The sequence below is a fragment of the Triticum aestivum genome, chromosome 3B (genome assembly GCF_018294505.1).
Source record: "Triticum aestivum cultivar Chinese Spring chromosome 3B, IWGSC CS RefSeq v2.1, whole genome shotgun sequence".
Classification (NCBI taxonomy): domain Eukaryota; kingdom Viridiplantae; phylum Streptophyta; class Magnoliopsida; order Poales; family Poaceae; genus Triticum; species Triticum aestivum.
In genome coordinates this window covers 14,462,083-14,512,893 of record NC_057801.1, presented here as the reverse complement: position 1 = coordinate 14,512,893, position 50,811 = coordinate 14,462,083, and the positions used below count along the sequence as shown (strand labels likewise).

Genomic DNA, 50,811 nt, shown 5'->3' with positions numbered 1-50,811 from the left:
GAAGTTAGCACTGTCCTATAGTTAATCGTATAATTATCTTACCCGTACGTTGTTTGTTATACATAGTGCCATGGTTTTGATATCCGTCCCCGTCGGCCCTCGTCCTTGTTATGATTTGGATGTGGTATATTCTCTTTTAAAACTAGTTGTTGCATTTCGTGTTTATGACAAATTATGCCCATCAAGTTGACATAGATATTTTTATCTAGGAGGTATGTGAACCGGAAATTCCAACTGACCCTATTGTCGAGAGGTTAAATTTAGTTGAAAGAGAAAACGAGTATTTGAGAGAAAAAATGAAAAGAATTGAGGGGGAGAAGATGGAATTGGAGTTGCATGTTGCCGATGTCGTCGATGATCACAGGATCAAGATGGAGAAAATAAGGTTAAAGATTAGAAAGATTAGAAAATATAACATTGATAGTGTGGCTTGGTATCATTATGCTGTTGGATCAATTGTTATCTTAGTTGCGATCTTCATCGCATTTGTTGTTGCATTTAAATTCTTTAGCTAGAGAGTTATTTGTATGTTGCATTTAATTAAGTGATGTATATGAACTTTATGTATAAAATTTATGTATGAACTTGTATTAATTTGGTCTATTCGGTGTTGTGTAATGAAGATGAGCCGACAATGGATGTATGATGACCAATGCTCTCCCGAGTTCATTAATGGCGTGCATACTTTTCTGTGGGCCGCTGAGGCAAACAAGCGGGCGGATGGTTTTATGCCTTGTCCATGTGCTGGCTGTAAGAATGGTCACAGTTACTCTACGTCAAAAACCATTCACGTCCACCTATTTAAGTCCGGTTTCATGCCCCACTATAATGTTTGGACCAAGCACAGAGAAATAGGGGTTATGATGGAAGACAATGAAGAAGAAGAGGACGACGGCGGCTATCCTGGCCATGGGTTCCTGAATACGATGATACAACAATGGGGGAAGAAGCTGAGCCGGCAATGCGGGAAGAAGCTGAAGAAGAGGCATCAGATGAGCCCGCTGATGATCTAGGTCGGGTTATTGCCGATGCAAAGAGAAACTGCGCAAGTGATCTGGAGAGGACGAAGTTGCAGCACATGTTAGAGGATCACAAGAAATTGTTGTACCCAAATTGCGAAGCTGACAAAAAAAGTTGGGCACCACACTTGAATTGCTGCAATGGAAGGCAGAGAATGGTGTATCTGACAAGGGATTTGGAAAGTTGCTGGTAATGATAAAGAATATGCTTCCAAAGGATAACGAATTGCCCGAGAGTACGTATGAAGCAAAGAAGGTTGTCTGCCCTCTAGGGTTAGAGGTGCAAAAGATACATGCATGCCCTAATGACTGCATCCTCTACCGCGGTGAGTACGAGGATTTGAACGCTTGCCCGGTATGCGGTGCATTGCATTATAAGATCAGCCACGATGACCCTGGTGATGTCGAGGGCGAGCGCCCCAGGAAGAAGATTCCTGCCAAGGTGATGTGGTATGCTCCTATAATACCACGGTTGAAACGTTTGTTCCAAAACAAAGAGCATGCGAATGCAATGCGGTGGCACGCAGAAGACCGTAAGAAAGACGGAAAGTTGAGAGTACCCGCTGACGGTTCGCAGTGGAGAAAAATCGAGAGAAAGTACTGGGAGGAGTTTGCAGGTGACCCAAGGAACGTATGGTTTGGTCTAAGCGCAGATGGCATTAATCCTTTTGGGGAGCAGAGCAGCAACCATAGCACGTGGCCTGTGACTCTATGTTTGTATAACCTTCCTCCTTGGTTGTGCATGAAGCGGAAGTTCATTATGATGCCAGTGCTCATCCAAGGCCCTAAGCTACCCGGCAACGACATTGATGTGTACCTAAGGCCATTAGTTGAAGAACTATTACAGCTGTGGAATGGAACAGGTGTACGTGCATGGGATGAGCACGGACAGGAAGAATTTGACCTAAAGGCGTTGCTGTTCGTGACCATCAATGATTGGCCTGCTCTCAGTAACCTTTCAGGACAGACAAACAAGGGATACCGCGGATGCACGCACTGTTTGGATGATACCGACAGTATATATTTGGATAGTTGTAGGAAGAATGTGTACCTGGGACATCGTCGATTTCTTCCGACAAGGCATCCCGTAAGAAAGAAAGGCAAGCATTTCAAAGGTGAGGCGGATCACCGGACGAAGCCTCGCCACCGTACTGGTGCTGATGTACATGATATGGTCAAGGATTTGAAGGTAATCTTTGGAAAGGGTCCTGGCGGACAACCTGTTCCGAAGGACGCTGACGGACGCGCACCCATGTGGAAGAAGAAATCTATATTTTGGGACCTGCCATATTGGAAAGACCTAGAGGTCCGCTCCGCAATCGACGTGATGCACGTGACGAAGAATCTTTGCGTGACCCTGCTTGGCTTTTTGGGCGTGTATGGGAAGACAAAAGATACACCAGAGGCACGGGAGGACCAGCAACGTATGCACGGAAAAGACGGCATACATCAGGGTCAGGCCAGCTACGCTCTTACCAAAGAAGAGAAGGAAATCTTCTTCGAATGCCTGCTCAGCATGAAGGTACCGTCTGGCTTCTCGTCGAATATAAAGGGAATAATAAATATGGCAGAGAAAAAGTTCCAGAACCTAAAGTCTCATGACTGCCACGTGATTATGACGCAACTCCTTCCGGTTGCATTGAGGGGGCTTCTACCGGAAAACGTTCGATTAGCCATTGTGAAGCTATGTGCATTCCTCAATGCAATCTCTCAGAAGGTAATCGATCCAGAAATCATACCAAGGTTACAGAATGATTTGGTGCAATGTCTTGTCAGTTTCGAGTTGGTGTTCCCACCATCCTTCTTCAACATCATGACGCACGTCCTAGTTCACCTTTGCGAAGAGATTAACGTTTTGGGTCCTGTATTTCTACACAATATGTTCCCCTTTGAAAGGTTCATGGGAGTCTTGAAGAAATATGTTCATAACCGTGCTAGGCCAGAAGGAAGCATCTCGAAGGGCCATGAAAATGAGGAGGTCATTGAGTTTTGTATTGACTTTATTCCTGACCTTAAGCCGATTGGTGTTCCTGAATCGCGGCATAAGGGCAGACTGGAAGGAAAAGGCACGCTAGGAGGGCATCAAATAATATGTATGGACGGGCATTCTCTCACTGAAGCACACTACACAGTTCTACAGAATTCCGCCTTGGTGGCTCCGTATATGGAGGAACACAAGAATTTTCTACAGTCCAAACACCCGGAGAAGTCTGACGACTGGATTACACGCGAACAAACGAGGACTTTCGCCGGTTGGTTGCAGAAACGTGCCCTGAATGATGGCGATATTCAAAATGACCTGTACTCGCTGTCCCAGTTACCATCTTCGAATATAATGACTTTCAAAGGGTACCAGATAAATGGGAATACATTTTACACGATCGCCCAAGATAAGAAGAGCACCAACCAAAACAGTGGTGTCCGCTTTGATGCAACAACCAACACGGGAAAGGAAACATATTATGGTTACATAGAGGACATATGGGAACTTAACTATGGATCAGGTGATTTGAAGGTCCCTTTGTTTCGGTGCAAATGGGTCAATATGACACGAGGCGGGGTAACGGAAGACCCGCAGTACGGAATGACAACAGTGGATCTCAACAATCTTGCGTATGCAGACGAACCATTCGTCCTAGCCAATGATGTGGCGCAGGTTTTTTATGTGAAAGACATGTCTACCAGGCCGAGAAAAAGAAAAGATAAGGAAGCGAATGGATCATACGACGAGCCAAAGCGCCACATAGTTCTTTCAGGAAAAAGAAACATCGTGGGAGTGGATGACAAGACAGACATGTCAGAAGATTATGAAAAGTTTGATGAAATTGCTCCATTCACAGTGAATATTGACCCGAGCATCCAGTTAAATGATGAAGATTTTCCATGGCTACGGCGCAAAGGGACACACGCGAAGAAAAAGTTTCACACCCAAAGATCTGGGATGTGATCGGCTTCACTATCATCACTTTCTTCTGTGTTTCACACCCAGGAGGGAATGTCTGTAATAGTTAGGGTAGTTATGTGTTTTGGCATTTGAAACGCGAAGAAATTTTATGTGCAAACAAATTCTTTTCATGCATTTACTGATTTTTTCCAGCTAAATGACCCTGAAATTGAAAAGCATTTCAAATGAACTCAGAAAAGGTTGAAAGTTGGCATGGTATCATAATTTCATACAAATAGCATGTGCAAAAAAGTAGAGAGGGTTACGGCAAAAACTGGATGCACTTCGTGTACAAAATGGACAATTTCTTTCGAAGTATCAGGGTTTCCGACGAAAACTGAACTGTTACAAAGGCATTTCATTTCTTAAATAACCTAAGCATTACCAAATTGAATATAATGATAAAACACACTAATATTAAACATAAAAAAAAGAATCACTAAAAAACTTTTTTCAAAGTTAAGTTATTCACAAACTAGTGATTCACACAAATTTCAAATAATTCAAAATTTAAACTATTCAAATTTGAAAACTACCGGCACTAACAGAAAGTTTGTAATTTTTTGTACCTAAAGCAAAAATATTCACAAAGAAACTCTAAATACAGCAAAAAACAACTCAAAAATAAATGAAACAAAAATAAATAAAGCGAAAAAGTTAAGAAAATAAAAAAGCCCGCCAACTTGGCCAAAGCGGCCTACATACGACTAGGAACACAACCTTTTGTTGGACCAGGATGCAAGCCCGCATAGGCCCAGTAGGCCCACTGAGCGAAGAGGACAGGTAGGCCTAGTAGGCCTACTTAGGAGAGGAGCTCGAGAGAGCTACCACACTGGGACTTATAAACCAGTGCGGTAGCCCCTCGACTAGCAAGGTGGGACTAAACTTGCGCACCGCCTGGAGCCAGCGCCCCCCTTTAGTACCGGGTCGTGGCTCCAACCGGTACTAAAGAACCCCCTTTAGTATCGGTTGGTGCCACGACCCGTTACTAAAGGGGGTGCGCTTCCCGCCGCTTGGCCTGGCCAAAACAGACCTTTAGTACCGGTTGGTGGCTCCAACCGGTACTAAAGGTCCATCCTATATATACAACACTTGAAAAAAATCAGTTTCCCTCTGTTTCTTCCCTCTGATTCCTCCCTCCGTCGCGCCGCCCTGCCCCAATCGACGCTGTCCCCGTCGACGTCGCCGCCCCCGCCCCTCGTCGCCGACCCCGGACGTCCCCGCCCCTTGTCGCCGCCCCCGTCGATGTCGCCGCCCCGGCCGTCCCCGTCCCCGTCGTCCCCGTCGCCGCGCCCCGCCGGCGCCCCGCCCCATCGTCGCCGCCCCGTCCCGTCGCCACGGCCGCCCCGCCCCGTCGTCGCCGCCCCGTCCCGTCGCCCCGTCGTCGCCGCCCCGTCCCATCGCCCCGTCGTCGCCTCGCCGGTGAGCTCGCCCCGGCCGCCATGTCCACACACACACACACTACACACACACACAGACACACACACTACACACACACACACACACTACACACACACATTAGTTTGTTTGTTATAAATTTTTCTGTTTTTTAGTTATAGAAATGTTAGAAATTATTCTGTTTTTTAGTTATATAAATATTAGAAATGTTAGTTATATAGAAATGTTATAAATGTTTTCTGTTTTTTAGTTATAGAAATATTTATAGAAATGTTAGCAATTTTTCTGTTTTTTAGTTATATAAATATTAGAATTGTTATGGAAATGTTAGTTATATAATCAGGAAATTTTAGAATTAGTTTTAGTTAGATGAATTAGATTAATGTCAAATTGTTAGAATTTGCATATATATAGAATTTTAGTTATCACAATCCAATCATTTAAAAAATGTTACTTTTTGCGGGCATATAGTATTTGTTCTCGACGATATGCCCGGCCCGCATCCTCGCCGTCGACCCGTTCGCGACGACGTCCTGCTTCAGAGGACCCATGTCCGGGACTGGGCTCCGCCGGGCTGGCACTGGGAGGTGCTACCTGGAGGGGCGCGCCGCTTGGTGAGGAACCCGACCTCGGGTCCCGTCGTCGACCCTGATCTTCTTTGGTGGCGTTCGCGTGGGCCACATTCGGTGCAGAGGCAGCCGGCCCCGCCGGAGGTGGTGCGTCGCCGTGTCAGGGAGGAAGATGAGCACGTCCATCGCTACATGGCTGCTATGGACGACGTCAGGTTCTCCACTACTTGGCGGGTTCTTTGGGCAGATGACCGGAGATATGATCCTGTGATGGTTCCTTCTCTTTGGGTGTGCACCGCCCGCGCCCCAGGAACCGCGAGTGGCGCCCTAGATTCTTCTGTAGTACTCGATCTTTATTAGGTACCTAGCCAGTGATGTATTCGATATATAATATTCGAGACGATGTATTCGAGATTATATATATTAAGACGATGATGTATTCGAGATTATATATTCGAGACGATGTATTCGAGATTCAGTTTTTCCTTATTGATTAATTGCATCCATGCATTGTAATTTGAATACTAAATTGTTTTATATTTCTTCTGTATTAATTAGTAAAGTAAAAGCTATGGCGGACAATACCGGCAGAGAGAGAGAAGAGGAATTGTTCGACATCATACGCAGCCCTCACAGGCTAGATGATCTGAATGAAGATGACGGCTCCCAATATCTGAACAATACCGGAGAGGGTGATGAAAAGATATTCGATCTCGACGACCGAGCTGATGAAGTCATGAACTATGATTATGATGACACAGACAATGTTTGTGATGACACAGACAATGCTGATCTTCAAATAACAAAGACTACCGGCGAGGTATATTTATATAAGCATGCATCCTGGTGATCATCACATGTTTTTTTATTGAAGATATATTAACGAATCGATCTTTCTTCTTTCAGCCCTCCGGATCGAGCAAATCTGCTTCTACAGATAGCAAGACAAAGCGAGGCCCGGGCAGATTGTTGAAGGATGGTGTAAAGTACCACATCGAATCCACCAAACTTAGTGGCAAACCCCTCACGCCTAAGAACGTTGCGGACAAGTGGACTCGTCAGTGCGGAGTTCTTGTGAAGGACAAACTCCCGATCTCCATTCAAGAATGGAAAGAGCCAAAGACTAAACGTCCAGGTGTTACTTGGGTCGACGACAGAGCCAAAAAAGACTTGGTGAAATCTCTGATGGAACATTTCACCTTACCAGATCATTTCACTAAAGCAGATGTGGAGAAAGTCAAGGCCGCTGCTCTTAAGAAGATGACAATTGCATTCAACACCCACAAGAAAACTGTATGGGCCAACTACCTCGCTAATGAAAGGAAGACTCCAGATTTCAAGTGAACACTGAGAAGCAAAGAGAACACTGGGACGATTTCGTGACCTTCAAGGATTCAGAATTATCTAAGGAACGGTCGATGAAAAATAAGGCAAATGCAGCAAGAAAGACGCAGTTCCATAGGCTGGGTCCAGGTGGCTACGCGGTGGGATTGCCTAAGTGGGATAAGTCTGAGCAAGAGATGGAGGGTGTAGGGGTCACTTCGATTACTAGGAGCTGGCCCCCCAGGTGCAGAACTTGGTTCTATGCGCATGGGGGGCGTTGGACCCGAAGACAGGCCTGGTTTCGAAGAAGGCAAGTCTAAAAGGAGTCAAACAAAAGATACTTGACGCAATAGGAGAAGCTCGAGCGGGGGTGTTCACGCCGAACAGAGAGAACGACGAGCTTATGCGCGCCCTGGGAAATCCTGAACACCCGGGAAGAACACGAGGCATGGGCGTTATTCCCTGGTATGAGGGCTTTTCGGACTAGAATGACGACTACAGGTCCCGTGCAAGAAATAAGATGGAGGAGGAGAAGAAGAGAAAGTTGGAGGAGGAGCAGAGGAAGCAGGACGCAGAACGCCTTCAAGGCCTAGAAGCAAGGCACGCGGACCTGGCACTCAAATTCCAGCAGCAGCAGCAGATCGACTCACTTAGCCAGGAAAGGGGGTCTCAGCAGCGGCAGCAGCAAGCGGATGATCGTCCAGCATTGGATAGCACCGTCCCATCCATGCCGAGAAGCAGCGTTGGTTCTGCCCCGGGCGGCACACTACTGGATACATACCCCGTGGATGACATCATAGAGAACACTAACTGTGAGCTACACTCCAAAATGAAGAACATATCCATGAAGGTGGCGGATGGCGTTGCTTTTCCAGTTACCCCCGAAGCAACATACCATTGCATCCTGATTCAAGAGTGCTATGCTCGTGTCATGGTTGATGAAGTGGTGGATCCATATTCGGGGCTAACGCTTGACATTCCTGGAGGTGAAGACGAGCGCACACTGGGAGAGGCCATACATCGTATCATCCTATGGAGAAAGGATTGCATCATCTTTCGAAGTCCACCGACACCGCATCGTCTGCCGACTCCTCCTCGAAGTCCGTCATCGAGTCAGCAGACTCCCGCTCCTCCAAGTCCACGAACGCGTGAGACGACTCCTCCTCGAAGTCCGCCACCTCCTCCAAGTCCCCGAACGCGTGAGCTGACTCCTCCGGTTTCAAGTCCGGCACAGTGTCATGCCACTTCTCCAGTTTCAAGTCCGGCACCGTGTCAGGCCACACATCGTCAGGCCACTTCTCCTGGTCCAACTCCACGTCAACCGTCTCCGTCGTCTCAGCAATCGCAGAAGAGACATGCCGCAGCTTTGGTGCGTAGCGGTATGAGTCGAGGTAGTTCAGGAAGTACAGGCGGAGACAAGCGATATAAATATGGTCCAAGCCTCGCTCCTCTTCCTCAGAGGCCTTACGACACGACTAAGGAGCAAAACGCAGCCATAGAGCAAGCCCAAGTGGACGCCCATTTTGGACCGAAACCGGCACCGTCGCCAAAGGAGAAAGTGCCTGAGAAAGTAATTGACCATTTCATTCGTATGGCTAGAGAACCAGCTCCCAAGCCTGTTGACTCGGACTATGAGCGCCAAATCAGGAAACTACATCGAGAATGGCTAAAGAAGGAAGCGAGCTCGAGCTCGAGCCAACAAGCAGCTGGCAAAAAATGCAGGAAAACCGTTCCCCAGTTGGGAGAACAGGCGGCGCAAGCGATCCCCCCGCTTGTTGTGCCAACAACACATGAGAGGAGTAGTACGCGCGCCAAATATTATTGTGGGCAAACCGTTAGCGTTCCCCAGCATGGCGATGTGGTAATAACGGAGGATCATATAATGTAGGCTCAAATGCTCAATATCTCTGTTGGACAACTCCTCGAAATCGAGCCCATGCCTACGCTTAGAGAATCGGAAATAGCATGGAAATATGTCCGGGGCCAACCTTTGGTCCATCCAGACAAGGTCAAGAACCTCCCAACGAGAATGTATCAATTGCATCAATGGTACATGAACATTACCAAGATTTCCAATCGAGAGTCCCTCATGGTGAATGTCAAGCATGAGCATTATTACCATGAGAAAGCTCTAACCATTGAGTATCCAGAACTATTTCAGTTATTCAATCAAGATGCACTCAACAAGTCTATCATCAGTTGCTATTGTCTGTAAGTGATTTCTTTCTGTAATTTAAGTCTCAAGCTAGTTATGTAGTGATAATTTTGATCAATCATTACATGTAATTATCCTCACTATATTCTTTTTTTATGGTATTATATGCAGGATGAAGATGTATGAAATGAAAAAAGCTGGACGCTGTGGCGTTGGGTTCATTGACCCAAATACTATTAATAAGGACATATGGAAGATTGAATGTTGTCAAGCTGATGTAGAGGAAAGCATGCTATAGTTCTTGAAGCGCCTCAATAGCAATGAAGATATACTACTTCCTTACAACTTCCCGTGAGTCACACTGTCTTGTACTAGAAATTCTGTTTTTGCTTATTAGTTAGCTAGATGTTAATAATTAAGTGTATACGGCTTACGGTAGTTGATTAATTTTATGCACATGCCCGCTTAATTAAGACATGCAAACGTGTGTGTATGCAGTTGGCACTGGGTCTTGTTAGACATTAAAGTTGATGAAGGAAAAGTTGAATTACTGTACTCACTAACTAAAGAAGATAAAGACTTCACCATCATGAAGGGGATAGTCAACAGGTAATTTCAGTCATTATTAACTATATCTCGGCCTATTAATTATTAGTTCGTCATTTCCTGATATGAACTATTTAATAACCCCTTTATTAATTTTCTTTGCCGGCGGGCAGGGCATGGGCAAAGTTCATCAAGGTGACTCCAGGCAAGTGGGCAAAAAAGTTGTTTTGGCATCGACCAAAGGTAAGTAATTAAGTAGTACTAGCTAGCTACCATCTCTTTAATTCTTGTTTCAATATCATTAATTAATTATCATGCTTGATTAATCATTATCTGATTCAATTCCATTCTCGTAAAGGCCCTGAAGCAGGCGCCAGGAAATAATCTGTGTGCATTCTACGTTTGCGAGAACATTCGCATGATGACATGCGAAAGGAGTAGATCTGATAGACAGGACTGGGTACATTTGTCAGAATACTATTCACACCATTATCGATATCTAGTCACACAACTAACACACATGCATATTGATCTCCTTCTTAACAGTTCAGAGAGGTGCGGGATAAGCTCCTACCATCGGACCGCATACTAGCACTTCAAGAGGAAATAGCCGGATTTTTGCTCGACCAGGTCATAGATCCCAAAGGAGAATACTATTACCCGCTACCACCCCCATGAACCACTTGTCATCGTGCTCCGGAGGCACCAAAGGCAACATATGTAGGAGAAATTGTATATGTATATACATGTATATGTGTGAATAATTAATGGTGTTGGTTGTGAGACATTCGATGATATATATATATATATATATATATATATATATATATATATATATGTATATATATGAGGTTCTACGTACGAGAGAATCTATTTATATATATGCATAACGTGTACAATTTGTAGTATCGTGAAATACCAGCAAACAAAAAAAAATTGAATGGAAAATAAAGCCACCCCCCCTCCCCCCAAACATTTAGTACCGGTTGGTGTTACTAACCGGTACTAAAGCCCTACGTGCACACAGGCCTGGCTCGTGCCACGTGGTGTCACTTTAGCGCCGGTTCGTGACGAACCGGTACTAAAGGGGGGGGGGGATTTAGTCCCCACTCTTTAGTGCCGGTTGGCGAACCGGCACTAAACGCCGTTACGAACCGGCACTAAAGGCCGGTTCTGCACTAGTGTACACGAGATCATAAGATGTTTTTTTATTTCGAAAAAAATGTTCCTTTTCATTTATAAACATATTATTTACATGGTGAGTATAGAGAATGATTTGGTGCATCGATAATAATTGATCGTGCACTAGGCACATATATATAGGTACAAGGGGTGCGACCGGTATCTTGTCTCCTAAGATACACGTACATACAGAGGGAGACATATACTATAGGTACTGCATACAGGACCCAGACCTACGTACATGTACACATATTCAACACTCCCCCCCCCCCCCCCCCCCCCCCCGCAGTCAAAGCGTCGCTGGAGACGCAAAGACTGGACCGAAAGCCCTCGAAAGTCGAGGTGGGTAGTCCCTTCGTCATCACATCGGCGAACTGCTGACCGGTGGGCACATGTAGAACACGAACATGACCAAGTGCGACCTGCTCCCGGACGAAGTGGATGTCGAGCTCGATGTGCTTCGTCCGTCGGTGATGGACAGGGTTGGCAGGAAGGTACACCGTGGAGACGTTATCGCAGAAGACGAGTGTCGCCTTGGTGACCTCACAGAGCAACTCCTGAAGTAGTTGTCGTAGCCATGAACACTCCGCGACGGCGTTGGCCACAGCCCGATACTCGGCCTCGGCGCTCGTCGTTTAGACGACCACGAGATTAGAGAGGGCCCAAGGTAGACACAGTAGCCGGAAGTGGAGAGTCGAGTGTCGGGACACCCAGCCCAGTCGGCGTCGGAGTAGGCGACAAGACTGGTGTCCGGCTCGGCCGTCAGGGTAAGACCCATGGCTGTGGTGCCATGTATGTACCGAAGTATACGTTTCACGAGAGCCCAATGAGTGTCACGCGGAGCACGCATGTGAAGGCACTACTGCTGGACAGCATATTGAATGTCCAGACGCGTCAGTGTGAGGTACTGAAGCGCACCGATGATGGAGCGGTAGAAGGGAGCGTCAGACGCCGGAGAGCCCTCGACGGCGGACACCTTAGCCTTCGTATCAACAGACGTGGAAGCAGGCTTGCAGTTAAGCATGCCCGCTCGCTCCAGAAGCTCACATGCGTACTTCTGCTGGTGCAGGAAGAAGCCAGTAGCCCGGCGCTTGACCTCGATGCCGAGGAAGTAGTGGAGAGCCCCCCAAGTCCTTGAGGGCGAACTCAGTGCCAAGGCGAGCTGTGATCTGCTGAAGAAGCACTGGCGAGGACGCAGTCAGGATGATGTCGTCGATGTACAGTAGGAGGTACGCGGTGATGGGGCCCTGGTGGTAGACAAACAGGGAGGCATCGGACCGTGTGGACCGGAACCCCTGCTGCTGGAGGAAGACCGCGATCCGCTAGTACCAGGCCCGAGGCGCCTGCTTCAACCCGTATAGGGAACGGGAGAGCAAGCACACGTGGTCCGGATAGGCGGCGTCGACGAAACCAGTCGGCTGCTGACAGAACACCTGCTCGTCGAGATGGCCATGCAAAAAAGCATTAGACACATCGAGCTGGTGGACAGGCCAAGCGCGAGAAACAACAAGCTGGAGAACAACGTGAATCGTGCCCGGTTTGACAACCGGGGCGAAGGTGTCGGTGAAGTCCACGCCGGCGCGCTGGCGAAAGCCGCGCACCACCCAACACGCCTTGTAGCGCTCGAGAGAACTGTCGGGGCGAGTCTTGTGGCGGAAAACCCACTTGCCAGTGATGACATTGGCACGTGGTGGCCGCGGGACAAGCTGCCACGTACGGTTGCGTTGCAGGGCGTCAAACTCCTCACGCATTGCAGCTAGCCAGTTCGGATCCCGAAGGGCTGCGCGAGCAGAGGTGGGAAGCGGGGATGGTGTCGAGGTAGAAGCCGCGCACGCATACTCGTCCAACGGGTAGCGCGTGCTGGGACACAGCGTCCTAGTCCGAGCCCGAGTGGCCACACCGTTGAGGGGTGCAGCCGCGGTGGCGGGGGCCACGGCGGGAGCCGCGTCAGGGGCGGCCGCGGGAGCCGCAGCGGGGCCGGCCGCGTGAGCCGCAGCGGGGCCGGCCGCGGGAGTCGCAGCGGGGCCGGCCGAGGGGGCCGCGGCGACAGGGGCCGTGGTGGGGGCCGCGGCGGGGGCGGCCAAGGAGGCCGCGGCTGGAGCCGCAGCGCCGGGGGTCGCCGGCGCGGGGAGCGCGGGCAGGGCCGGACCCGGGGCGCGGCTGAACGGTCCGCCAGAGGTTGTGGCAGGGACGAACCGCGCCGCAGAAGACTCCGAAGGTGACGGTACCTACTGAAACGGGAACACGAGCTCATCAAAGTAAACATGTCGCGCGAGTTTATGACGGTACCTGCGGTGGGAGACTGGATCATAGCACCGATAACCTTTGGTGTTGGGAGGATAGCCAAGAAAGATGTAAGGGAAGGACCGGGGCGCGAGTTTATGAGGAGCAGTGGACGCGGTGCTAGGGTAACAGAGACACCCGAAAATGCGGAGACCATCATAAGATGGAACTGCACCGAAGAGGAGCTAGTGAGGGGTTTAGTTCCAGCGGGAACGACAGGGGCGAATGTTCATGAGTAGGCTGGCGGTCGCGAGCGCGCCCGGCCAGAACCGAGGAGGCACGTAGGAGTGAAAGAGCAACGTGTGGACACAGTCATTCAACGTGCGAAGGACGCGCTCGACGCGACCATTCTGCTGAGACGTGTAGGGGCAGGTGAGGCGAAAGATGGTGCCATGGGACGCAAGTAAATTGCGAACGGCGACGTTGTCAAACTCCTTGCCATTGTCAGTTTGCAAGGCGAGAATGGGACGACCGAACTGTGTGGTGACATATGAATAAAAAGCGGTGAGTGTGGCAAGAGCGTCGGACTTGCGACGGAGAGGGAAGGTCCACACATAATGAGTAAAGTCATCCAATATCACCAGATAGTATAAATAGCCCGTGTTGCTAGCAACCAGGGACGTCCAAACATCACTATGCAATAACTCAAACGGAAAGGTGGAAATGTTTGTAGACTCGCTAAAGGAAAGACGAATGTGCTTGCCAAGACGGCAAGCCTCACAAGTGTGATCGTCGACCTTATTACATGAGAAGGAAAAACTCTGAAGAATCTGACGCATAACGGTGGAGTTGGGATGACCAAGACGGGCATGCCAAAGATCGACACTGGCGGCGAAGGCGGCGGGGCGACGGGTGGTGGTGGCGCCGGAGGGATGCACTGGGTAAAGCTCGTCTGGGCTATCACATCGGCGGAGCACCATCCGTGTACGGGCGTCCTTCACAGAAAAACCGATATCGTCAAATTCAACAGTTATAGGATTCTCACGAGCAAGGCGACGAACGGAAACGAGATTAGTACTAAGTCAGGAGACACAAAAACATTAGACATATGCACATGAGTGGAAGTAGAAGGAAAAGACATATGACCAACGTGAGTAATGGGTAGAGAGGAACCGTTACCAACGGTGATACGGGTGGGAGTATGAACGCGAGTGGCAGACGTAAGGTTACCGGGATGAGCAGTCATGTGAGCAGTGGCGCCCGAGTCCATGTACCAGTCACCACCGCCACCATAGGAGCTCGGTGACGGGGCGGAGTGCAGTGCGGCGAGCAAGGCCGGGTCCCACGGTGGTGGCACCTGAGGAGAGTAGGACCCTCCGTAGGCCGGCGCGGGAGCAGCCCCGAAGGCCGTAGTGGCAGCGCCGTAGGTGGGCGCGGCCCCATAAGCTGGCGCGGCGGCGGCCCCATAGGCCGGCGCTGGCGGGAGGGCGGCACCATAGCCGCTGTAAGGAGCAGCGTTCTGCACGGCGAAGAGGGCCCGGTGACCACCGGGCGGGGCCCAAGGATGCCCGAAGCGGGAGCCCGAGGGACCGGCATGGAGTACGCGTGGACGATGCCTGTCCACGGGTTGGTGCCGTACGTCCATGGGGGAGTCACCTGCTGCTGCTGCTGACGAGCCCCCCCCCAGCGCCTGTTAATGCTTGCGGCCGCCCCCGCGGTGGTTGCCACGGCGCCCGCCTCCTTGCTGCTGGGGGGCAGCGGGAGGGGCGGGAGGCGCGGGCGGTAGGGGGAAGTACCCCGGAGGCGCGGGGGGCGGCGGCTGCTGGTGCGGCGCGGGTGGGGCGGCCGGTGGAGGGGCGCCGCGTGAGGTGCCGGCGGCGAGGGCGTGGTGCTGCACGCGCTTCTTGACTCCCTTCATCCGGTGCTCCTCCAACCTCAAGTACACCACAAACTTGGGGAAGGAGGGCTCCGGCATCAAGGTGAGGTTGGAGGCGGCGTTGCCGAAGTCCTCGTTGAGGCCGATGGTGAGCGTGCTGAGAAGGAGGTCGTCGTCCACCTTGGCTCCAATGTCACGGAGCTCGTCCGCCAATGTCTTCAGGCGGCGGCAGTAGTCATCAATGGACTGTTCATCCTGGTGAAAGTCAAAAAATTCCTGCTGCAAAAAAACGCGGCGCTGAAGCTTGTTGTCGGTGAAAAGGTCGTTCAGCTTGACCCACAGGGCGCGGGCGTCATCGCCGGCGCTCACGACCGTGTGGAACAAGTCCTTGGAGATGGTGGTGAAGAACCACCGGATGATCGTGGCATCGATCGCGGTCCACTCGGCGTCATCCACCAAGGCGCGGGAGTCCATGGTGCGATCCACGTGGTCCACGAGATTGTTCTCGCGGAAGAGCAGCGTGAAGTACGTCTTCCACGCGAAGTACGTGGAGTTGGAGGCGTCGAGGATGACGGCGACACGTGCGCGGACGTTGATGTCGCGGATCTCGGCGGGGTCGACGGCGAAGGGGTTGGAGTAGGTGGAGGCGTTGGACGACATGGCGGTGGGGTGGTGGGGAGGCGGCGGCGGCGCGGTTGCAGAGAAGCGGCGCAGCGGCGGGAGGCAGGCAGCGCGGCCGGGTGAGGCGGCGCGGCGTGGGAAGGAGGCGCGCGGAGTAGGGAGGGCGCGCGGGGAGGAGAGGCGGAGGCGGCGGCTTGGGGCGGCGGCGGCGGCGGCGGCCCGAGGCGGCGGCTAGGGTTAGCGGAAGCGGGGAAATCGACTTGCGATAGATACCATGTAGAGAATGATTTGGTGCATCGATAATAATTGATCGTGCACTAGGCATATATATATATATAGGTACAAGTGTGCGACCGGTATCTTGTCTCCTAAGATACACGTACATACAGAGGGAGACAGATATTACAGGTACTGCATACAGGACCCAGACCTACGTACATGTACACATGTTCAACAGTGAGGATGAAAATCTGATGACAAGTTCACCTGGTCATGCATGTATAAAACCGAAACAAGGAAACTACAACTGGAATGCATGCTGCCCACCAAGAGAAATACAGAATCCGAGCAGCAAGAAGATAGATAATGCCTGACCCCCGCGTCGTCCCTAGGGCGGCTTGGGGAACCCTAGTTGCGCCGCCGTCGCACCCCTATACTCTACAGCGCGCCCTCCTCCCGCCGCCGCCGGATGAGTCCGTCAGGCGAAGCCCGCGCTGGAAGACGGTGGCGGCAGGGATCTCCGCGCGCGCGGCGGCCTTGATCTCTGGCGTGAGCCCGTGGTGGTGGAAGACTCGTCCTCGGCGTCTCCGGCCGGCGTGACGGCCTCGTCCTATCACGGGTGAGGGGCTGCCGGCTGCTCGTGGCTGCCCCGACGCGAACAGCGACCCGAGGTTTCAGATCTGATCGTGGCGGGCTCGGCCTATCTGGCCCGTCAGCTCCGACTGACGGTGGGGTTGATGGTCGTGCGTGGTGGTGGCGCCGCCGCCGCGAAGGAGGTGCTTGGGCCAGTAGGTTCGAATGCTGGCGGCACTGGGGTTCCCCATCCTCGTCCAGCAGCGTAAAGGTGTGGAGGTAGGGTTGCTCCGGGCGAAAGTAGATGGCGCACCGTGTGCGGATATCGCTCTCCTCCTGGGGCCGTCGTGGAGCTCTCCGACCTCCTCCGCTCTCGGGTCACTTTCCTTGGGTGAAAGCCTAGGACCTGCGGTGCAGGGCCAGATGATGGCGTAACACGTCGCTTCCCCTCCTGAGGGTGTCGTCTTGAAGATTGTGATTCCCTATTTGCTTTCCCGGGGCTGGACTTGCACGGCATCGTGGCAGGTGGCCGGCGATGCGCCTAGAGGTGGAGCGGTGTTTCCTCCTCCGCATCGAAGATGACAGATCTTGGCGGCGTGGCGCTATGGAGTCTCGGCGTTCGATGCGGGTAGATGGACTCGCGTGAGAGGTTGGAGCTATCTGGCGTCATGGTGACGTCGATGGTAGGCCTCACAAGGTCGATGTGTCGGCAAATGCTCTGAAGATGGATTGGTGAAAGACGGCATAGGCGGCCTATGAGAGTGTGCGGGACTGGTGTATGCCCCAGACCAGGCAGTGGCTTGGTTGGGGCCTTCGGTTCTAGATGCTAGGCTTGCTACGAGGTCTGTTTGGCATTAGGCTCGGACTATCAGCACCCTTCATCAGGTGGATAGGAGTAGCGACAGATGTTGTCAGAACGGTGGCTTCAGACTTACTGATGTATTACTTTGTAAGGTCTTCGTCAATAATTAATAAAATGAATGCATGCATCGCTCAGATGCAGAGGCCGGGGGTCTTCCTCCTTTTCAAAAAATAAAATAAAATTATGGACTGCTTTGATGGATCAATCTTATTGGCTAATGCCATATACATGATCCACATAAAGGGTCTAAGTGTGATTTTCAGGAACTTGCGAGGTGATAGCCCCAAAGAACCGTGATCCTGCCAATCACAGTACTTGCACCCATGTCTAATGATTAGCACTATGCATGTGTTTCCAATCTATCGTAATCTCGCCACTTCTGTAATAATGTAAGCTGCCTGTGGGCCCTGCCGTTACATAGCTAACTTCTGCATGTCTTTTCTTTTAGCAAACAATGTCTGTTGATCTGTCATTCGATTAGATAGATACAAAACCCGTCTTTTAACCTAAAAGGGAAGGGAATCCGGCGAAACTAGCAAGGCATAATCGCCCGCTCTTGCATCACACAACAAACCCCCCAACGGCCATGGATTGCTTAGCTTAATCACACTTGATCGGAAGCACGCACATTATGATTCGTCGAGAGTCCGTGGCCAGCACAACAGCCCAGCAAAAGTCCAGCGGTCTTGTGCAAACTTGTCCAGCACGTATGGCTCATTTTCCATTCTTTCACGTATAGTACTATGCTTGCTATGTAAATACAACTCTTGTACTTCTGTTGAGCGATTAATAAAATGACAGTCACCGGGTTGGAAAAAGGTGCAACGAGCGGCAGAGCGATATGTCTGCTCGTCCATGTACAGCAGCATCTGGACTTCCATTTTGTAACTGTAATTTAAAATTCAAGTTTGTTGTTCCAACAGCATGCAGCAACCAAAACGAAGAAGCCCATGTTCACTGCTGGTGCTGTATTAACGACAAGCTACCTCTCTGAGGCATCGACATTCCCCTTGCGTAGAAAATTAATACCGTCTTTTGCCCCCCTAGCTGTTAGAGATGTCTTAAAGATGAAAAAAAAAGTCTTATATTAAGATAAAGAGGAAGTATAATCAAGTCATCGATAGCTTAATTGGCCTCTTAGGACTCATAACCTAGCTTAAAATACAGTGATTGCAATGACAAGGTGATATGGATGGCAGTATGGTATTTGGTTACATGTAATAAAAAAAACTGTCTCAGCACTAGATCCGCGCAGCTGGATCCACGTTGTCGATAGCTTTATTGAGGTGGATTGTCCCTACTCTGAATTTTACTGTGTCGGCTTTCCCCTCTCCCCCCTATTTTCAACCAGAAGTTGACGCCACAGACTGTAAACTGATATTCATCCATTTCTGTTCATACTCCAACATAGTACAACGTGTATGCACAGCTCATGGTCTGAAGTTGGAACTGATCACCCAACAGAACGGTTTAATTAAGTTGTACTAATACAAGACGTGAGCACCTCTCGCTGGCCACGCATGTTCGTCCCATGTCCGATCTTTAATTTTGTCCGCAACATGGCCGCAACCATCCCGACCGCGACTACTACACAAGATCATAACTGATTATCTTTTTCATTTATAAACAAAGTACTGTATATTTACACAGTGAGTACGAATATCGATGACAAGTTCACCTGGCCATGCATGTATAAAACTAGGAAGTTTCACCTGGAATTCATGCTACGCACGAAGAGAAATACAAAATCCGAGCACCAATTCTGGATTGCTTGGACGGAACAATCTTATTGGCTAATGCCATATATATCATCCATAAGGGTCTAACGTGTGATTTGCAGGAACTTGCGACGTGATAACCGCAAAAAACTGTGATCCTGCCAATCACAGTAGTACTTGCACCCATGTGGCCATGTCTAATGATTAGCACTATGCATGTGTTTCCAAACTGTCGTAATCTCACCACTTCTCTCTAATCTTTAGCTTCGTGTGGGGCCCGGCTTCTACCTAGCCCCTCTTGTGCATCTGTTTTATCAAAAAAATGTTGTTGGTCTGTCATTCGATTAGATAGAAACAAAAACTGTTCTAAGCTGAAAGGGAAGGGAATCTGGCAAAATTGCATTACGATCATCGAAGAAATGGCCAACACGACTACCTAGTACTCTCCGTTTTTTGTCGGCGCAACAACAACGATCTATCGTCGGTTCATCCATGGACAGCAGCATCTGGACTTCCTTTTGTGGGCAGCTCTAGTTTAACACTCATTTTTTTCAACAGCATGCAGCAACCAAAACGAAGAAACCCATGTTCACTGCTGGTGCTGGATTAACTACTTGCTACCACTCTTGAAGGCATTGACTTTCCTTTTGCCTAGAACACTAAGACCTTTTTTTGTCCACCTGTGTAGTTAGAGATGTCTTAACAGATCTAATCAAGTCATCGACATCTTAATTGGCCTTTTGCAACTCGTGATTAACCTAACTTAAAATCCAATGATTGTAGTGTCAAGGTGCTAATGCATGTCAACAACCCCGGTCGAGATGTTCATGCCATGGTTAATGAAAATCCTAGTCCTAAGCCAGGTGGGTTACAGAAATGGTCACGGATTGTCCCACCTCACCCCCACCCGCTCCCCCTCGTATTTCACTGGTGGGCTTCCCCCCCCCCCCCCCCCCCCCCAAAGAAATGGCCAACACGACTACCCAGTACTCTCTGCTTTTTGTTGGCGCAACAACAATGGGCGGCAGAAGGATCCGTCGTCGGTTCATCCATGGACAACAACATCTGGACTTCCTTTTGTGGGTAGCTCTAGTCTAAAACTCTTTTTTTTTCAACAGCATGTAGCAACCAAAACGAAGAAACCCATGTTCACTGTTGGTGCTGGATTAACTACTTGCTACCACTCTTGAAGGCATTGACTTTCCTTTTGCCTAGAAAACCAAGACCTTCTTTTGTCCACCTGTGTAGTTAGAGATGTCTTAACAGATCTAATCAAGTCATCGACAGCTTAATTGGCCTTTTGCAACCTGTGATTAACCTAACTTAAAATCCAGTATTGCAGTGTTAATGCAGGAGATCAACAAACCCGATCGAGATGTTCATGCCATGGTTAATGAAAATCCTAGTCCTAAGCCAGGTGGGTTACAGAAATGGTCACAGATTGTGCCACCTCACCCCCACCCGCTCCCCCTCGTATTTCACTGGTGGGCTTCCCCCTCCCCCCCCCCACAAAGAAATGGCCAACACGACTACCCAGTACTCTCTGCTTTTTGTTGGCGCAACAACAACGAGCGGCAGAAGGATCTATCATCGGTTCATCCATGGACAACAGCATCTGGACTTCCTTTTGTGGGTAGCTCTAGTTTGAAACTCATTTTTTTCAACAACATGCAGCAACCAAAATGAAGAAACCCATGTTCACTGCTGGTGCTGGATTAAGTACTTGCTACCACTCTCGAAGGCATTGACATTCCTTTTGCCTAGAAAACCAAGACCTTCTTTTGTCCAACTGTGTAGTTAGAGATGTCTTAACAGATCTAATCAAGTCATCGACAGCTTAATTGGCCTTTTGCAACTTGTGATTAACCTAACTTAAAATCCAGTGATTGCTGTGTCAAGGTGCTAATGCAGGAGATCAACAACCCCGGTCGAGATGTTCATGCCATGGTTAATGAAAATCCTAGTCCTAAGCCAGGTGGGTTACAGAAATGGTCACAGATTGTCCCACCTCACCCCCACCAACTCCCCCTCGTATTTCACTGGAGCCCCCCCCCCTCGAAGAAATGGCCAACGAGACTACCCAGTACTCTTCGCTTTTTGTCGGCGCAACAACAACGAGCGGCAGAAGGATCTGCCGTCGGTTCATCCATGGACAGCAGCATCTGGACTTCCTTTTGTGGGTAGCTCTAGTTAAAACTCATTTTTTTCAACATCATGCAGCAACCAAAACGAAGAAAGCCATGTTCATTGTTGTTGCTAGATTAACTACTTGCTACCACTCTCGAAGGCATTGACTTTCCTTTTGCCTAGAAAACTAAGACCTTCTTTTGTCCACTTGTGTAGTTAGAGATGTCTTAACAGATCTAACCAAGTCATCAACAGCTTAATTGGCCTTTTGCAACTCGTGATTAACCTAACTTAAAACCAGTGATTGCAGTGTCAAGGTGCTAATGCAGGAGATCAACCACCCCGGTCAAGATGTTCATGCCATGGTTAATGAAAATCCTAGTCCTAAGCGAGGTGGGTTACAGAAATGGTCTTAACTTCCGTAGAATTTGTTGGTATGTCTAATAACACTCCATCCTTATTATTCAGATCAGCAATTTTTCCTTTTATTAAGCAGAGTGGACAAAAATTACTAATCATCACCAGAAAAGAAACTAAACTTACTACCCCAAGATTAAGAAAAACTCTAATAGTCCATATTGAATTCATGCCCCAACCAACTCATCCAAAATTTGGAACTATAGGAAAGGGCCGGATATTATACTCCAAACCCCCCTCACGTCTATGGCAGACCTCAATTATTTATTGTCTTTTTGGGTTTTAAATTCTGAACCTCTTGGTTGCAAGTTGTATGCACGAGCAATACATTTGAATAGCCCATGACCACAAGTTTTTTTGTGTATATAAGAGTTTAGAGGGTAGACGTGGTAGACGTGCTCGGGCTGCTTACTAGTAAATGTGATTTGTGTACCTAAATGAATACTAAACATAAATGGTTATCTTCTTTGATGTCGACCGACCAATGCAATTCAAGGCATGGAGTTGCTCTGCTTTGTGTATGGCAATGTATGAATTTTCTGCTCCCTACCCTTTGTACTGTATTTAACTCTTTCAAAAAATAAATAACGAGGAGGGTGCTTTCCTCGGCAGCGCCTGTCATGTATTTCCGCGGTGCCAGGATCCAACGAGGGCGGAGCTATATGCGTGTAGAAGAGCAGTGCAACTAGCGGAAGAACTAAATATTCCCAACCTGCATGTTGAGATGGACTGCCGCGAGATAGTTTGCAAGGTGCAGAGCAAGGAGAAGGACTTGTCTTCGTTGGGACCGGTCATTGAGGAGGTCAAGCAAATGTTGGCTACGAGGGAGAGATGAAGGGTCACTTAGGTTAGACGTTTAGCAAATAAAGCAGCACATCTGCTAGCGAGAGAGGGTGTAGCGAATAACCTTTGTAAGGTCTGGTTGCATGTACCACCTGACTGTATTTTGCATGTTTGTCTCAGACGAGATCCCAGTTTGGGATGTTTAAATAAAGTTTGAAGCGAGTTTAAAAATAAATAACGAATCACCTAAATAGTCCTTTGTGTTCTAGTATCAATGTGAGACCAATCAAGTTTTTTCTTATTGAGAATCAACGTGCGGGGCGAGGTGGAGAGCCTCCCCGCGTAAATGTATTACTCAAAAGAGCTGCGGCAAGCTGCGAGTGTAAAATTACAATGGCACGAAAAGAGGTGGGCTCGCCACGAGAAGACAACCTCCTTGTCACCTACGAAGCACCGATACGGCAGATTTCTGTGTATCGCCGTTCCGTACGCCACCGATACTCCGATACGCCAGATACGGCTTAGATATGGTATCCCAGAAGTATCCCCTTTTTTGATTTAAAGAAAAAAGAAAAAAATGCCGATACGGCTGTGAAACGCGCGAGACATGGCTGGGACACGCCGATGCAGCCCTGAGCGAGCCCAATAGCCCACGATGGGTCGACTAAACCTAGCTCTCTCTCTCGCACGGTCGCACCCTGTCGTCACCACTCACCAAGAAGGGATCGAGGGCGCCGCCGCCGCCCCCGCCACAGCCATCAGTTGCTCGCCGCCGCCGCCGCCGCCTGGAGTGGCTCGCCATCGCCGCCGCCGTCGCCGCCTGGAGTGGCTCGCCCCAGCCCCTTCCTGGAATCCCATCTCTGCCTCTCTTCTGCTCTTCTCCGCCGGCGACACAAGGTAAACACCCGAGCCCCGATGTGTTGTACTGATGTATGGTTGATCCATTGATGTATGCTTGGGGCTTGTCTATGCTGACTTTATGTATCGTTGATCCATTTATGTAGGCAGAAATAGCACTCTCATAGTCATAGGCTCATAGCTCATAGATGTATACTCTAGTAATAGTTCGATCTGTTCCTGCTAGCTAATGTTGGATAAAATTGCTTGTTGATGTTTCTAGCTTGCTGCTTTTTGATGTTTGTGGGGTAAAATTACTTGCTGATGTTGCTGCTGCCTCCTGTTGCCAGGGAAGAAGATACAAGTATACACCATGTCATCTGCGGGCAGTAGCATGGCAGCAAGCCAATCTTCAGTCGGTGGTACTGCGAGCAACAACATTGACGTTGATGGTGCAGGGGAAGAGGTTGAGAATGGTGTTGTCAATCCGAAATACCCATTCTGGAAGCATGCTACAAAACTAGCAAGAGACCCATCAGGTCGAGGAGGCAACACACGTTTCCGTTGCTACTTCTGTATGAATGATTTCCCAGGCAGCTATACAAGAATAAGAGCGCATCTTCTTAAGATATTAAATGTAGGCATAAACTCTTGTACCAAGATAACACAACCTCTTTTTGAGGAACTTCGCAAGGAAGATAAGGCAGCTGCTCTACTTATTTCACATAGTAAAACTAGGAACACACTTCCTCTACCACCCTTTGAGGAATCTGGTTCATTGGCATCATCAAGGAAAAGAAAGGCAACAGGAAAGCAATCTGGGATTTCAGAAAGTTTTCATTCATAGGTTCGACAACAAGCTGATGCTCTCATTGCAAGAATGTTCATCACCGGAGGTATGCAACTTTGCATTACAATGTCAATTATTGTTGTCTTTTTTAAGCATAGTTGTTTACTAGTTATTTTGTCTATAGGGGTTCCCTTCAATCTAGCAAGAAATCCTTACTATCGGGAGTCCTACAATTTTATCGCAAAAAATGAAATGGGTGGCTATGTGCCTCCTGGATATAACGCATTGAGGACAACCTGTCTTGCAAAAGAGAAGAAACATGTTGGGAGGATGCTAGAGCCCCTCAAGTCCACGTGGCCGCTCAAAGGAGTGACTATTGCGACTGATGGGTGGGCTGACCCTCAAAGGAGACCAATTTTGAACTTCATGGCTGTGACAGAGAGTGGTCCAATGTTTCTAAAGGCGGTCAACACTGAAGGGGAGGTAAAAACTATTGTTTGTACCTAGATTAACTCATTTTTGTCTCATTTTTGTATAAATTACTTGCTGATTGTTCATTGTCTTCAATGGTAGACCAAATCTAAGCAATTTGTATTTGAGAGGATGAAGGAAGTGGTTGAGGAGATTGGATCCGAGAATGTGGTCCAAGTGATCACGGACAATGCATCCAATGTCAAAGGTGCTGGATTGATGATCCAAGCAAAGTACACCAATATTTACTGGACTCCTTGCATTGTGCACTGCCTCAATCTTGTGTTGAAGGAGATATGTGATCCAAAGATGCATGATGAAGACTTTGAAGTTCTTAACTTTATAAAAGAGGTTTCCGAACTAGCTCTCTTTGTCAAGAACTTCATAATGACCCATGGCATGAGGTTGTCAATGTTGAATGAGTTTAGCAAACTTAAGTTTCTTCACATAGCAGAAACCAGATTTGCAAGTGTTGTCATTATGTTGAAGAGGTTTCTTTTAATCAAGGATGCACTCACACTAATGGTTGTTCATGCAAATTGGGCTAATTATAGAGAGGATGATCCTCCTACAGCTCAAAGGGTGAAGGAACTTATTTTGAGTGATGTGTGGTGGGATAAAATTGCATACATTGTCTCTTTCACCTCACCCATATATGCAATGATAAGGCTGACCGACACGGACAAACCATCTCTCCATTTGATATACGAGATGTGGGACGACATGATGGAGAAGGTGAGTGATTCTTTTAGCTTTCTTCATCTTCATTGGGAATTATTGATGTGTATTGCTTGCTGATTTTAATTGTCGCCATGTTCATAGGTGAGAGTTCCTATTTATCGTTATGAAAAGAAGGAGCTCAATGAAGATTGTGCTCTCTATATCGTTATCAAGAAAAAACTTCTAAAACGTTGGAAGAAGAGTAGTACCCCCCCCCCTCCATTGTTTGGCTCACTCGTTGAATCCGAGGTTTGCTCTTTATATATGTTTGTCATTTGACAATCTCAAGTTCTCAACTTTAAAAGGTTTGCTGATTTTATGTTGTCATGTTAATAGGTACTACAGTCCAAATTGGGTTGGGGCAGTCTGTGGCCGTGTTACCCCCCTTGATGATAATGAGATTTTTCAAATGAGAAACCAGTGTTTGCAGAAGTTATTTCCAGATCCAAATGACCACAAGACCGTCAAGAAAGAATTTGCGGATTTTGCTCTAATGATGAATGACTTCCAGAATGCAGATTCAATTGAAGATAGAGATGATTTTGAACCAAAGCAATGGTGGGGCACTCATGGAGGAAGCACAAAGTTCTTGAAAAGTTTGGCATTGAAGTTACTTGGTCAGCCTTCATCTTCGTCTTGTTGTGAAAGGAATTGGAGTTCATATTCCTTCATCCATAGTTCTGAGAGAAACAAGCTCACTCCTGAACGTGCTGAGGATTTAGTGTTCTCACATAACAACTTGCGTTTGCTTTCAAGACAATCTGAGGCTTATCATGCTGGGCCAAGCCGGATGTGGGATGTGGGTGGAGATGGGGTTGAGAGCTTCACTGGTGTTGGCATCCTTGAAGGTGCTAACCTGACACTTGATGAACCTGAATTGGAGGCTGAGATCACGAATGCTCTCACTTGAGTTCCTGTTGTTATGTTGTAATGTATTGTTTGACTATGGGTCTATGGTCACATGGCCTTGTATCTTCCTGTTCCTGTTGTTATGTTGTAATGTACTATTTGACTGTGGATTCCTTTTTATCATGTCAACTTAGTGAACTTTTGCATTATTTGGCTATGGTCATTGAGAATTTAGAACTGAAACTTGCTGGAATTTGTTGGAGGCTGAGATCAAGGAAGTTTATATTAATTTCATCATTTGGTATGCTACTGCCCCAAGCCAACTTGTTTACAACTTCTTCACTTTTCATGCTTATCTATTTCATATTATCAAGTCTAATATCATGTGATGTATTTTCTATTTTGCAATCACCATGAGGAGTTGAGGGCCTGGATGATCATTCAAGAGTGAAAAGAAAGGAGGCATGGAAACAATCAGGCAACCAATAGGCGGTATTTTGATCCCATCTCACACATTTTATTATATTCGTTTTAATTACATGTCATTTTATTATAGTTTATATATGCTTGCCGTATCGCCGTATTGTTGTTCTTAAAAATTGCCGTATCCCGTATCGCCGTACCGGTATCGCCGTATCAGTGTCGCCGTATCGGTGCTTCGTAGCTTGTCACATGGTTTACGCAACCATTGTGACCACAAGTCTCAAGTCAGAGATAAAAAGCCGGAGAGTGATTACATACTGTCGATCCTGGGCCCTAAAGGCCATGTCGTTCCTGGCGTCCTAAATCTTTCATGGCGATGCGAGAAGCACGAACGGCCACATGCGAGACCAACGGCGCGTTGCTCGGTTGATTCGGAGGAAACCGAGCGAAAAAAGTAAAATGCGAACCCAAAACACCGAAAATAAAACACTAGAATGACACAGAATGTGGTTTCGTAAAAAACAAAAGTTCAAACCGAGATGTGATGACGTCTTCCCCGTATTTTGTAAGGACGTTGACTTCTCTCTGATAATGGCATCTCTTTCTGTCGGTGAGAAAATTGAAAAGAACACAAAGGCTACTTGGTTTGGTGAGCAGGGCATCGCGGTTCGGTACGCGGGTACATTCTCGTGTAGGCACCCACGACAATGGTTGGCCGAGCTAGTATTTTTGAACTACAACTGCCAACGGCCGCATAATAAAACCGTGGAGCAACGAATCTTCCCCTTCTGAACTACTACTATCATACGTACGTACGTACTCCAGTCTCCAGACGAGCCGCACGTAACACATGCCAGATTTGCAACGTCAATGTTCATTGAAGTTTACGGTTAACCTACTACATATACAGCGACTGGGTACGTGCTAGTAGCTCTCTCCGTGTTTCATATGGACCACACCACGTCACCGCACGTACGCGACCGAAATGAATTGAGCATGCGGGATGCACGTACGGGTCACGGTCGAGATGGCAACGGCGCAACAACGGCCCCTGCCTGCCTGCCGACTAGCTTCGCTCCCTAGGCGACGGCGCATCAAGCTAGTTGCACACACGTCTGCTTTTTCCGGCCGGCCGGCCTGGCTATACATGGATGGCTAGGTTGCCTCTTGTCTCTCGTCAACGGCTCAAGTTTTTGATCGACCGGTTTACCGTGAGAAGACAAATAAAAATGGACATGCCAGTAAGCTATTTCATTTTGTTCACCTATGATACGCACTTTGGACTGCGTATATGCCTTGCCAGAAGCTACATCCATGCATCCATATCCATGAAAGTAACGGAATCATCATATAATGTTCTCTTGCTAATTGACTCAACTGGACAAACAAACGTTCCCCAAATACATGGTGCCAGTATACTAGTGCCCCATTGTGCATTCCATTTTCCTTCAAATACATGGACAAACAAACGTTCCCCAAACAATAGTGGCATTGTTCGCAAAAATAAAATTAAATGTTAGTATAAAACGTACTAATCTAAAGCACTAGTATAGAGAGCTACGTTTTGGTGGCCGGCCGTAATCTCGTGCCGTGCATGTATCGCCGCGATGTGTGCTCCCTTTTTCTCGATTGCTATATACACGGTGCCTGATGAGTTGGAATACAGCCGTGCTATGGGCTGGTGTGCCACCGTTGTACGTGGGCCTGGACGGCACGCGGTGTACGCAGGCACCTCCCTGCTGAGGTCATTTAAAGATTGGCCCATGTATCTGCAACGGTGGCTGGTACAAATATTAATCGCCGCTTTAATGGGCCGATCTGGCGCTGCAGCTGCTTAACCACATGATCGGTTTCTTTTTCTTTCCTTGGTCGTCTCTTGTTGTGCGGAGCGGCGATTCGCCATGGATGGCCTCGAGTTCTTCTTTGAGGAAGAAGAATCTGGGTGAGAGCCACCGGCCATATTGTCTCTCTTGCAGTTACTCCTTTCGATTTGGGATTTATTTGTTATTCTGCTGCTTCGGTTTTCGGTACTTGTTCTTGATTTCTTCTCCCCTTGTTTCGTTGGATCTGACTTGGTCGTTAACTTCTGTGTCCTGCAGATTGGTTCCTAGGCTAGATGCGGGAGATATTTTGGATGGTGGGATAGATGTTGTGGAGTTGTGGTTGCTTCTATCCATGAAGCTCGCGGGCCCTCGGCTGATCTGACATGTTCTGAGCCCATGGACAGCAGCGGCGGCGAAGGGCATGCCGGAGATGTGGAAGAGGATGTTGGCTTATTCTGCAACGGCGGAAGTGAGGTCGTTCGTGACTCAAACGACATGCCCACTGATTGCGAGAAAGTTGCATCTGTGGGAGAAGATGGAGATGCAGATGGTGTCATCGTCAACAATTCAAAGGGCTCCTGCTGGAGTCGACGGTAACAGACACATGTTTGATTTTGCTCTTATCTTTCATCTGTACCACTGATTCTAGCTTTCTGCACTAGCCTGTAGCAAAAGAACACACACCCGTGGGGGTGTTTTTCCACCGTGAACAACCCAAAAAATGTTTCGTTCTTATAGTTCTGATGCTAGCTTGAGAACCACAAACTTTAATCCTAGGTGTCACCCTTATAGAACGTAAATACATGATTCTGCATCAATGTTCAGTACTGAATTTTTAGGGATTACTCTTCCTATCTAGGTTTGGACTGCTAGAAAATATAGTTAACAGAATTTTGTTGGTGTCAACAATCACTTCCAAAGCATTATTTTTGGTGGTGTGCTGATGAGCGATGAGAAAATCGACACTTTCAAATGGATATTTACAGAGTTCTTCCATATGATAGGTGCTCCTCAGCCGCGCACAATCCTCACAGGTATGAAAGATTGTTCTCGATTAAATGTGACATTTTGACACTGGCCCTTTTTTCACAGGTGATGATCCAGATTGGTCTGCAAGAGGTTCCGGCAAAACATGTGCTAAAGCATTGGAAAAGGGATGCAAGGGATATACTGCCTTCAGAATTTATCCGTTACCAGAAAGACAAAGGTCCTCTCAAGTACTCCTAGCGGCGACATAACAATCTGCATCTACTTTGCTTTGAAATTGTTAGACTTGGTGACATCAATGTCGATGCATATACTCTTGTCATGGAGCAGCTAAGAAATGCAAAGGCATTGCTTGAACCGGTAGCCGTTGTACGTGATGGCATGGGATTATCCGACAGAGAAATGGCAGGTGATTCTACAGTCTCGTCTATAGCGCACAAACAACATTTTGGTCCAGTGAATCAGGTGCAGAGTGACTCGCAATGTTTAGACAGCTTTGGGGCACCATCCAAGAAGAGACCAGCGGGGCGGCCTACAACAAGCCGCGACAAAGCGCTATATGAACAACCGGCTAAAAGGAGCCGTTTTTGTTCAATCTGCCATGGTCAAGGGCACAAGAGCACAACATGTCCGCAGCGCGGTGATCTTCCGAAGGCGCCAAGGAAGTCGCCTCGCTGCTTCAGGTGGAGTCTGACAGGACACAGGAGGAACACTTGCACCAACACGCCTAGGGCGGATTTCTACTAGTGATGTTGTTATGTTTTTATGGTTGAAGTGTAGCAGTTCATTGAACTGTGCTTATGTCGGATGTTAGGCTGCTAGCAACTCTGCACTATGATAGTGAGAATCTGTATCTGTACTTTGCTGTTGTGTTCGATAATTACTCAGAGACTCCGTGATTTCAGTTTCATTCCTCTTGTTTCAGACATTTTTGGGTGTGTTGCTGATGAAAAACAGGTGCCGCAAGAGCCGGTACGCGCTGTGACAGTGACATGCATCTGTGCAGCGCTCCTGTGCGGCTGTGCCTGCTATTATACATGAGCCCGCACTTTTTACTAATTGGCAAATACGAGCACTGTGTATCCTCCGCTTCTATGAATACATGCAGAATACAGTGGAGTCGTGCCTCCTTGGCACCGACCGCAACGGGTCCTAACGGGGCTGATTACGGCCTGCATGGTGCTCGGCCACCAAAAGCCAATTTCCACTAGTATACTGGAATAAAACATTTTTACCCATAAGCAGCGGCGGCGAAGGGCATGGACAGCAGCGGCGGCGAAGGGCATGCCGGAGATGTGGAAGAGGATGTTGGCTTATTCTGCAACGGCGGAAGTGAGGTCGTTCGTGACTCAAACGACATGCCCACTGATTGCGAGAAAGTTGCATCTGTGGGAGAAGATGGAGATGCAGATGGTGTCATCGTCAACAATTCAAAGGGCTCCTGCTGGAGTCGACGGTAACAGACACATGTTTGATTTTGCTCTTATCTTTCATCTGTATCACTGATTCTAGCTTTCTGCACTAGCCTGTAGCAAAAGAACACACACCCGTGGGGGTGTTTTTCCACCGTGAACAACCCAAAAAATGCTTCGTTCTTATAGTTCTGATGCTAGCTTGAGAACCACAAACTTTAATCCTAGGTGTCACCCTTGTAGAACGTAAATACATGATTCTGCATCAATGTTCAGTACTGAATTTTTAGGGATTACTCTTCCTATCTAGGTTTGGACTGCTAGAAAATATAGTTAACAGAATTTTGTTGGTGTCAACAATCACTTCCAAAGCATTATTTTTGGTGGTGTGCTGATGAGCGATGAGAAAATCGACACTTTCAAATGGATATTTACAGAGTTCTTCCATATGATAGGTGCTCCTCAGCCGCGCACAATCCTCACAGGTATGAAAGATTGTTCTCGATTAAATGTGACATTTTGACACTGGCCCTTTTTTCACAGGTGATGATCCAGATTGGTCTGCAAGAGGTTCCGGCAAAACATGTGCTAAAGCATTGGAAAAGGGATGCAAGGGATATACTGCCTTCAGAATTTATCCGTTACCAGAAAGACAAAGGTCCTCTCAAGTACTCCTAGCAGCGACATAACAATCTGCATCTACTTTGCTTTGAAATTGTTAGACTTGGTGACATCAATGTCGATGCATATACTCTTGTCATGGAGCAGCTAAGAAATGCAAAGGCATTGCTTGAACCGGTAGCCGTTGTACGTGATGGCATGGGATTATCCGACAGAGAAATGGCAGGTGATTCTACAGTCTCGTCTATAGCGCACAAACAACATTTTGGTCCAGTGAATCAGGTGCAGAGTGACTCGCAATGTTTAGACAGCTTTGGGGCACCATCCAAGAAGAGACCAGCGGGGCGGCCTACAACAAGCCGCGACAAAGCGCTATATGAACAACCGGCTAAAAGGAGCCGTTTTTGTTCAATCTGCCATGGTCAAGGGCACAAGAGCACAACATGTCCGCAGCGCGGTGATCTTCCGAAGGCGCCAAGGAAGTCGCCTCGCTGCTTCAGGTGGAGTCTGACAGGACACAGGAGGAACACTTGCACCAACACGCCTAGGGCGGATTTCTACTAGTGATGTTGTTATGTTTTTATGGTTGAAGTGTAGCAGTTCATTGAACTGTGCTTATGTCGGATGTTAGGCTGCTAGCAACTCTGCACTATGATAGTGAGAATCTGTATCTGTACTTTGCTGTTGTGTTCGATAATTACTCAGAGACTCCGTGATTTCAGTTTCATTCCTCTTGTTTCAGACATTTTTGGGTGTGTTGCTGATGAAAAACAGGTGCCGCAAGAGCCGGTACGCGCTGTGACAGTGACATGCATCTGTGCAGCGCTCCTGTGCGGCTGTGCCTGCTATTATACATGAGCCCGCACTTTTTACTAATTGGCAAATACGAGCACTGTGTATCCTCCGCTTCTACGAATACATGCAGAATACAGTGGAGTCGTGCCTCCTTGGCACCGACCGCAACGGGTCCTAACGGGGCTGATTACGGCCTGCATGGTGCTCGGCCACCAAAAGCCAATTTCGACTAGTATACTGGAATAAAACATTTTTACCCATAAGCAGCGGCGGCGAAGGGCATGGACAGCAGCGGCGGCGAAGGGCATGCCGGAGATGTGGAAGAGGATGTTGGCTTATTCTGCAACGGCGGAAGTGAGGTCGTTCGTGACTCAAACGACATGCCCACTGATTGCGAGAAAGTTGCATCTGTGGGAGAAGATGGAGATGCAGATGGTGTCATCGTCAACAATTCAAAGGGCTCCTGCTGGAGTCGACGGTAACAGACACATGTTTGATTTTGCTCTTATCTTTCATCTATACCACTGATTCTAGCTTTCTGCACTAGCCTGTAGCAAAAGAACACACACCCCTGGGGGTGTTTTTCCACCGTGAACAACCCAAAAAATGTTTCGTTCTTATAGTTCTGATGCTAGCTTGAGAACCACAAACTTTAATCCTAGGTGTCACCCTTATAGAACGTAAATACATGATTCTGCATCAATGTTCAGTACTGAATTTTTAGGGATTACTCTTCCTATCTAGGTTTGGACTGCTAGAAAATATAGTTAACAGAATTTTGTTGGTGTCAACAATCACTTCCAAAGCATTATTTTTGGTGGTGTGCTGATGAGCGATGAGAAAATCGACACTTTCAAATGGATATTTACAGAGTTCTTCCATATGATAGGTGCTCCTCAGCCGCGCACAATCCTCACAGGTATGAAAGATTGTTCTCGATTAAATGTGACATTTTGACACTGGCCCTTTTTTCACAGGTGATGATCCAGATTGGTCTGCAAGAGGTTCCGGCAAAACATGTGCTAAAGCATTGGAAAAGGGATGCAAGGGATATACTGCCTTCAGAATTTATCCGTTACCAGAAAGACAAAGGTCCTCTCAAGTACTCCTAGCAGCGACATAACAATCTGCATCTACTTTGCCTTGAAATTGTTAGACTTGGTGACATCAATGTCGATGCATATACTCTTGTCATGGAGCAGCTAAGAAATGCAAAGGCATTGCTTGAACCGGTAGCCGTTGTACGTGATGGCATGGGATTATCCGACAGAGAAATGGCAGGTGATTCTACAGTCTCGTCTATAGCGCACAAACAACATTTTGGTCCAGTGAATCAGGTGCAGAGTGACTCGCAATGTTTAGACAGCTTTGGGGCACCATCCAAGAAGAGACCAGCGGGGCGGCCTACAACAAGCCGCGACAAAGCGCTATATGAACAACCGGCTAAAAGGAGCCGTTTTTGTTCAATCTGCCATGGTCAAGGGCACAAGAGCACAACATGTCCGCAGCGCGGTGATCTTCCGAAGGCGCCAAGGAAGTCGCCTCGCTGCTTCAGGTGGAGTCTGACAGGACACAGGAGGAACACTTGCACCAACACGCCTAGGGCGGATTTCTACTAGTGATGTTGTTATGTTTTTATGGTTGAAGTGTAGCAGTTCATTGAACTGTGCTTATGTCAGATGTTAGGCTGCTAGCAACTCTGCACTATGATAGTGAGAATCTGTATCTGTACTTTGCTGTTGTGTTCGATAATTACTCAGAGACTCCGTGATTTCAGTTTCATTCTTCTTGTTTCAGACATTTTTGGGTGTGTTGCTGATGAAAAACAGGTGCCGCAAGAGCCGGTACGCGCTGTGACAGTGACATGCATCTGTGCAGCGCTCCTGTGCGGCTGTGCCTGCTATTATACATGAGCCCGCACTTTTTACTAATTGGCAAATACGAGCACTGTGTATCCTCCGCTTCTATGAATACATGCAGAATACAGTGGAGTCGTGCCTCCTTGGCACCGACCGCAACGGGTCCTAACGGGGCTGATTACGGCCTGCATGGTGCTCGGCCACCAAAAGCCAATTTCCACTAGTATACTGGAATAAAACATTTTTACCCATAAGCAGCGGCGGCGAAGGGCATGGACAGCAGCGGCGGCGAAGGGCATGCCGGAGATGTGGAAGAGGATGTTGGCTTATTCTGCAACGGCGGAAGTGAGGTCGTTCGTGACTCAAACGACATGCCCACTGATTGCGAGAAAGTTGCATCTGTGGGAGAAGATGGAGATGCAGATGGTGTCATCGTCAACAATTCAAAGGGCTCCTGCTGGAGTCGACGGTAACAGACACATGTTTGATTTTGCTCTTATCTTTCATCTGTATCACTGATTCTAGCTTTCTGCACTAGCCTGTAGCAAAAGAACACACACCCGTGGGGGTGTTTTTCCACCGTGAACAACCCAAAAAATGTTTCGTTCTTATAGTTCTGATGCTAGCTTGAGAACCACAAACTTTAATCCTAGGTGTCACCCTTGTAGAACGTAAATACATGATTCTGCATCAATGTTCAGTACTGAATTTTTAGGGATTACTCTTCCTATCTAGGTTTGGACTGCTAGAAAATATAGTTAACAGAATTTTGTTGGTGTCAACAATCACTTCCAAAGCATTATTTTTGGTGGTGTGCTGATGAGCGATGAGAAAATCGACACTTTCAAATGGATATTTACGGAGTTCTTCCATATGATAGGTGCTCCTCAGCCGCGCACAATCCTCACAGGTATGAAAGATTGTTCTCGATTAAATGTGACATTTTGACACTGGCCCTTTTTTCACAGGTGATGATCCAGATTGGTCTGCAAGAGGTTCCGGCAAAACATGTGCTAAAGCATTGGAAAAGGGATGCAAGGGATATACTGCCTTCAGAATTTATCCGTTACCAGAAAGACAAAGGTCCTCTCAAGTACTCCTAGCGGCGACATAACAATCTGCATCTACTTTGCTTTGAAATTGTTAGACTTGGTGACATCAATGTCGATGCATATACTCTTGTCATGGAGCAGCTAAGAAATGCAAAGGCATTGCTTGAACCGGTAGCCGTTGTACGTGATGGCATGGGATTATCCGACAGAGAAATGGCAGGTGATTCTACAGTCTCGTCTATAGCGCACAAACAACATTTTGGTCCAGTGAATCAGGTGCAGAGTGACTCGCAATGTTTAGACAGCTTTGGGGCACCATCCAAGAAGAGACCAGCGGGGCGGCCTACAACAAGCCGCGACAAAGCGCTATATGAACAACCGGCTAAAAGGAGCCGTTTTTGTTCAATCTGCCATGGTCAAGGGCACAAGAGCACAACATGTCCGCAGCGCGGTGATCTTCCGAAGGCGCCAAGGAAGTCGCCTCGCTGCTTCAGGTGGAGTCTGACAGGACACAGGAGGAACACTTGCACCAACACGCCTAGGGCGGATTTCTACTAGTGATGTTGTTATGTTTTTATGGTTGAAGTGTAGCAGTTCATTGAACTGTGCTTATGTCAGATGTTAGGCTGCTAGCAACTCTGCACTATGATAGTGAGAATCTGTATCTGTACTTTGCTGTTGTGTTCGATAATTACTCAGAGACTCCGTGATTTCAGTTTCATTCTTCTTGTTTCAGACATTTTTGGGTGTGTTGCTGATGAAAAACAGGTGCCGCAAGAGCCGGTACGCGCTGTGACAGTGACATGCATCTGTGCAGCGCTCCTGTGCGGCTGTGCCTGCTATTATACATGAGCCCGCACTTTTTACTAATTGGCAAATACGAGCACTGTGTATCCTCCGCTTCTATGAATACATGCAGAATACAGTGGAGTCGTGCCTCCTTGGCACCGACCGCAACGGGTCCTAACGGGGCTGATTACGGCCTGCATGGTGCTCGGCCACCAAAAGCCAATTTCCACTAGTATACTGGAATAAAACATTTTTACCCATAAGCAGCGGCGGCGAAGGGCATGGACAGCAGCGGCGGCGAAGGGCATGCCGGAGATGTGGAAGAGGATGTTGGCTTATTCTGCAACGGCGGAAGTGAGGTCGTTCGTGACTCAAACGACATGCCCACTGATTGCGAGAAAGTTGCATCTGTGGGAGAAGATGGAGATGCAGATGGTGTCATCGTCAACAATTCAAAGGGCTCCTGCTGGAGTCGACGGTAACAGACACATGTTTGATTTTGCTCTTATCTTTCATCTGTATCACTGATTCTAGCTTTCTGCACTAGCCTGTAGCAAAAGAACACACACCCGTGGGGGTGTTTTTCCACCGTGAACAACCCAAAAAATGTTTCGTTCTTATAGTTCTGATGCTAGCTTGAGAACCACAAACTTTAATCCTAGGTGTCACCCTTGTAGAACGTAAATACATGATTCTGCATCAATGTTCAGTACTGAATTTTTAGGGATTACTCTTCCTATCTAGGTTTGGACTGCTAGAAAATATAGTTAACAGAATTTTGTTGGTGTCAACAATCACTTCCAAAGCATTATTTTTGGTGGTGTGCTGATGAGCGATGAGAAAATCGACACTTTCAAATGGATATTTACGGAGTTCTTCCATATGATAGGTGCTCCTCAGCCGCGCACAATCCTCACAGGTATGAAAGATTGTTCTCGATTAAATGTGACATTTTGACACTGGCCCTTTTTTCACAGGTGATGATCCAGATTGGTCTGCAAGAGGTTCCGGCAAAACATGTGCTAAAGCATTGGAAAAGGGATGCAAGGGATATACTGCCTTCAGAATTTATCCGTTACCAGAAAGACAAAGGTCCTCTCAAGTACTCCTAGCGGCGACATAACAATCTGCATCTACTTTGCTTTGAAATTGTTAGACTTGGTGACATCAATGTCGATGCATATACTCTTGTCATGGAGCAGCTAAGAAATGCAAAGGCATTGCTTGAACCGGTAGCCGTTGTACGTGATGGCATGGGATTATCCGACAGAGAAATGGCAGGTGATTCTACAGTCTCGTCTATAGCGCACAAACAACATTTTGGTCCAGTGAATCAGGTGCAGAGTGACTCGCAATGTTTAGACAGCTTTGGGGCACCATCCAAGAAGAGACCAGCGGGGCGGCCTACAACAAGCCGCGACAAAGCGCTATATGAACAACCGGCTAAAAGGAGCCGTTTTTGTTCAATCTGCCATGGTCAAGGGCACAAGAGCACAACATGTCCGCAGCGCGGTGATCTTCCGAAGGCGCCAAGGAAGTCGCCTCGCTGCTTCAGGTGGAGTCTGACAGGACACAGGAGGAACACTTGCACCAACACGCCTAGGGCGGATTTCTACTAGTGATGTTGTTATGTTTTTATGGTTGAAGTGTAGCAGTTCATTGAACTGTGCTTATGTCGGATGTTAGGCTGCTAGCAACTCTGCACTATGATAGTGAGAATCTGTATCTGTACTTTGCTGTTGTGTTCGATAATTACTCAGAGACTCCGTGATTTCAGTTTCATTCCTCTTGTTTCAGACATTTTTGGGTGTGTTGCTGATGAAAAACAGGTGCCGCAAGAGCCGGTACGCGCTGTGACAGTGACATGCATCTGTGCAGCGCTCCTGTGCGGCTGTGCCTGCTATTATACATGAGCCCGCACTTTTTACTAATTGGCAAATACGAGCACTGTGTATCCTCCGCTTCTACGAATACATGCAGAATACAGTGGAGTCGTGCCTCCTTGGCACCGACCGCAACGGGTCCTAACGGGGCTGATTACGGCCTGCATGGTGCTCGGCCACCAAAAGCCAATTTCGACTAGTATACTGGAATAAAACATTTTTACCCATAAGCAGCGGCGGCGAAGGGCATGGACAGCAGCGGCGGCGAAGGGCATGCCGGAGATGTGGAAGAGGATGTTGGCTTATTCTGCAACGGCGGAAGTGAGGTCGTTCGTGACTCAAACGACATGCCCACTGATTGCGAGAAAGTTGCATCTGTGGGAGAAGATGGAGATGCAGATGGTGTCATCGTCAACAATTCAAAGGGCTCCTGCTGGAGTCGACGGTAACAGACACATGTTTGATTTTGCTCTTATCTTTCATCTATACCACTGATTCTAGCTTTCTGCACTAGCCTGTAGCAAAAGAACACACACCCCTGGGGGTGTTTTTCCACCGTGAACAACCCAAAAAATGTTTCGTTCTTATAGTTCTGATGCTAGCTTGAGAACCACAAACTTTAATCCTAGGTGTCACCCTTATAGAACGTAAATACATGATTCTGCATCAATGTTCAGTACTGAATTTTTAGGGATTACTCTTCCTATCTAGGTTTGGACTGCTAGAAAATATAGTTAACAGAATTTTGTTGGTGTCAACAATCACTTCCAAAGCATTATTTTTGGTGGTGTGCTGATGAGCGATGAGAAAATCGACACTTTCAAATGGATATTTACAGAGTTCTTCCATATGATAGGTGCTCCTCAGCCGCGCACAATCCTCACAGGTATGAAAGATTGTTCTCGATTAAATGTGACATTTTGACACTGGCCCTTTTTTCACAGGTGATGATCCAGATTGGTCTGCAAGAGGTTCCGGCAAAACATGTGCTAAAGCATTGGAAAAGGGATGCAAGGGATATACTGCCTTCAGAATTTATCCGTTACCAGAAAGACAAAGGTCCTCTCAAGTACTCCTAGCAGCGACATAACAATCTGCATCTACTTTGCCTTGAAATTGTTAGACTTGGTGACATCAATGTCGATGCATATACTCTTGTCATGGAGCAGCTAAGAAATGCAAAGGCATTGCTTGAACCGGTAGCCGTTGTACGTGATGGCATGGGATTATCCGACAGAGAAATGGCAGGTGATTCTACAGTCTCGTCTATAGCGCACAAACAACATTTTGGTCCAGTGAATCAGGTGCAGAGTGACTCGCAATGTTTAGACAGCTTTGGGGCACCATCCAAGAAGAGACCAGCGGGGCGGCCTACAACAAGCCGCGACAAAGCGCTATATGAACAACCGGCTAAAAGGAGCCGTTTTTGTTCAATCTGCCATGGTCAAGGGCACAAGAGCACAACATGTCCGCAGCGCGGTGATCTTCCGAAGGCGCCAAGGAAGTCGCCTCGCTGCTTCAGGTGGAGTCTGACAGGACACAGGAGGAACACTTGCACCAACACGCCTAGGGCGGATTTCTACTAGTGATGTTGTTATGTTTTTATGGTTGAAGTGTAGCAGTTCATTGAACTGTGCTTATGTCAGATGTTAGGCTGCTAGCAACTCTGCACTATGATAGTGAGAATCTGTATCTGTACTTTGCTGTTGTGTTCGATAATTACTCAGAGACTCCGTGATTTCAGTTTCATTCTTCTTGTTTCAGACATTTTTGGGTGTGTTGCTGATGAAAAACAGGTGCCGCAAGAGCCGGTACGCGCTGTGACAGTGACATGCATCTGTGCAGCGCTCCTGTGCGGCTGTGCCTGCTATTATACATGAGCCCGCACTTTTTACTAATTGGCAAATACGAGCACTGTGTATCCTCCGCTTCTATGAATACATGCAGAATACAGTGGAGTCGTGCCTCCTTGGCACCGACCGCAACGGGTCCTAACGGGGCTGATTACGGCCTGCATGGTGCTCGGCCACCAAAAGCCAATTTCCACTAGTATACTGGAATAAAACATTTTTACCCATAAGCAGCGGCGGCGAAGGGCATGGACAGCAGCGGCGGCGAAGGGCATGCCGGAGATGTGGAAGAGGATGTTGGCTTATTCTGCAACGGCGGAAGTGAGGTCGTTCGTGACTCAAACGACATGCCCACTGATTGCGAGAAAGTTGCATCTGTGGGAGAAGATGGAGATGCAGATGGTGTCATCGTCAACAATTCAAAGGGCTCCTGCTGGAGTCGACGGTAACAGACACATGTTTGATTTTGCTCTTATCTTTCATCTGTATCACTGATTCTAGCTTTCTGCACTAGCCTGTAGCAAAAGAACACACACCCGTGGGGGTGTTTTTCCACCGTGAACAACCCAAAAAATGTTTCGTTCTTATAGTTCTGATGCTAGCTTGAGAACCACAAACTTTAATCCTAGGTGTCACCCTTGTAGAACGTAAATACATGATTCTGCATCAATGTTCAGTACTGAATTTTTAGGGATTACTCTTCCTATCTAGGTTTGGACTGCTAGAAAATATAGTTAACAGAATTTTGTTGGTGTCAACAATCACTTCCAAAGCATTATTTTTGGTGGTGTGCTGATGAGCGATGAGAAAATCGACACTTTCAAATGGATATTTACGGAGTTCTTCCATATGATAGGTGCTCCTCAGCCGCGCACAATCCTCACAGGTATGAAAGATTGTTCTCGATTAAATGTGACATTTTGACACTGGCCCTTTTTTCACAGGTGATGATCCAGATTGGTCTGCAAGAGGTTCCGGCAAAACATGTGCTAAAGCATTGGAAAAGGGATGCAAGGGATATACTGCCTTCAGAATTTATCCGTTACCAGAAAGACAAAGGTCCTCTCAAGTACTCCTAGCGGCGACATAACAATCTGCATCTACTTTGCTTTGAAATTGTTAGACTTGGTGACATCAATGTCGATGCATATACTCTTGTCATGGAGCAGCTAAGAAATGCAAAGGCATTGCTTGAACCGGTAGCCGTTGTACGTGATGGCATGGGATTATCCGACAGAGAAATGGCAGGTGATTCTACAGTCTCGTCTATAGCGCACAAACAACATTTTGGTCCAGTGAATCAGGTGCAGAGTGACTCGCAATGTTTAGACAGCTTTGGGGCACCATCCAAGAAGAGACCAGCGGGGCGGCCTACAACAAGCCGCGACAAAGCGCTATATGAACAACCGGCTAAAAGGAGCCGTTTTTGTTCAATCTGCCATGGTCAAGGGCACAAGAGCACAACATGTCCGCAGCGCGGTGATCTTCCGAAGGCGCCAAGGAAGTCGCCTCGCTGCTTCAGGTGGAGTCTGACAGGACATAGGAGGAACACTTGCACCAACACGCCTAGGGCGGATTTCTACTAGTGATGTTGTTATGTTTTTATGGTTGAAGTGTAGCAGTTCATTGAACTGTGCTTATGTCGGATGTTAGGCTGCTAGCAACTCTGCACTATGATAGTGAGAATCTGTATCTGTACTTTGCTGTTGTGTTCGATAATTACTCAGAGACTCCGTGATTTCAGTTTCATTCCTCTTGTTTCAGACATTTTTGGGTGTGTTGCTGATGAAAAACAGGTGCCGCAAGAGCCGGTACGCGCTGTGACAGTGACATGCATCTGTGCAGCGCTCCTGTGCGGCTGTGCCTGCTATTATACATGAGCCCGCACTTTTTACTAATTGGCAAATACGAGCACTGTGTATCCTCCGCTTCTACGAATACATGCAGAATACAGTGGAGTCGTGCCTCCTTGGCACCGACCGCAACGGGTCCTAACGGGGCTGATTACGGCCTGCATGGTGCTCGGCCACCAAAAGCCAATTTCGACTAGTATACTGGAATAAAACATTTTTACCCATAAGCAGCGGCGGCGAAGGGCATGGACAGCAGCGGCGGCGAAGGGCATGCCGGAGATGTGGAAGAGGATGTTGGCTTATTCTGCAACGGCGGAAGTGAGGTCGTTCGTGACTCAAACGACATGCCCACTGATTGCGAGAAAGTTGCATCTGTGGGAGAAGATGGAGATGCAGATGGTGTCATCGTCAACAATTCAAAGGGCTCCTGCTGGAGTCGACGGTAACAGACACATGTTTGATTTTGCTCTTATCTTTCATCTATACCACTGATTCTAGCTTTCTGCACTAGCCTGTAGCAAAAGAACACACACCCCTGGGGGTGTTTTTCCACCGTGAACAACCCAAAAAATGTTTCGTTCTTATAGTTCTGATGCTAGCTTGAGAACCACAAACTTTAATCCTAGGTGTCACCCTTATAGAACGTAAATACATGATTCTGCATCAATGTTCAGTACTGAATTTTTAGGGATTACTCTTCCTATCTAGGTTTGGACTGCTAGAAAATATAGTTAACAGAATTTTGTTGGTGTCAACAATCACTTCCAAAGCATTATTTTTGGTGGTGTGCTGATGAGCGATGAGAAAATCGACACTTTCAAATGGATATTTACAGAGTTCTTCCATATGATAGGTGCTCCTCAGCCGCGCACAATCCTCACAGGTATGAAAGATTGTTCTCGATTAAATGTGACATTTTGACACTGGCCCTTTTTTCACAGGTGATGATCCAGATTGGTCTGCAAGAGGTTCCGGCAAAACATGTGCTAAAGCATTGGAAAAGGGATGCAAGGGATATACTGCCTTCAGAATTTATCCGTTACCAGAAAGACAAAGGTCCTCTCAAGTACTCCTAGCAGCGACATAACAATCTGCATCTACTTTGCCTTGAAATTGTTAGACTTGGTGACATCAATGTCGATGCATATACTCTTGTCATGGAGCAGCTAAGAAATGCAAAGGCATTGCTTGAACCGGTAGCCGTTGTACGTGATGGCATGGGATTATCCGACAGAGAAATGGCAGGTGATTCTACAGTCTCGTCTATAGCGCACAAACAACATTTTGGTCCAGTGAATCAGGTGCAGAGTGACTCGCAATGTTTAGACAGCTTTGGGGCACCATCCAAGAAGAGACCAGCGGGGCGGCCTACAACAAGCCGCGACAAAGCGCTATATGAACAACCGGCTAAAAGGAGACGTTTTTGTTCAATCTGCCATGGTCAAGGGCACAAGAGCACAACATGTCCGCAGCGCGGTGATCTTCCGAAGGCGCCAAGGAAGTCGCCTCGCTGCTTCAGGTGGAGTCTGACAGGACACAGGAGGAACACTTGCACCAACACGCCTAGGGCGGATTTCTACTAGTGATGTTGTTATGTTTTTATGGTTGAAGTGTAGCAGTTCATTGAACTGTGCTTATGTCGGATGTTAGGCTGCTAGCAACTCTGCACTATGATAGTGAGAATCTGTATCTGTACTTTGCTGTTGTGTTCGATAATTACTCAGAGACTCCGTGATTTCAGTTTCATTCCTCTTGTTTCAGACATTTTTGGGTGTGTTGCTGATGAAAAACAGGTGCCGCAAGAGCCGGTACGCGCTGTGACAGTGACATGCATCTGTGCAGCGCTCCTGTGCGGCTGTGCCTGCTATTATACATGAGCCCGCACTTTTTACTAATTGGCAAATACGAGCACTGTGTATCCTCCGCTTCTACGAATACATGCAGAATACAGTGGAGTCGTGCCTCCTTGGCACCGACCGCAACGGGTCCTAACGGGGCTGATTACGGCCTGCATGGTGCTCGGCCACCAAAAGCCAATTTCGACTAGTATACTGGAATAAAACATTTTTACCCATAAGCAGCGGCGGCGAAGGGCATGGACAGCAGCGGCGGCGAAGGGCATGCCGGAGATGTGGAAGAGGATGTTGGCTTATTCTGCAACGGCGGAAGTGAGGTCGTTCGTGACTCAAACGACATGCCCACTGATTGCGAGAAAGTTGCATCTGTGGGAGAAGATGGAGATGCAGATGGTGTCATCGTCAACAATTCAAAGGGCTCCTGCTGGAGTCGACGGTAACAGACACATGTTTGATTTTGCTCTTATCTTTCATCTGTACCACTGATTCTAGCTTTCTGCACTAGCCTGTAGCAAAAGAACACACACCCCTGGGGGTGTTTTTCCACCGTGAACAACCCAAAAAATGTTTCGTTCTTATAGTTCTGATGCTAGCTTGAGAACCACAAACTTTAATCCTAGGTGTCACCCTTATAGAACGTAAATACATGATTCTGCATCAATGTTCAGTACTGAATTTTTAGGGATTACTCTTCCTATCTAGGTTTGGACTGCTAGAAAATATAGTTAACAGAATTTTGTTGGTGTCAACAATCACTTCCAAAGCATTATTTTTGGTGGTGTGCTGATGAGCGATGAGAAAATCGACACTTTCAAATGGATATTTACAGAGTTCTTCCATATGATAGGTGCTCCTCAGCCGCGCACAATCCTCACAGGTATGAAAGATTGTTCTCGATTAAATGTGACATTTTGACACTGGCCCTTTTTTCACAGGTGATGATCCAGATTGGTCTGCAAGAGGTTCCGGCAAAACATGTGCTAAAGCATTGGAAAAGGGATGCAAGGGATATACTGCCTTCAGAATTTATCCGTTACCAGAAAGACAAAGGTCCTCTCAAGTACTCCTAGCAGCGACATAACAATCTGCATCTACTTTGCCTTGAAATTGTTAGACTTGGTGACATCAATGTCGATGCATATACTCTTGTCATGGAGCAGCTAAGAAATGCAAAGGCATTGCTTGAACCGGTAGCCGTTGTACGTGATGGCATGGGATTATCCGACAGAGAAATGGCAGGTGATTCTACAGTCTCGTCTATAGCGCACAAACAACATTTTGGTCCAGTGAATCAGGTGCAGAGTGACTCGCAATGTTTAGACAGCTTTGGGGCACCATCCAAGAAGAGACCAGCGGGGCGGCCTACAACAAGCCGCGACAAAGCGCTATATGAACAACCGGCTAAAAGGAGCCGTTTTTGTTCAATCTGCCATGGTCAAGGGCACAAGAGCACAACATGTCCGCAGCGCGGTGATCTTCCGAAGGCGCCAAGGAAGTCGCCTCGCTGCTTCAGGTGGAGTCTGACAGGACACAGGAGGAACACTTGCACCAACACGCCTAGGGCGGATTTCTACTAGTGATGTTGTTATGTTTTTATGGTTGAAGTGTAGCAGTTCATTGAACTGTGCTTATGTCGGATGTTAGGCTGCTAGCAACTCTGCACTATGATAGTGAGAATCTGTATCTGTACTTTGCTGTTGTGTTCGATAATTACTCAGAGACTCCGTGATTTCAGTTTCATTCCTCTTGTTTCAGACATTTTTGGGTGTGTTGCTGATGAAAAACAGGTGCCGCAAGAGCCGGTACGCGCTGTGACAGTGACATGCATCTGTGCAGCGCTCCTGTGCGGCTGTGCCTGCTATTATACATGAGCCCGCACTTTTTACTAATTGGCAAATACGAGCACTGTGTATCCTCCGCTTCTATGAATACATGCAGAATACAGTGGAGTCGTGCCTCCTTGGAACCGACCGCAACGGGTCCTAACGGGGCTGATTACGGCCTGCATGGTGCTCGGCCACCAAAAGCCAATTTCGACTAGTATACTGGAATAAAACATTTTTACCCATAAGCAGCGGCGGCGAAGGGCATGGACAGCAGCGGCGGCGAAGGGCATGCCGGAGATGTGGAAGAGGATGTTGGCTTATTCTGCAACGGCGGAAGTGAGGTCGTTCGTGACTCAAACGACATGCCCACTGATTGCGAGAAAGTTGCATCTGTGGGAGAAGATGGAGATGCAGATGGTGTCATCGTCAACAATTCAAAGGGCTCCTGCTGGAGTCGACGGTAACAGACACATGTTTGATTTTGCTCTTATCTTTCATCTGTACCACTGATTCTAGCTTTCTGCACTAGCCTGTAGCAAAAGAACACACACCCGTGGGGTGTTTTTCCACCGTGAACAACCCAAAAAATGTTTCGTTCTTATAGTTCTGATGCTAGCTTGAGAACCACAAACTTTAATCCTAGGTGTCACCCTTATAGAACGTAAATACATGATTCTGCATCAATGTTCAGTACTGAATTTTTAGGGATTACTCTTCCTATCTAGGTTTGGACTGCTAGAAAATATAGTTAACAGAATTTTGTTGGTGTCAACAATCACTTCCAAAGCATTATTTTTGGTGGTGTGCTGATGAGCGATGAGAAAATCGACACTTTCAAATGGATATTTACAGAGTTCTTCCATATGATAGGTGCTCCTCAGCCGCGCACAATCCTCACAGGTATGAAAGATTGTTCTCGATTAAATGTGACATTTTGACACTGGCCCTTTTTTCACAGGTGATGATCCAGATTGGTCTGCAAGAGGTTCCGGCAAAACATGTGCTAAAGCATTGGAAAAGGGATGCAAGGGATATACTGCCTTCAGAATTTATCCGTTACCAGAAAGACAAAGGTCCTCTCAAGTACTCCTAGCAGCGACATAACAATCTGCATCTACTTTGCCTTGAAATTGTTAGACTTGGTGACATCAATGTCGATGCATATACTCTTGTCATGGAGCAGCTAAGAAATGCAAAGGCATTGCTTGAACCGGTAGCCGTTGTACGTGATGGCATGGGATTATCCGACAGAGAAATGGCAGGTGATTCTACAGTCTCGTCTATAGCGCACAAACAACATTTTGGTCCAGTGAATCAGGTGCAGAGTGACTCGCAATGTTTAGACAGCTTTGGGGCACCATCCAAGAAGAGACCAGCGGGGCGGCCTACAACAAGCCGCGACAAAGCGCTATATGAACAACCGGCTAAAAGGAGCCGTTTTTGTTCAATCTGCCATGGTCAAGGGCACAAGAGCACAACATGTCCGCAGCGCGGTGATCTTCCGAAGGCGCCAAGGAAGTCGCCTCGCTGCTTCAGGTGGAGTCTGACAGGACACAGGAGGAACACTTGCACCAACACGCCTAGGGCGGATTTCTACTAGTGATGTTGTTATGTTTTTATGGTTGAAGTGTAGCAGTTCATTGAACTGTGCTTATGTCGGATGTTAGGCTGCTAGCAACTCTGCACTATGATAGTGAGAATCTGTATCTGTACTTTGCTGTTGTGTTCGATAATTACTTAGAGACTCCGTGATTTCAGTTTCATTCCTCTTGTTTCAGACATTTTTGGGTGTGTTGCTGATGAAAAACAGGTGCCGCAAGAGCCGGTACGCGCTGTGACAGTGACATGCATCTGTGCAGCGCTCCTGTGCGGCTGTGCCTGCTATTATACATGAGCCCGCACTTTTTACTAATTGGCAAATACGAGCACTGTGTATCCTCCGCTTCTACGAATACATGCAGAATACAGTGGAGTCGTGCCTCCTTGGCAACGACCGCAACGGGTCCTAACGGGGCTGATTACGGCCTGCATGGTGCTCGGCCACCAAAAGCCAATTTCGACTAGTATACTGGAATAAAACATTTTTACCCACGCAAAAAAAGTACTAGTATACATGGTCTTTTTTTGGAGGCAAAGTACTAGTGCCGTTTCCTTTCAGGCCCTTGTGGGCTGGGCTACGCCCCTCTATCTCTGTCTGGTTGATGTAGGGTAGCAACAGAGCGAAATCACTAATTAAACAGTACTTTGTCTAAAAAAACTAATTGAAGAGTATTTGTCGCAACTTGTGAGTTTTTTTTCCGTATATCCGTTTATTTAAAATGTCTTATCTCTTAAACCGTGTGTCCAAATCTTAAACCGTTTTCACCGTTGGATTCCTCGTGTCGAGGTCTTCAAAACTAGATCCCACGTTGATAAGTTTTGACTAACCTTTTTTCATGAAAAAATCTAGATCTTCAAAATTGTACCTCTCGTGGAAGAAAAAAATGCGCTTTTTCCGTTTTCGAGAGGCACCGCCGCGCTTCTCGCAGAATAAAAGAGAAAACACATTTTTTTTTGGTTTCCGAGAGGCACGACCGTGCCTCTCGTGGAAGCAAAACCATGCCTGTCGCAGAAAGCAAAATCGTGCTTCTCGCGAAAGAGAAAAAAACACGTTTTTTCTTTTCCGAGAGGCACGGTCGTGCCTCTGGCGAAAAGCAAAAAAAATTGTTTTTTCGCATAATTTTATTTTGTCCAAAAGCTAAGGAAGACCGGTGAAAAACCAAAAAGGCCAAAAAAAACGCGGAGGAAAACCCATCTAAAAAGCCAAAAACATGTGCGGAAAAATAAAATAAAAACAAAATACGGAGGAAGGGCCCCGAGTGCGACACGTGGTGGCGGCTGAGAGCGCGCTCTCAGCCCATCCCCAAGTGACCCTTAGTGCATCTCTAGCAGACCTCATATATCACCGCCCCGAAAATTCATTTACAGTTCCGCTATGCGGTGTCTGCTCCGCCAGCGCTCGCGCCGGCCCACATATCAGATGCGGTTTTATCTATATTTGACACATGTCCGAAGCAAATTACAATGCAACAATTATTCAAATTACAATAATTATTCAAATGTCCAAAGCAAATTAAATAATTCAATACAAAACTTGTCCCGAATACAAATCACACATGAATTAAATGACAATAATTGGAAAAAATGGAATGTGTTACTGCCCAGCCCTTTGCCAATGGTGCTCAATGAGATCCTCTTGAAGCTGAAACTGAGTGTTTGCATTTCAATCTCCTTGTAGGTCTGAAGAAAAGCTCTAATGCGGTTAGGGTCTCTAGCTGGTTTGACACGGCTACCCACATTGTCGTAAAAGAACTCTAAGTTCATGCCTCTCTCATCTTCGATAATCATATTGTGAAGAATAACACGGCATGTCATGATGTTTTTCAAGGATCGCTGCTTGTCCCAAAAATGAGCAGGACCATGAACAATGACAAACCTAGATTGCAAAACTCTGAATGCTCTTTCAATGTCTTTTTGGGCTGCCTCTTGTACCCTTGCAAATTCACATTTTTCCTAGTTTTGGGGTCCTTGATGCTCTTGACAAATGTGCACCAAGGAGGGTATATACCAACTATAACATAGTACCCCTTTGTTTATTCATGCCCATTGATAGTGTAGTTGCAAGCAGGAACATCATCACTAGCAAGCCTAGCAAACAACAGAGACCGTTGCAACACATTGATATCATTGAGAGTACCCGGCATACCAAAAAAATAATGGCAAATCCATAAATCCTCGGATGCTACGGCCTCTAGTACAATTGTTGCATCACAGGACTTGCCAGAATACAGCCCCTGCCATGCTTTTGGGCAATTTTTCCAAGTCCAATGCATACAATCTATGTTTCCTAGCGTGCCAAGCCAACCTCTTCTATCATTAGATGCCATCATTTTTTTTGGGTCTTCCTCGTTGGATGCCCAAAGATATTCAGGACCAAAGACACGGATGATCACTTTGGCAGACCAAGACCTAAGCACTGACTCAATTGTAGTATCTTCACCAATACGAAGGTACTCACACTACAAGAAACCTGCTTATCTGTGACGGTTTTAGGGTGACGGTCCTGTAATCCGTCACAGTCTGTGACGGTCCTCAATTTGCCGTCACGGAAACTGTCACCGGTCAGTGAGCCGTGGATGGGCCTGTGTTGGGCATCCCCGTAATGACGGCCCGACCAAAAACTGTCACGCAAATCGTCATGGATTGAACAATTGGGCCTGATCGGGCTTAGTTTTTATTTTATATATATAAGTCAGACCGTCATGGATTACCACTTACGCTGATGTGGCGTGCATCGCCTTGTGTCGCCCACATGTCAGTTGGATAATACAAGAGGATTAAAAAAAAGCAGTTCGTGTATATTCCTCAATTAGCCTGAGATCGGAAGAAGAAAAGGAAACCACCGCTCAATCCCCTCGGCCCTCGGTGCCGCTAGCGCCGCCGCCGGCTCCCCCTCGGTTGTCGGTGCCGCCAGCGCCGCCGCCGACTGCCCGGCCAAGGGTTCTTAGATCCGGCGAGTTGGGAGTGTGGGCGCCATCTTCCAGATCCTGTCCAAGTCGCCGCCAGCGCTGACGAGCCAATCGCCAACCGCCGCCCACCATTGTGTCGTGCGTAGAAGTCAGCCACCGGCCGCCGTTTCTGCAACAGTCACTCCTCGTTGCCCCGCCTCAACATCGGCCCAGTTAGGTACGTCTTAGATTAAAATCTGAATTTGATCTGTTTGTGAACGCTTGAGCGTCCAGAGAGAAATTAGATGGTTTTCTCCTTGGTACTATTATTCCATTGTACTAGTTGATTTATTGAGCCGAATGTCTTTTTGGGTACTGCAAATTCGAGTGGTGTCGTTTAAAAACAAATTCCTCTTGCTGATTCCAGTGGTGTTGATAGACTGTAGAATAGGAAAAGTACTTTGCAGTCACCATGTTCTCAGTTTCTCACATATCACCAATATTGTGTGTTAGTACAGACTAGCCAATTTGTATTAAAGTTTATCGGTTTGAAATAATCTACATGTAAGATGGAGCGATTGTGTCGTAGCTTATAATAATACTACCAGTCAGTTAGTCGTATCTACATGTAAGATGGAGAGATTGTGAAGTTTCAGAAATACACCTACTGGAGTATGCTTTAGAAATACACCTACAGTTTGTTCTTTCTTTTAGCCATATTCATTCCATTAACCTGACACTGCACCATACATCGCAAGAGCATCTGCGACTTTATTACATACCCTCGGGCAATATGAAATGTGAAATAAATTAAATTTTAAACAAGAAAAATATTTAATCTCCTTGAAGAGGATCCCATTTATTGCCAAATCAATATTAACCTTCAGTACATCATATCCTGGAGGAATCCATCTGCCTGTAGCAGCATAGTAGTATCCTACTTTTCCTCAACCAACATAATATCCTATACTACACTCTTGACTCGCTTGATTACAGTTGTGGTATTTCTCAGCGGCTCGCCTGCGTTCCTTTTATTTCTCGTGTCACACCACACCCAAAGCATCGTGATGCAC

At 47.3% G+C, this 50,811-nt stretch overlaps 1 protein-coding gene and 2 long non-coding RNA genes across 4 annotated transcripts; all 3 read left to right on the top strand.

Annotated features, from left to right (window-relative positions):
- The first annotated feature begins 23,223 nt into the window (after positions 1 to 23,223).
- On the top strand, positions 23,224 to 26,431 carry LOC123064347 (uncharacterized). The gene is made up of 6 exons (XM_044487841.1): positions 23,224 to 23,452; positions 23,743 to 24,288; positions 24,367 to 24,665; positions 24,756 to 25,388; positions 25,476 to 25,622; positions 25,710 to 26,431. The coding sequence occupies exons 2-6, from the start codon at positions 24,273 to 24,275 to the stop codon at positions 25,761 to 25,763; spliced, it is 1,149 nt and encodes a 382-aa protein (XP_044343776.1). The 5' UTR covers positions 23,224 to 23,452; positions 23,743 to 24,272; the 3' UTR covers positions 25,764 to 26,431.
- A 1,928-nt stretch (positions 26,432 to 28,359) lies between these two features.
- On the top strand, positions 28,360 to 30,365 carry LOC123064346 (uncharacterized). The gene is made up of 2 exons (XR_006430684.1): positions 28,360 to 28,587; positions 28,745 to 30,365. It is a non-coding gene; the product is annotated as an uncharacterized lncRNA (long non-coding RNA).
- Positions 30,366 to 36,272: 5,907 nt separating this feature from the next.
- On the top strand, positions 36,273 to 37,765 carry LOC123064345 (uncharacterized). 2 transcript variants are annotated; one of them, XR_006430682.1, is made up of 2 exons: positions 36,273 to 36,461; positions 36,961 to 37,765. It is a non-coding gene; the product is annotated as an uncharacterized lncRNA (long non-coding RNA). The 2 variants fall into 2 exon arrangements; XR_006430683.1 differs by having other exon boundaries at positions 36,273 to 36,474.
- The last annotated feature ends 13,046 nt before the right edge of the window (positions 37,766 to 50,811 follow it).

What these genes read in the sequence shown, in the direction of transcription:
- LOC123064347 (XM_044487841.1), top strand. An exon ending in CGGTCAACACTGAAGGGGAG is followed by an intron (nt 24,666 to 24,755) that starts GTAAAAACTATT and finishes CTTCAATGGTAG; the next exon opens with ACCAAATCTAAGCAATTTGT. An exon ending in GGGACGACATGATGGAGAAG is followed by an intron (nt 25,389 to 25,475) that starts GTGAGTGATTCT and finishes CCATGTTCATAG; the next exon opens with GTGAGAGTTCCTATTTATCG.